Source organism: Sciurus carolinensis, chromosome 2, assembly GCF_902686445.1.
Source record: "Sciurus carolinensis chromosome 2, mSciCar1.2, whole genome shotgun sequence".
Lineage (NCBI taxonomy): Eukaryota > Metazoa > Chordata > Mammalia > Rodentia > Sciuridae > Sciurus > Sciurus carolinensis.
The window spans coordinates 10,708,480-10,777,632 of record NC_062214.1 but is presented as its reverse complement, the minus strand read 5'-3'; the positions used below and the strand labels follow the sequence as shown (position 1 = coordinate 10,777,632).

Sequence of the window (69,153 nt, the reverse complement as noted above, 5' to 3'; positions counted from 1 at the left end):
TCCCTCCTCCCAGCCCTCTGCGCCTGTCGGTCCTGCCTTGGAACCAAGTGGGAACTCAGGGACCCTCCCTGGCCTGGCCCGCCACCACGGTGGCCCTGGCCGGGCTGGCAGGGGCTCCCCGCTGGTTCCAGGCTCCTTCCAGCCTCAGCCCCGGCCTCGGCCGAGCAGGGGGATCGGGATCACCTGGGCGACTCTGCCTCCCTGGACATGCGTCAGGCGGAGGCCGTTTGCTGGTCCCACGGGGACGGTGGAGAAGCTGCTGGCACCCAGCGGGCGGGGGCCAGGACGCGCCCGGTTAGCACAGCACACGCTGGGCCTGCCAGAGCGATCGGCCGCGTCCGCAGCGCCCAGGCTGAATGGACCCGGATCAGACGGCGCTGCTCCCGTGTGCGGCCTTCCAGGGGACCGCCCTGGTCCTCACCGCGGCCACGAGGCCCTGGGGGACTGCGCCACGCCTCTCTGCCTGTCCAGCCGTGGCTCCTCCTGCCCATGGACTCCCTTCCCCAGGGTCCTGACGCCTGCGCACTGGCTGGTGACAGAGACCCGGGTGCTGAAAGGTGACCTGAGTCGAGGTCCAGAGGGAGTGAGGCCCAGGTCCCCGTCCGGTCTCCACACCCTGCAGCCTGGCCTCCCCCGTGCCGCCCGTCAGCCTCCTGGGCCACCCTCGCTGGGCCCTGACTGCACCCAGGCTCCCCAGCCACCATGACAGCAAAGACAGAGAGACCCCAGGGGGCTCCCCAGCCACCACCAGCATTTACAGAGCACTGACTGTCTACCCCCCTGGGCAGCAGGCAGTGTGGACACTGCACCCAGGGAGCGCCCAGGGCTTGGGCTGGTGGCTCCCTCATCTCCCTGTCCCCAGGGCCAGGACTGGCCATTCATGTAATCAGACACTTATGGAGCACCTACTGATTACATGACGCTTTGAGCGCATCCGCCTGCGAAGAGCGTTCTGGGTGGCGGATCTGGGAGGCAGGCGGGCGCGCCCTCCCGCAGCGCGTCCGCCGCTTACGCTTGGCAGGCAGCGTTTTCTCGCTAACATTTAACATTCCCAGTTGGACTCGAGGAACCAACAGGAAAGCCCTTCCCAAGGAGGGGAAGATCCAACTCGCTCCACCCGCGCCCCCGGGAACTTCGGGGGAGCCCAGGGGCATCCTGGGCGGGAGGCGGGTCCTGCAGGCCAGTGTCCCACACACGACTCCTGGTGGCGCTTCCCTGTTGCAGCCGCAATTAACCCTTCGTTCTGTAAAGTTCCAGCCTCGGGCTGCAGCCTGTGCCCGGGACCTGAGCACACAGGAGCATCCCTGCCAAAGCCCACGTCCACCCGGAACCTCGGAGAGTGGCCACGTTGGGAAACAGGCAAGGCTACCCTGGTCAGGCAGTGTCAAGAGAAGGGGGGACACAGCGACAGGCAGGGCGCGCAGGCAGGGCGCCGGCTGCGTGGAGGCAGATGGGAGAGGCCCGAAGGCTCGCGAGGCGCAGAGGGAGGCCCTGGGACGCGGCGCGGGATGTGCTGCTTCTGTTTTAAGCCGCGTTGGTTCCGAGCTGTGGGCGAGGAAAGACCCAGCGCCTCTGAGGCCGGGCGGCCGGGGCGCGGGGAGCCCGGCGGGTGTGCACTCTGGGCCCTGCGCGTGGTCCGGGCAATGACCGCGTGGCCGAGGGGCGCCCTGAGGGCCGGCCCACTGCTGCCACCGGAGTCAGGTCCCGCAGGCCCCCAGCCCCGCCTGGGCCCCCGAACCCATGTCCTCACCGGGACCTCGGCCTCCTCCTGAAGCCTTCCGCACAGGTTGCCCCAAGTGACTCCAGCAGCCGCAGGGCGGCCCAGAGCCAGGAAGTGGGCGGGAAGTCCCCCACCCATCTGCCCTTAGTCCTGCTGTGGCTCTGGAATCAGGAAGCAGCAGGGTGCAGGGATGACCGTCCCCTGCTGCGCCTCCATTTCCCCATCTGCCACTGGGGGACTGGTCACTGCAGGAGCTGCTGTGGAGTGGCCCTCACGGCGGCAGACCGCCTGCCACGGGGGGCAGTCAGAAGGGGCCCGAGGAGCCCGGGATTGGCCGCTGCTGCCCAGACCTTCCAAAGCCCTGCCCGGCCCAACAGGGCCACCACCCCAGGGAGCCTGGTGCCTGTGGAGGGGCCCAGGCTTGGACTTCCCGCTCCTAACGTGGCCGTGGCCGTGGCCGGGGTCAAAGCAGGGCTCGGTCAGCGCCTGGAGTTCGGCTGTCTTGGCCGCTCTCTGGAGGGGCCGCCATAGAGAGGGGCCCTGGAGGAGGCTGGTGGTCCAGAGGGCGCCTGTCATCCTAGCAACCATCTGAATTCCAACAAGGCTTCTGGGAAATTCCCAACTTTCAGAGAAGACGACGCCAAGGACCTGAGGAAGCCCCCTCTCCTGGTGTTGGAGGCAGAGAAGCCCATGGCTGAAAGGCAAGGGCTCCACCCCGAATCCTAAGTTCCCTTCCCCACTCTGCCATTTCACTTGCTGTGTGATGTTAGGCAGGTTGCCTACCCTCTCTGTGCCTCAGTTTCTTCATCTGCCAAATGGGGCAAATAATGCCCCTTCCTCAAGGGGATGGTGACCGGAGTGATTTGACTCCACACACCGGCCCAACCCCGCAGACTCCGCAGGTTCTCTGTCGCTGGCACTGGTCCTGTTATTTTTCTGATCTGTCAACACAAACATTAGTCTTGCCCTCCATGGGCTCCACCTTGCTGGATCTCCCCACAGTTGCTGAAGTGGCCCAGCTGCCCAGGCTGCAGTGAGGAAGTGATGATCAGAGATGTCAGTACACTTGCCCGGGGCACACAGCAGGTGAGGGGCAGGGGCGGGATCCAAACCAAGCCCTGGCTGCTGAGCGCCTGCGTCACCCCTGCCTGCGAGGACGCGGAGAGCTGAGCGGGGCTGGGGAAAGCCCCTCCTGCGGGCGACGGGCCCAGCACGGCCTCGCTGTGGGGACTGGCCGGAGCATCGTCAGAGGCTCCGCAGCCTTCGATTCTGCCACCAGGTGCCAACCAAAGTGCCCGAGGCCCCAGGGTGGAGCAGCCCCTGGTGGGAACCAGGCTAGAGGACGGTTCCTCCGATGACCCAGAGACGCGGCCTTAGAGAACGGGCGGCACTGCGCGGCGTGCTCTGCACGTCCGTGAAGCACGCGGAGCCAGGCTGGGCCACCTGCAGTCCCGCCAGGCAGGTTCAAGGCCAGCCCGGCACCCGAGACACCCTGTGTCCAGACTTGAAAGGATTGAAAAGGCCGGGCTGTGACTCAGTGGCAGAGACCCCGGTTCAACCTCCAGCGCCACGAAAAACAAAGCAAAGCCACCGCGGGTGACATCACACAGGTGTGTGACAGCCCATCATCCCGGGCAAGCAGGGCGCAGGACGGGAGCGGAAAACGGCGACTGTGCCCGCGAATCGCGGGAGCCGCCTGGCCTGGCTGTGAGGCCATCGCGGGTCCAGGTCTCCCCCGCCACCACGGGCCTCCCTGCCTCCCTGAGGGGCAGCGAAAGCCCACTTGCTTCCGGGCTGGGGACGCTTGGGAGGGGCTGTGGGTGCCGTGGCCTCCGTGGGGCGTCTCTCGGGCTGGGCCCCTCCTCCCGCCTCCCCGCCCTCGCCGGGTGCCACAGCAGGACCGCCTGACCCCACCCAGGCCGATTCCCAGCTGCTGGGGAGGCCCCGTTTTTGCCACTGTACAGATGGGAGGCCGAGGCGCGGAGAGTGGCTGGGATTCTAGGTCCAGGTCCAGGTCCAGGTCCAGGGCACCGGGCATGGCTCCGCACCGGGCCTGGGTCAGGTCCCTCCTGCTCTTTGGGACCCAGAGAAGGGGGCCCAGAGGTGTGGGCCCCGTGGGGGGGCGGGGGGGAAGGGCCACACTGTCCTTGTCCCTGAGGAGGGAGGCCCAGGGTGCGGCCAGGCCCAGGCTGACAGCTCCCTCCCAGCCCGCCGAGAAGCCCAGCAGGGCCAGGGTCATTCAGCGTCACGAAGGAGGGCCCAGGCCCTGGAGGTGGCCGGCTCACAGCAGGCACCCATGTGCACACCAGGCGTAAACACGGGCACGTGCCAACGGCTGCTCCCCAGGCTCAGGACCGCTGCGCTGTCTCCAGGCCGCTGTGTGTCTTTGGGTGGATGGCAACCCTCTCTGGGCCTCAGAGTCCTGGCCCTCCCCAGGAGCAAATCCCAAGGTCGTGTGGGAGGGTGCGTGAGCTTGGGCCAGGAAGGTCCCAGCCGGGGTGCTGGCTCTGGGCCTCTCTGGGCAGAGCAGCAGTGGGCGCAGAGGCGCGTCCGTGCTGCCCACTGCTGTGGGCACGTGCTCCGGGTCCCTGTTCCCCAGGCTTAGGGGCCTGGCTGGTGGGGAGGGCTGGCATGTCCCTCCCGGGCGGTGGCACTCAGGGCTCTCTGGGTCGCTGCCTGTGGTCAGGTTGAGGGGACAGAGGACAGCAACCTGCCGAAGGCTGCACCAGCCTCTTCTGCCTCCAAGGGGCCTCTGGAGGGACGGGTGGAGGACGAGGGGCAGGCAGGCTCCCCTGGAAGGTCGCGTTCCCTTCTGTCAAATGGTCACTGGTCAGGAGGCTCTGCCAGGGTCCAGCCCCGGGTCCCCTCAGCTCAAGGGAGCGCTCTGGACGCTGAGGCCCTGGCCCCGGAGGCTGCCGTCCTTCGTCTGGTCCCAGCCCGGAGCTGCTGATGCCTCTCTGGGCCTCGGTGTCCCGACAGCCCTGCAGGATGGCCGAAAGGAAAGCCGGGCGGTGGCGCGGGCACTTGGGGCCCAGCCGCAGAGTAGGTGGCACCGGCACCCTGGCCGGGCTGGGAGCGGAGGATGGGCTGGGCGGTGGGTGGTCAGCAGTCGAGGTCACTGGCTCCAGGTCACAGGAATGCCACTGCGTGGCTCAGAGCTGTGTGGTCCGGGGCAAGTCACTCAGGCTCTCTGTGCTTCGGAGTCATTGGGTTTTGGTCGGCAGCCACGAGGCTGGGTGGCGTAGGCCTGGCGCTGCCAACCAGGACCAGGAGGTGCCGGCCCCAGGCCCTCGGGGCGGGCTATGCCTGCGGGCGGGGGCCTTTCTGAATTTGAGCAGGCGGCCCTTTTTCCCTCCTCTGGGGACGCAGATGTGGACCTCACTGGATCTCCTCGAGGGCCGCCTGGACTGGCCAGCTCCCCATCCCTCCCCCCGCCCGGCATCCTGCTGCAGGGACTCCGCGGGCTGCGGGGAAGGGGAAGCAACAGGGAGCCCGGCACCCCACCTCTTGCCGCCTCTCTTGGGAATGCCGGGGCCAGCCCCACCCTCTGTCCCTTGGCCTCCTGCAGTCACTTGCTGTCCTCTGTCCCCACCCCCAGCCACCTCTCAGCTCCAGCCACACTGGCCTGCAGCGGCTGCTCCAGGTCCAGTGCGCTCCTGCCCCAGGGCCTTTGCACTAGCTGTTTCCTCTTCCTCACGTCACATGACTCCCTCCTGACCTCCTCCAGGTGTCTGCTCAAATGCCACCTCCTGACTACACCCCTGTCACCGTCTCCCTCCGGGCTTCGTGTTCCTCTGGAGTACTCCTCACCGCCCACTGCCCGCATCGCGGCGTTTCCTCTTCTTTGTGTATGGCCCCCCTACCCTCCGCGGCCCGCCAGCATCCCCAGGGGAGGGGCTTGGGCCCGTTTTGTTCCTTGCTGTAGCCTCGGGGTCTCGCAGTGCCTGCACACAGTAGCTGGGCGGCAGAGTGCCTGTCCAGCTAGTGCCAGCTGCAGCAGGCCCCAGGCCCTGGTTGTCTCCAGCACACAAACAGCAATGACAACAATAAAAACATGGGTGGACAAGTGTCCCCGGGCGTGTGGGTTGCTCAGCAGGCTGAGCATTTGGAATCGATGCGGAAACCGTTCAGGGCAGCGTCCTTCGGGGGCCACGCTGGGTCAGTTCTGAGTCGGGGCTTCAGCCAGATTCTTGGAGCGGGGCACGGGTCAAGGGTCAGCGAGGGAGGAGGCCGGGTCTGGCTCTTGGCCTCTGACTGCAGCAGCGTCAAGTTTGTGAAGGGAGGCAGTGAGGGCAGTGTGGCCGGAAGTGGCCAGCCCGTCTCCTGGCCTGAGTTATCTGGAAGAAAAATAATTACATTCCAAGGAACCCATAGTTTGAGCGCCAGAGCCCATGGGGGTGGGGAGGGACTCCGGGCAGGGCTGGCCTGGGCAGAGGGTGGCCCTGCCTGAGGGTCCACACAGCTCAGGGTGACCCGGGAGAGTTAACCGTGTGGACCAGGCCGGGCCCCACGTGAACGGGGCACAGCAGCCTGGGTGGCAGCGGTAGGAGAGACCGCTGCTCCTGGTGGTGGCGTGCAGCCCAGAGAGCCCTGGGCACTGAGGCCCAGCCTCTGCCTCCCGCCAGTGTCCACTCCCCACTGGGCCCTGAACAGAGCAAGTGGGCCAGCAGGGTCCTGCGAGGCCACAGCTCATCGTCTAGGCCACTTTCTGCTTGTTGAGGGCACCTCTCTGTGGAGACTGGAGCCTTTCCCTCTTCTCTTTTACATACCAGAGATTGAACCAGGGGCTTTTCTATTTCATTTGGAGACAGGGTCTCACTGAGTTGCCTAGAGCCTCGCTGTTGCTGAGGCTGGCTTTGAACTCGAGATCCTCCTGCCTCGGCCTCCTGAGCCAGGGGGTGTGCGGTCCGCGGCGGATTTTTCTCTCACTTGTTCCTGCTGTTTTCCAGCGCTGGGTCTGGCATACAGTGAGCACTCAATAATGCTCCCTGGACCAATGAATGCAAGCTCCCGGGAGGCTGGGGGCGGGGTGGAGGCAGCTGGCGGGGAGGGGGCGAGCCTGCGGAGGCTGGTGACCGGGATCGCCAACCTGAAGCCCTGGCGGTACCGCCGCCACCGGGCGGGCGCACCTCCCGCGCCCCGGTGGCCGGCCTCCGGGGCCAGCGAAGGCCGCCGCGTTCCGGAGCCGGGGCGGTCGCTTCCGTGCCGGCCCCGCCCGCCAGGCCTCGAGGGCGCGACCCGCCACGTGCACCGCCGGTGGCTTTGGCGCCGCGGGGCGACCGCGCGCGGCGGCGCAGGTGCGGGGTCCGCGCGCCCCGGGCACACCCTGGCGCTGCCCGCCCCGCGGCTGCGTCGCCGGTCGGTCCCCTCCTGCCGGGGCTGGAGGGACGCGTGGCCTGCTTCGGTGCGCAGCGCGCCGGCGCCCCCCGCTGGCCTCCGCGGGCGCCGCAGCCCGGTCTCTGCTTGAGCGCAGTGGGACACCTGGCGCTGGCGAGCCGAGGACCCTGGGAAGCCCCTTCACCTAAAATAGCGGCCAATGCTGGGGACACCTCGGTGGACAGGGACGGGCACAGAGAGGGTCAGGAACCTGCCCGGGGTCGCACGGCAGGGAGGCGGAGGGCCTGGCATCGGGGCCCGGGGGCTGCCCTGGCATCGGAGGGGTAGAGAGGGCGAGGACCCCACCTCCGCGCCGAGAAAGCACGTCCAGACCACCCGCCCTCTCAGTCGGTGCTGAGGCCGCGGGTAGGCGGGCGCCAGTCGGCAGGGACGCAGGGACAATCACCCCAGGCCCTTCCCGGCCCTCCAGCTGACGCTCCAGCGGGGGGGAGGGGCAGATAACTGCGTAAAAGTCGCTGTGGGTGGTGACAGGGACTGGCGATACGTCTGCAGGTCGTCTCAGCACACCCACCCCAACGCGACTTTTTGCCACGTCTGAGCGCTCCCTGGCTTTGCTTCTGCACGATGGGCTTTCACTTTAAGTGCGTTTAGGAAGGCACCTCCTTGGCCACCACCCAGGACGGATGTCGTCTATTGGTGACCTGCCTGAGGTGGGGATGGTGGCGTCACTATTGCGTCCATGGCTCTCCTTGGCGCCCCGCCTCTGGAAGCCCCGGATGGAGGCAGCAGGTGCCCTCCAGGTTGAGGGCAGGTGGCCCCCGCGGCCTTCCCAGATCCTGCTGGTGATGCAGGGAGCGGGAGGGGCAGGCCCTGCTGGCCCCTCAGGACAGCACCGTCCTGCCGCTGTCTGGCCCTGCTGGTGGCCACAACAGGCCTGAGGCGACTTGCCAGAAGTGACTCAGGACTGATTCTCAGAATTCCTGCAGCCAGGGCCACACTGTGTGGCCTCCACCCAGCTCCCAGCTGCCCGTCAGGGTGCTTCCCAGGGCTGGGGGACCATTCCCTTGTCACTGTCCGTGGCCTGCAGGAGAGGGCAGGCCCCTCCTTCCGTTAACACACCTGGACTTGTGCTAAGCACTGTTCCCAGCACTGGGTTTGGGGCAGGGAATGGCGGCTGAGGGGATGGCAGAGGGAACATCAGACGGTTAGACGTGGACCCCGTGCCAGCGCCACACAGCAGGCCCGGCTGCAGACGGCCAGGAGGGGCATGGGCACGGCCGAGAGGGCCGAGGCTGAGCTGTGCCCAGGGAGGTGATAGCGACGTGGGCTCGGGGGCCGTGGTGGCCCGTCTGGAGGCACGATGCCTCTTGGCGTCAGCTTAGAGCGCCACCGTGGGCTCGAGGCACTGGTTTGGCCAGGAGGCAGCGGCTTGCCCCGGCCCTGGGACAGCTAATGGGTGTCAGCGGGTCACTGCCAGCCACTTCCCCGTTCTTAACACCTCACCCCCCGCCGTGGGACTCGCGGCAGAGGCCACTTTCCAGTCTTCTAGGGGAGGGGCTGAAAATGTCCCCATTGGCTACCAGGCAAAAGTTTCCCCCCAGCTGTAGTGACCACAAGCCCAGTATGGCCGGTGACAGTGGCCACCCAACAGCCAGCCAGTCCTGTCAAGCCACAGGAGTGACTTCATACTCCAAAAGGAGCCAGAGGGCACTTGCAGGTCAGTGAGGAGAACAACTCGGGGCGAGCAGGGGACCTGTCGCCCCACAGAGGGAACGAGGGAACACCCTGTCCAGTCCAGGACAGGTGGGCGCTGGGGACAGGGACACGGCCTGCACCTGGTGGGAGGGAAGTCCACACTCTTGCAGCCACTTGAAAACGTCAGTTTAAAATGCCGCATCCCCCCAGGGCATCCGCCCACAGCCCCAGGCAGGGGCCATGTGAAGCCACAGCCTGTGTATAAAGGGGGGAGGGTGAGAGGGGAGGGGGCCGGGGAGCCTCCAGGGGCGCGCAGGCTGGGGAGGATGGGTCTGGGCGTCTGCCCCGCATGCCCACCCTTCCGCCCTGGGCAGCCCCTAACCCTCCAGTGACATGACGGTCTGCGGCTGAGGGTGAGGGGCAGATTCAGCTGTCCACGGGGTGTTGTTTTCGGCACTGGGGACTGAACCCAAGGCACTGCCATGGAGCCACCCCCCAGCCCTTTCTACTTTTTGAGACTGTTGCTGAGGCTGACCTTGTGCTTGCCGTCCGGAGTCACTGGGATTTCATTCAGGCCTGTGCCACCAGGCCTGGCTTACCTGTGTGCGGTCCTTCCCCAGCTGTGTGGCTGCCACCTCTCACTTCCCATCATGACTGGCAGACACCCCCTGCTTTCTGTGACTCAGGAAGAGACTCTCAGCTTCTTAGCACTTCGGGATCACAATGAACGGTCTGACGCTCACAGTGGGTGATACTGCTTCTAGTGCAGTCCCCCTCCCCTGCCTGGGGACACAGGCGCTCCTGCCTGGCCATGGGACCCACAACACGCGCCTGGGCAGAGCTTCCAAGACCACAGACCTCCCGGAGCTCAAAAGGCACCACATCGGTCATCTATGGAGAACAAGGGGCAGCTGGAGGGCTGCAGAGGCCCCCAGTGTGGTCATGGCCCAGAAATGCGTACTTTGCCCCACACAGGGTAGAAGTTTGTTACTTGACACAAATGTTGGAAATTTTCCCCCCAAACCCTCCACAGCTTCTCTGCTAAGGTCAGAGAGCTCCGCCTCTGCGCCGGTGCGGGCCTGAGCAACACCTGCACACCACGGTGCAGGGGACCTTCTCCCTCCACGAGCGCAGCAGTGGTGAGGCCCGAGGACCTCCCTTCTCAGCCTCCTGTCTGTAGCAGTGTGCCTGCACAGCAGGGGCCCCACGAGGTCCTCAGGAGGGGCCCACGGAGTCTGGCACCCAGGTCCTCCCGGGCCCTGGCATCTAACTGGGAGAAGGCAGCTGCTCTCACGGCCCCTCTCTTTAAAGGACAGGATCTCTGAAGTCCAGTCCTAAACTTCCTTCCTGGAAGTGATGAGGCAGTGAGCAGGGACAGGTCGTGGCAAGGTCCTTGGGGCCTCCTGAGGGGAGGGGCAAGAGACCACTCCAGGACCTGCTGGGACAGCTGAGCTGCAGCTCAGGGGCCTTGGCCTCATCCGGGTCCAGGAAGCTGGTCACAGCCCGCGGGGCAGAGACCTACCAATGGCCCACTGCCGGCCCACCAGAGGGCGCTTTCTCTTCTCTTTATTGTGGTGCTGGGGATGGAACCAGGGTCTCGGCATGCTAGGCAAGCGCTCTTCCACTGAGCTACGTCCCGAGGCATTTTATTTTTGAGACAGGGTCTTGCTAAGTTACCCAGGCTGGCCTCGAGCTTCGGATCCTCCTGCCTCAGCCTCCTGGGCTGCTGGGATGCACCCCGTGGAAGAATGTTCTTTTAAACCACCATCTTCTGGGTCAGGGGCTGGCAAATGACGGCCCATGGCCCCTCTGGCCACTGCCTGTTCAGGTTCTTGAATGACAATTTTTGTAGACAGGCATTTGCAACTGACTTGATTACTGAGAACATGAACTTTGAACCTCGATTAGGCAAGGTGATTCCCTAGAAAAAGAAACTATCGTGTTGGTAGGATAGTAACAACATAAATATTGTACTCTGTGGAAATTTGCTCTCTTTTATATAATTAAGCACTTACATAAGGACTTTGGCTTTTGCCTGTTGGCCCAAAAATCCTAAATTTTTCTACAAAGGGCCAATGAATCCCAAAGCATCTAAAGCATTAAAACCTGCCAAATTAATATGCCAGGAGGAAGAACAGCACAGCCTGTTAAATATTAATGCACACTTTTTATTATATTAAAATCAGGCAATGGTCTGACAATAAAAAGGCTGCTTATGGAATACTGTTACGTTAAACTTTACGTACAGGATGTTAAATCCTTAGAACTGAGGTTTCCCCCAGAAATAGATTAATGGGAACATGAATTGCTTTTCAGACTTGATAGTTGCCGCTTCGAAAGGTGGTTTTACACAAAGGAGAAAAAAAACCCTTCAGAACACCATGAATTGCCTTTATTTCGTTATGCATCCGCATTTCAGCATTTAGTGGTCCTGAACGGGAAGTGGGAGACGCAGCAACGTGCCAGGAAGCCGGGCCGCAGACTCCAGGGCCTGCTGTGCACACCGGCTCCTCCTCAGTCCCTGCTGAGCACCTGGGAGGCAGCGGCACCAAAACCAGCCTGTGCGCTGGGTCCAGGTTTCTCTGGTTCCAGTTGTCAGATTCCGCACTGGACCCACGTGGATGGCAGGGGACCCTGACAGGAGCCCTGGTCACCCCTCTTCACCGTCTGCAAGCCAAGTCATTACAGGAGAAGGAAAAATCCAGAGGGACCCTGTGTGCTCACGAGTGTCTTCAAGTGGCCTTTCTGCAGGTCTAGCCAGCAGGGACTATGAGAGCTGGCAGATCTGGGAAACCCTGGTGGCTGCCCTGTCCACCTTAGGACTGGGCCAGACGCATGGGCTGAGGGTGACAGCAGAGCTTAGGCCCAAGAGCCACAGCTCCTTGCCCAGGCTGGTGGAGAGGGGATGGTGGTGGTTCCAGGAGTGGAGGAGGGAGGTCAGGGGCTTTCCGAGCTGACCCAGGGCTCTGGCCAAGGCCAGGACAGTGGAGGAGAGCGCGGGTGGTGCCAGTGGACAGGGGCTGAGGAGGAGGGAAAGCAGCACCCCTCCATCAGGTGGGGGAGGGAGCCCTGAATTCCTTGCGAAGGCCAATTTCAAAGGGGACGGAGGGTTACAATCTATGCTTCGGCCAAGGATGGCAGCGGAGAGTGGGGGACCATGGCTTGGAAGGGGAGCGTTTAAGACTTAAAGGTGACCAGGTGAGGCAAAGCAGCCTGCCCAGCGCAGTCCCCAGGTGCCACCTGCCACCTTTGCTCTGCTCTAGCAGGCCTCTCGCGGGGGCTGTCCCAGGGTGGGCGGAGGCAGGAGAGGGAGAAGGCAGAGCCCCCGGCCAAGTCATCAGCAGCAAGGTGGTTGTGTGATGTGTCTTTTCACAGTTGAGTTAGATGTGCCCACCGGTCAGGATGGGAATCGATTTAAATAGACTTTCTTGATCCCAGAAGTTCAACTACATGGACAGTGGTTACACTTGACAGGAGGATTTGTTATAGCACAACTTATATATTTCAAATGGACAAAAATTAGTATCATTTACAGTATCTTAAGATAAACTGCCTTTGAATGGAAGCTTCCTTTCCAGTACTCTGAGTCTACAAGATGTATCTAGAAAATTTACTACGGTGGAAAATGAAGACTGCTTAAATCGAATGGGGGCTGTGGTTTTCTTTTTGATTAATTGCTGTAGCACTGTCCTTCCGGCGGCTGAGGGAGTTTCACGTTTTCTTTAGACACCATTAGGCGCCGTAGCTCTTGCAGAACGACCTTGATGCTGTACGAACTCTGCCATTTTGCTAGCACTGATATGGCCCGTGGATCCACCTACGGGAAGGAGACAGAACCAGTCACTCAGGTCCGCAAGTCAAACAGCCGCACGCCTGGGCTGCGCTGCGGTACGGGCTGGTCAGAGCGCAGTTCTCAGGCCGAACGTGCTGTCACAGGTGACAACTGACTGCAGGACGCCCACATGCGGGGTCTCCTCCTCCAGCCACTGTTTTCCTTTGTGTCCCAATATGGGAGAGGGCAAGGGTGACGCTGGCACTTGGAGGGGCTCAATCCCACCCAACTTGGCTGGGCAAGAATGACCTGCTGTGGGCCAGCTGTGGCCATCCTGGGCCTTGGACGCTATACCCAAGCAGGAGATGACAAGGAAGCACAGGGCAGTAGGGGCAGCAAAGGCAGCAGGAGGCTTGGACCCTGCCCAGCACAGCGCTCCCCAAGTGCCAGGTGGTCCAGACGCCTTACCCCTGCACCAAAAGCACGAGGCTCGTCTCTGATTTTCTTTGCAAGTTTTCTGAATATGCTAAGGACACAGGTCTGGCGTGATCTCAGTAAGTGCAAGACCCTGCGACACCGCCCCTAGGAGTGCAGCCTCCGCTCACGGCCGGGCCAGCAGCGCAGGCAGGAGGGGCTGATGGGCGGCAGCAGGGTGCATACCCTAGGCCCGGTTCCATCCCCAGCACAAAAGGATCCTGGGGCGTTTGGATTTCAGATTTATGAATGAATGTATCAAAATAAGTTTAAAAAGCAAGATTATTAAGAGATAAAAATATCACCCCAATAGTAGGGCCCAGAGGTCAGGGTGTGGCCAAGGCCTTCGGTCGCTTGCCCCATCTCGTCTCCACCTCACGGGGACTGAATGCACTCTTATCTCAAAGTGCTCAGCAGTGCAGGCCACAGGAAGGGTGACCTGAGTGGCAGGTAAACACGGCTGGGAGGAGGTCCCGCTCCCAGGTGCACAGGACACTGACATAACCTCCAAAGCACAAAGCAATTCTCAGCCCAGAGGGACAAGTGGGGACAGAAAACACAACTTACCACTCCATTAGAACTATTAACTCCATTCATATTAATTTTTGTTACAAATCTTACAAAGGGGGGTGCTTCTGGGTATTTAGGTCCACATTCTATTTTAAGGCTGTATATTCGGTTTTCATAAATTGTCTGGAAAGAAAGGGTACAAAGATGTCAGGCAATTACCAACATGGAACTCAGACAGACAGACTTAACACCATTCACTCCTGACTGGAGAACTCAAGTGCTGTGCGCAGCCAGCGGCCACAGGTCCCCAGGCTTTGGGAGAATAAAAAGAAGACAACGTGGAACTGGGATCGCTGAGGTTTCCAGTGAGTGTCGCCAAGCCCCACGGGGCCGCCTCTCCCTGAACTCGCCCTGCTCTGCCGCGACTGCCCGCTCACCCCAGGCTTGTGGGCCAGGGCACCACCTGTGCGGAGGGTGGGACGGCCACTGCCCCCAGGGCATTCGCCCTCAGGGCTCCGTCCCCGGCAGGCACGGTGGCTGAGACTAGGGCATGCAGTGGTCAGGCAGGAGGCCGGGGTCCCAGGCCTGCACAGGAAACACCAGTCCTTTAAAAAATGCCAACCACACCTTTGTGGAGAAACACAGGGAAGTTCCGCTCCACACGAGTGACCTTCCCAGTGGGCACGAAACTGCTGCCCGAGCTGGGCTGTCCCTCTTGCCTGGAGTGTCCCCCACTGGACTACCACACAACCCAAAGCCCAGTTTAGGATCTGCCCAGTCCCTTACTCTGTCCTGTTCTAAGCTACACTGCAGGGGGGTGTCCTACTGTGAGGGCAGGGCCCCGTGTGTCCCCTCTCAGCAGTCTTGCTGTACGAGCCACTGCTCCTACCAACAGTGACACCTAGGGGCCCCTGGGGGGAACCAACCGCAGAGGCTTCCCTTCGGGATTGAACCCAGGGTGTCTCGCATGCCAGGCGAGCTCACACCCAGTCCCAGCCTCCGACACGCTGTGTGGCCTGCCCCTGACAGAAACCCAGACGCATCTGAAGACTCAAGTCATTCACACACCCGCGTCCCGGGACCCCGAACTAACAGAACCAAAGTCCAACTGTGGCTGCCCACGCACTGTCCACGCCCCTCTCCTCCCTCCTGAAGTGCTGCTGCTGTCTCTCCTGCCCATTCTGCAGGCAGAGCCTCCGACTGTGGGCACAGTGCCCACATCTGCTATCCCAGCGACTCGGGGCGAGGCAGGAGGAGTGCGAGTTTGAGGCCAGCTTCAGCAGCCTAAACTCAGCAAGACCCTGCCGCAAAAAACAAGGACTGGGGATGTGGCTCAGTGGGAAAGCAACCCTGGGTTCCATCCTCAGCACCAAAACAAACCAAAACAAAAGGCCAAAAGACCCCTACGGGTTGGGTCGGCCAAGCCCCTTTCCCTCAGCCCCACTGCTTCCACCCCAAGACCCCCCTCCTCCTCCACCACCAGCCCCTCATCGGAACCGACTGAGCCTGTCATCTTGCTCCCCTGGGATCTGCTCCCACAGACACTGCCTCGCTGGCCTCCCATTCCTCTCCAGTCCCACCAAGCTCTACCTGGGTGCCACCTGGGGGCTGCCTAGCAGCCGCTCGGGCTTGCCACGCTTCATGGAGCGGACACCTCACTGCAATTCAGTGCTCCCTCCAAGGACAAAGGCTCCCCGGAAAACCAAAGTAGGAAGCCAAGAGGGCACACGGGTGGTTCCCTCTTGGTTCCATGGCCTCGCCGTCGCCCGCACATTCTGCGGCCTGTCTTGCTCATTTCATGGCTTGCTCGCTACAGCACTGACGTGGCAAAGGCAGGCAGCGGACACGGCTGTCACGTAGATCAGGACTCGACACTGAAGGACCATTTAAAACCCCTGCGCCAGACCTCACAAAAGAGGGGAACTACCGAACATCCGACCACGACGTGCCCTGGCACTCGCCCCGGAACAAGGCACAGTACCCAGCGCAGCAGACACAGCTCTGGGGGCTTAGGAAGTCGGTGTGAGGCTTTCTTGGGAAACAGCGCGTCTGATTTCATCCTTTCACTGTTCCTGAGCGTCCCCAGAGCCGCTGCAGAGGTCTCAGTCAAGAGGGCGATGTGCCGAAGGAAGGTTCGGGAACGCACCGTGTGTTTCAGGAGATGGAAATGTAACGATCCTGATTAGATCGCTTCACACCCCGTGCCTGTATCTAATGACCATATGGAGCCCCACAAGTGTGAACAATCACGTCCATGAAATGCACCTAAAAAAGATCATTTGATCATGAAACACCGATGACATGCATCAAACTTAAGATGCAGTTCGCCAGAAAGGGAGGAGGGTGCGTCAGAGAAGCAAGTTACTCCTCGCCTGCACGGGATGCCGACTGGTTCAGAAAAGTGCAAGGCACTGTCTTAGCAGCAAAAGGTGACTATAAGCCACCTAAAGCCCACCTGCAAAGGCCTGACCGCACGACCACGACACGTCCACACGCTGCAGACACACCCACTGCAGGACACAGCAGACGACCCACCGCCTCCACTCAGACACACACCTTCCTCCAAGTCGGGGCAGGTTTGCGCACACAGTCTATTTCTTTTTTCCCTCCCCGCTTTTTATTGGTGCATGACAGCTGCACACACGGCGAACTGGCACGTGCGCACAGGTAACAGTGCAATCGGCCAGCGTCACTTCCTAGCAGCTCCCCTCCCCTTTCCTCCTCCTCCCCGCACAGTCTACTTTGCCCATTCCGCACTACAGGTCCAGAGCCTCGAAATTATAAGCCTTTCTGGGGCCTGAGACACACATATGTGAGACAACCCCGTTTGACCATGAGAAAACACCAGGCAGATTTCCACAGGCACTTCCTACAAAATACACGACCAGGGCTCCTCCAGTGGGGCCTCAGAAAACCCCCACAAGCCGGGAGGACGGAGAGCTCCAAGCCAGCCTCAGCACCTCAGCACGGCGCTAAGCACCTCGGTGAGGCCCTGTCTCTAAATAAAACACAGAATAGGGCTGGGATGTGGCTCAGTGGTCGAGTGCCCCTGAGTTCAATCCCTGGGACCAAAAACAAACAAACAAAAAAAACCCTGAAAATGTCGGAGCCCAAGGAGCTGGAGACAGCACGGTGAGTGCACGTCGCACGGTGAGTGCGACGTGGACTCCAGGACAAGACAAAGGTGAACAGGAAGAACTCACAGAGCAGCTTCACTCAATACCGAGGCGTGGACGCTGGTCCACGGCCGGGAGGAGCAGTGCTGCCACACTAGCACAAGAGGCTGCCACAGGGGAAGGTGTCACAGGCCCTTTCTGCACCACCTTCACTACTTTTCTGAAACCTAAGAGCATTATAAAATAAAATTTATTTTAAAATGTATGAAGTCAAGCATGGTGGCACCTGCCTACGATTCTAGCTACTTGGGAGACTAAGGCAGGAGAATTGCAAATTCCAGCCAGCCTGGGCAACTTAGTGAGACTCTGTCTCAAAATAAAATTTAAAAAGGGACTGGGAATGTACCTTGGTGGTAGAGCGTTTGCCTAGCATGCACGATGGGACCTGGGTTCAATCCCTAGTACTGCAATAAAAGAAAAAAATAACAAAGTATGAGATATAAGAAAAAGAATAAGGTAGTTGCTACAAAAATATGCAAAAAAATAAAATCTAAAATCTAAACATACAAAAAGGTAACATTCGGTCAGCCAGTCAATTGCTTACTCAATTCTAAATCTGCACTGTTACATACAGATTACTTTTGTGTGCGGCATGAGTGTGTGCTCACTGGGAGCATACACCTGTTGCCCTATAAATTATATTTAATGTACACATGCTGTGTTAGAATGGAGGGTGAACTCCTGAAGGGACATTCTACAGAGCCTAAGATTTGCTGGGCACAGTGGCAAATGTCTATAATCCCAGCTACATGGGAGGCTGAGGCAGGAGGATAGGAAGATCGAGGTCAGCCTCAGTAACTTAGTGAGGCCCTGTCTCAAAAAAAAAAAAAAAAAAAAAAAAAGAAAGCCATGGTAGAGCACACGTGGGCTCAACCCCCAGTGTCTAAATAAACAAACGAATAAGACCTGAATGGCTCAGCATGCAGGCAGTAGGTAAGTGCACAGACAGTAGGTAAGGGCGGCAGAGATATGCCACACTGCTGATCAGTTATACGTGGACCAGTGGTGGGGACCACGGAGTGGTTAGTAGAAGACAGCACAACAGGCACTGTGAAACAGAATTCAACACAGGAAACTGATTAAACAGGTGTCAGTGGGCTCAAAGAGTAGAGGGAACCGCAGGAATACGCCCCTGTGCCCAGGGCTGGGGCCTAGGGAAGAGGTCCAACGGCTGAGCTCTGGCCTCCCGAGGGGCTGCCGCCTGGTCACCGCTGGTACAGCCCTGGGGCAGGAGGGCGGGGGAGGTGATGGGCTGGACCCACTGCTGATGCCAGGAGGAAGTGCAGTCACTGAGGCACAGAAGGATGGGCAGACAGGAGGCAGCAAGTCCCCTCGCCCTGCCCCTGCCTTGCAGAGCCTGGCTGAGTCGGGCACAGAGGCGGGCAGGAGCTGGCCCGGCAGCACAGAACGGGGCAGGGTCCTCTGCACACACTCCCCTGTCCCACCCCTGTGGCGTCCTTCTGGGAGCCACGGTCCCATCTCCAGTGTGGCCCTAGTGTCCCCCAGATGTCCTACGACCTAAAGATCACACTGTCCAACTACTGCATGAGCCTGGCGTGAAGGGAAAGAGGACAGAAGCTCCCGCTCCTTCCGCCTGTGGCTCCCAGTCGGAGGCCAGGGCTCTTTTCTGGCTGCCCTGCCCAGCAGGTGGCCACTTTCTGCTTTGTGCCTTCCACCTGCACCTCTCTGACCAGCTTCCTGTATGGACTGATCGCAGAGGAAACACCAGCATGGGTTCACATCCAAGAGCCAGCAGCAGCACCCAACGTCCACTGCAGCGTCGCTCAACAGCCAAGATGGGGAAGCAGGTGACCTCAGCGTCCACTGAAGGAGGAATGGATGAGGGTGGGGTGGGCTGAACACCCACTCTGTCTACACACATGCACACAGAGGAATCTTACTCAGCCACGAACAAAGAAGTCCCTCCACCTGCAACAGTACATATGAACATGGAGGGCAGGTTACTGACTTAAACGAGCCAGACACCAACCAATACTGTTTGATCTTACTAATATGTGGAATCCAAAAGCTGAGTTTCATAGAAGCAGAGAGCAGCATGGCAGTTGCCGGGAGCTGATATGTGGGGGAAAGGGTCGAAGGGCACAAGCTTCCAGTTATGAATACATTCTGTGACTGCAGTCAGTAACACTGGATTGGATCCTTGACATCTGCTAAGAGACCTCTTTTTCCCTCTATGGCACTGTGGACGGAGCCTAGGGCCTCACGCAAGGTGGAAGCATACCGCCACTGCCCTACATCTCAGCTCCTTTATAAACATGTTATTTTGAGACAGGGTCTGGCCCAGGCTGGTCTCCAACTTGTGGTCCTCCTGCCTCAGTCTCCCAAGCGGCTGGGATTACAGGTGTGCACCACTACGCTTGTAAAAAAGTTCATCTTAAAAGTCCTCACCACGGACACACACATGTGCACACATGTGCCTGTGTGGTGATGGACGTGTCGATCCATTTGAATGTGGCAATACACCTTGCATATACACAATTTCCACTGGTCAATCATCCCTCAAAGCTGGGGGCTGGAAAGAACTATCTGATACAATTTCTCTTTTCTTGGGCGACGCAGAGTTAAGGAGAACTAAGTCCACTTCCTAGGCTATACTGCCAGACACTCAGGGGCCAGCCACAAATCACAAGGTGCTTCTGCACTGGTAGGGAAGTGTCCACCACCTGCCGAGGAAATGCCTGACTGCAGAGCTTCGCACGCGCGGGCTCGCTCTCGCTCTCCTTCAGGAGGACCTGCCCTGCGCACCCACACGCCGGCAGGCGGATGCCGCGCAGCCTCACTCTGTGGCAGCCAACCCCACAGGAAGTGCTTTCCTTTCCCCACGTGCCCTGGAAATCCCGGCCTGGCCTGGGGCGAGATGCGCACAGACCCATACCCCGGCTCTCACCTGCCTCAGAGGCCTGACGGCGTTTCCCAGCCAGGGCCACTTCTGCCCTGGGCCAGGGCCGTGGGGAATGCAGCAGTGTCACCAGGTGTTTACAGTTGTCACAGCGGGGAAAGGGGTGCTAATGGCATCTAGTGAGGGGAGGTCAGGGATGCGGCTAAACATCTTGCAATGCACAGGATGGCCCCAGAACCACCACAAAAAGAGCCAGTGCGCTGCGTGTCAGCCGTGCTGGGCTGTAGACACGAGCCACTGTTAGCGACTCTGCAGTCAGAGAAATGTGCACACCCCAAGTGAGTGCAGTCAGATGTGTGCCAGAGTTCTGCAGGGAGACAGGAAGCTGTGCTTTGAAGTACGCGTGAGATGTGAGGCGTGTGTTAGTCAAATAAGATGTGATGAAAACACCGAGTACAAAAAGGTGGAAACGAAGTTTTCTCCCTATCCTGGCCTGCCACTCCCTTCTGAAGAGGCCCACCCATGTCACCAGCTCGTGTGTTTTAAAAAGATATCCTAAGCACACAGCACGGGCAGACACATGTGACCACCTCCTCCCGCAATCAGTGGCCCCCACTCGAACCGCAGGCTACTCCGTGGAGGGCTTTGGAACCTTTTTCACTTACACATCAGACAGGCCATTACATCTCAGCACACATGCACGTCTCGTTCTTTCCAATAGCTAAGTGGTATATAAGATGGTCTATTCAAAGACACTGAGGTCACTTCCAATATCTTGGTATTATTGGCAATACTGCATGAGGTGATTTTCTACACTGCCTTTGAGCAATACAACAGAAAAACTGAGGAGTAAATTCCTAGCAGAATTACTGGATCACATGGTATATGCCTTTAAAAAAAGTTTTACTGGGGTGCTGGAACTGAACCCAAGGCCTTGTGCATGCTAGGCAAGCACTCTGCCTCTGCCACCGAACCATGCTTCCAGCCTTCGTCTAAAAAAAAAAAAAAAAAAAAAAAAAAGAATTTTGTGGCACTGGGCATTGAACTCATGGCCCTGCACATGCTAAGCTCCACCACTGAGTTACAACCTCAGGGTTGTCCCCTCTGCCTCGTGCAGTGCCAGGAAATGAACCCAGGGATTCCTCTTTACCACTAAGCTATATTTTGAGTCTTTTTTGTTTTGTACCAGGGATTGAACCCAGGGGCACTTAATCGCTGAGCCACATCTCCAGCCCCTTTTCATTTTGAGACAGGGTCTAAGTTGCCCAGGTTGGCCTTGAACTTGTGATCCTCTTGTTTCAGCCTCCTGAGTAGCTGGGATTACAGGTGTGTGCCACTGTGCCCAGTTCCTGCCTTTTAAATTTGAATGAAAGACTTTCTCTTAGGTAAAACAATAAAAAAATAAATAAATAGAAAGATGAATTACTCAGGTGTTCTATTTAGAAGCTTTAATAATTATGTCAATATTCCAACTACAGAGCAAATATCTTGTACAGTGATCATAAAATTGACTAGTTACAGGAAACATCTAGAAGCAGAGTTCTTTTTATGACTTTGTTTTTAACCTTGGAGAACCAGGTAAATCAAAATAATAGGGGTACAAAGAAAATAAGATAAACTGTAGGGGTGAGGATGTGGAGAAACGGAAACCCCATGCATTGCCAGTAGGAATGTAAAATGGTACAGCAGCTTTGGGAGACAGTTTGGAACTTCCTCAAATGTGAGACACCATTGTCATATGATCCAGCAATTCTGCTCCTAGATTCACACCCAAGAAAACCGAAAATGAACGTTCACACAAAAGCCTGTCCACAAACGTTCTTAGCATCACTATTTAAAAGAGCCAAAAGGTAGAGCCAATTCAAATGTCAACCAACTTATGAATGAATAAACAAAATATGGTATATCCATACAACAGAACATCCAGTCTTAAAAAAGAGTTGTAACAGGCTAAGGGAAGCCAGACACAGGAGATGACTCACAGTATCCACTAATATGCAACATCCAGAAGAGGCAAATCCATAGAATTGAAAGTAGTTTAATGTCTGTCAAGGTTTGAAAGTAGGGGGTAGTGAGTGACTGCTGATGAGTAGAGAGTTTCTTTTTGGGGTGATGAAAATAGTGACATTTGCACAACTCAATGGGATAAAACCCCTGAATTATACACTTTAACAAAATTCTATAATATGGGAATTTATATCTCAATAAAGCTCTTACTAAATAGATACATGGAAAGCACCTGCATACTACAGCTACTACTAAAACTTATTCCCTTTGAAAAGAGAAAAATTAAAATTCAGGGTAACCCAAGCTGCTTTAGGTGGAATAGAATATTCCCAATAGAACTTCCTGATTGCCTCCCTACCCGATACTAGGGATTAAACTGAGCCACACCGCCCACTCCCCCACAGGCCCTTTTTATTTCTAATTTGGGAAAGGATCTGGCTAAGTTGCTGTGGCTACCCTTGTATTTGTGCTCTTCTTGCCTTAGCCTCCTGAGTTGCTGGGATTATAGGCATGTGCCACCATGCCTGGCTTCTTGTTACTTTTTTTAAATATATAATTCAGTGGTATTTAGTGTATTCACAATGTTGCACACTAGTTCGCTCTTACTTGTGGGAACTATGAATGAGTGAATTGGTGAACAAATCTACTGAACAACTACCCCACTCTGAGTCATTCCCAGGTACTCTGGGAGGAAGGAGGAGGAGGAAGAGTCTCATCCTCAACAATCCTACACCTTTCTTAAGAAATGCAGGGAAGAAGCCAAGAGCATACAATGGACTTTCAGGGACAGCAAAGAAAATCACCTTAATGGAGAAACAAGCCTTCTTCATAGGAAAGAGGATAAAGAAATGAGTAAAAACACATTAAATGTATCACACCCCACCCCCCAAAAAATCTACAGTGTCACAAAAATGACTTAAAAAGCAACATGAGGGCTGGGGTTGTGGCTCAGTGGTAGTGCGCTTGCCTAGCACGTGTGAGGCACTGGGTTTGATCCCCAGCACCACATATAAATAAATGAATAAAATAAAGGCACTGTGTCCAGCTACAACTAAAAATATTAAAAAAAAAAAAAAAAAAAAAAAAAAAAAAAGAACATGCAGTGGCTCTTTAGGTGTCATGCACCACCAGTGCCACTGATCGAGATGCCTGTCGGAGCGCCCCAACAAGGAGCCGCGCCTCGCCCCGTGCCATCCCCGCCCACAGTGAAACAGAGCTCACAGGCAGTTAGGAGGGGGATGTCACTGTCCTCAAGCACTGTCAGGCAGGAGCTCCCGCAGTCTGTCTGCAGTGAGCGTCACCTTGTAGGAAGCTATTTCTTGGCTCCTATGTCAAGTTAATGCAGTACAGAGCGCTCCGGGCAACTCCATAATGGTAACAAATAAACTCTCAAAACAGGAACACAGCGAGACCATGTGGCAGAGTAGCTGGTAAGGAGCACTCCCAGCCAACAGACTTGGCAGGGCAGTTGTCAGCTATGTGACTCTGGGCAGTGACCACTCCTGATCTGTTTCCTCATCTGTGAAATGGAATGCAATCACACCAAGAGATCTACCAACGGGACCTGGGGAAGAGTAAGTAACAGTTCTCGAGGGTTCGCTATGTTTCCTCAATAAAGGGTAAGCTGGCACATTATGAACGCTGGAAACTCAACAAATCACACGCTCTGACAGAGTCACCTTCCCCATCTCCTTGTCAGGGTCCTTCTTTGCAAAGGTCCCTGGATCTAACAATGCCTGGAACAGAGCAGAGCTGAGAGGCAGATGCCAAAACTTTGCTGGTTGGCCCAGTGAACTAGGATACAGACTCGGCAGACCCGAGAAACCATGACTGGAAACCCGGCTGTGCAGGCGTCCCCAAATTCCTCTGGGATCGGCTTCAGGACTGCTGGCTAGGCCTGGAGTCTAATAATTGGACAGTTTGCTTTAAAGTACATCTGAGGGTTCAAAGATCTCAAGCCTCACTGGCTACATGACATGTAAATTCACACCGAGTCTAAACAGGTTTTTGCTTACCATTCAGAGGGATTAAACAGCATCAGAGGAGGTTCACATATATAAACTGAAACTGGTCAAAAAAGAATAGCCACATTTCAGAAAATATACCATTGGTGAGCTTTTTCCGCGATAAGGCTAGTACGTTTTTAAAAGGAGGCACAGTGAATTTAAGACATTGACATTTATAGCCGTAGCTCGACGCTTACTCTTGGAGGCCCAATTATCATCCCTGTCCATCTCGTAAGTGTCATGTCTTCGTCATCTTCTAGACCCCAGCTAACTGTGCCATCTCCTACTCCTTTCTGGCCTTCTTCGAGTTCTTCCAACAGTCGGAAATTGCGAGGGACTTTTACTCCTAAAATAAATGGAAAGAAATTCAAGATACTAGCAACTACAGGGGGACCTGTAAGCCCAGAGCCGGCTGCTTGTCGTCACTACCTGGCAATGCAGCTGCGAACATGCAAACAGCTCCTCACGGCCGTCCCGCTCAGACCAGCCGCTTACCAATGCACTGACATTAACTAGCATGACCAGAGGGAAGGAGCATGTGTTCTGTGACAGGTGACGTGATCAGGGCTAGAAAAACAAACTTAGGACGCCCACCCCAGCCTTGACGAAGTTCATCAAGATTTTACACATCCAAACGTTGATCCCTGCGGGTCCGCTAGTGAAAACCACCAATGAAGTGCCAGCCTAAGTACCCTGACAGAGGCTTTTTTGTTTTGTTTTGCTCTTATGCCATCTCTCTTCTTTTTTTGGTACTGGGGATCGGACCCAGGGGTGTATTTGGAGACAGGCTTTCACTAAGTTGCCAAGGCTGGTCTTGAACTCGCAGTCCTCCGGCCTCAGCCTCCCAAGTCACTGGATCACAGGTGTGTGCCACTGTGCCTGGTCTTATACGTACTTCTGAGGCAAGGGTAAGCTCATTCATTGGAATGACTTTCAAAGGACAGTAGAGGAACAGCTGCCATAGACACATCAAATAAAAATGGTGTTTTCTTAATCAACTAAGAGTCAGGGAAGGTGCCATGGATGAAATGCTCCATTCTGTAAGCTGCAGTTTCTCTCCCCATTTGTGAAAAGGTAGAAGGCAGCAGCTGGTTCCCTAACGTACCCGCTTCCAAAAACCCCAAGTCTGGGCTAGTAGCTCATAAAAGTCACACTCGAACACACCGTGCAGGTCCAAGCCAGCACCCGAGTTGGGACAGGCTTGAGCCCCGTTTAGATGCCTCTCAGGAATGACCCGAGGCGCTGGGGCCTTCCGGGCTGGGACTTGGGGCGGCCTAGGGCCCTTCTTCCCGGCCGGGTGTGGAGCACCTCCTCTGGGGCTGCTCTCCCAACCACTCGTGCTGGTCTCTCCGTCCTCTCCCATCTTCTCTGGTTTTTGCACTATTTCCTTTGGGGGAAATTCGGAATCTAGACAAATTACAAGCTTCCTAAGCCTTGCAGGCCGACGCTCCCTCTGGACAGACTCAGAGGCAAGCAGGACTTACTACCTGACTCAAGAGAGGCCCGGAGGAACCCGAGACTCGGGACCTTTCCCCAATACACGTCGGCCTCTCCTCAGACAGGACGCAGGCCTCGCTGATTCAACCAGAATGCGCCCGAGCCCTGTGTGGCTGACACTTCTCTAGGCCCTGGGGACAAGCACGAGCAGAAGGACGCAGGAACCACGGAGTCTTACTCCAGCGAGAGCTCCGCACTGACAAGTCCGTGTGAATCACACGGTCTGCGCGCACGGCGTCCTGAGAGCAACAAGTGACTCAGGGCAGGGCTGAGGCTTCAGATCACTGTCATGGGTGTCCTGACTGAAGACGAGGAAGCAGGAGGCAGAGCAGGCAAAAAGGCCCCAGGGAGGTGGTGGAAGAACAGCAGCAGGGTCTCCCAGAACCCCTCGCCTGCTGGGTGAAGAACGCAGGGAGGAAGCAGTCAAGCGGCCCCGCGACCTGCCCGCGGAGGTGACCATGTGATACGATGCTGGGTACTAGAGGTCTGAGCAGTCAGGTGGCCCAAGACGTGCGAGGAGGTCTACAGCTCCCAGGGTTTAGGTCTGAGCAACTGGAAGGACAGAGCTGTGGATGGCACATTAGGTGACTTCAGGTGTGTGACCGGAAGCTTCATCTTACAGTAATGATTTCTGGGGGGAGGAAGGAAGGTGGGGTTTACTGGGGATTGAACCACAAGCCACATCCCCAGTCATTTTTAAAAATATTCTATTTAGAGACAGGGTCTCACTAAGTTGCTGAGGCTGGCTTTGAACTCGAGATCCTCCTGCATCAGCCTCCCGAGCCGCTGGGATTACAGGTGTGTGCCACCATGTGGCTCAGTAATAAACTTTTTAAAATATTTTTTTAAGTTGTCAATGGACACTTATTTTATATGTGGTGCTGAGAATCGAACCCAGTGCCTCACACATGCGAGGGAAATGCTCTACCACTGAGCCACAACCCCAGCCCAGTAACACATTTTTAAGAATAACTTATTCAGGGGCTGGGGGAGTAGTGTGGTGGTACAGCTCTGGCCTAGGAGAGTGAGTCTGTGAGATTCTAGGTTCCATCCCTGCTACTGAAAAAAAAAAAAAAGAAAAGAAAAGAAAAGAAAAGAAAACTTACCTAGGGCAAATAACAGTATCCTAACTCCCCATTTACGACAATGGTAAATTATTCCTTTTTTTTGTTTTTGGTACTAGGATTTAATCCACCGGAGTTTAACCACTGAACCACACCTCCAGTCTTTTTTCTTTTTTATTGTGAGACAGGGTCTTGCTAAATTGCCTAGGCTGACCTTGAACTTGTGATCCTCCTGCCTCAGACTCCCAAGCCACTGGGATTACAGGCATTCACCACTGCACTTGGCTAAATTATTCTTTAAAAAATAAATATAAGTAGTCAGTTGACTGAAGAAAAAAATATTAAATATCATACAGTTCTTAAAAGAAATAGCAAAAACTGTACTTGATGCTGGTTTGAGAAACACTGGCATTTTTCATCTGCAGCACACGGAATGCATTCTTCAGCTACACTGGATTAAGTCCCCTCTCAAAGACATAACACTGAAAAGTTTGTGATGCTATAGGCACCAAGCCAGACAATATTATTAATTTTATTCAGAAAGAGTTAAACTTAAATCTTTAATAATCCTAATTTGGCTAAGAAAAAAAAAATCACTGTCCACCTCTACTACTGTTACTACTGGTAACTTGTAAGTCTACCGTAATAAAAATGAATGCCAAGAGAAGACTGAAGCAATTGCTAGGAAGGCTAATGAACGTCTGAGGTTCTTGTTTATGGATAGTGTTACGGAGGGCTGGGTATAGCTAAGTTGTAGGGTGCCTGCCTAGCATGTGTGAGGACCTGGGTTCCATCCCCAGCAACAAGTGGGGCAGGCGGGGGGCGGTGTTCCACATGTTGAAGCCCTAACTCCCCATACCTCAAAATGTGAATGTAAAGGGCCTTTTAAGAGGCGACTGGGTGTGTTGGTACGTACTAGTAATTTCAGCTACTTGGGAGGCTGAGAAAGGAGGATCACAAGTTTAAGGCCAGTTTGGGCAACTTGAGGAGAACTTGTCTCAAAAAAAAAAAAAAAAAAAAAAAGTGGGGGCAGGCTGTAGCTCAGTAGCTGAGCACTTGCCCAGCAGGTGAGAGGCCCTGGGTTCCACCCCAGCACTGCCTCTCCTTGCACCGGCAAAATCGCAAAAAAAAAAAAAAAAAAAAAAAAAAATGAATGAACTAAAATTAGAAAAGGCACCAGGGAGGAGTGTATACAGAGGAAAGACCATGTGAGGACACAACAAGAAGGCAGCCATCTGAAGGCCCAAGGGAGAGGCCTCAGAACAAAGTAAGCCTGCTCACAGCTTGATCTTGGACTTCCAGCCCAGAGCTGGGAGAAATAAATTTCTGTTATGAAGTCACCCAATAGGTGGCATTTTGTTATGGTAGCCCTAGCAAACCAACAAAGAAGGTAAGAGACATCTCAAGAAGCTTAAGAACACTGGAACCAAGGTGTTAACAATGGTTATCTCTGTGTGCAAGGATTATGGGTGATTTTTCTTCTTTCTTTCTTTCTTTTTTTTTTTTTGGGGGGGAAACAGGGTCTTGCTATGTGGCCCAGGCTGGCCTTGAACTCTTGGGCTTAAGCAATCCTTCTGACAGCTTCCCGAGTACCTGGGACTACCACAGGCAAGCGCCTAGTTGGAACTACTGGCAGGCACCAGGCTCTGATTTCTTTTACCATAACAAAACAAAATGAATAAAACAATTAGGAATTAAGCCAACAGCACTCTAGGCAAGGTCCCCATCTGGGGCCTTTGAAGTTCCTCTTCTAGCAGACTCTTCCTTCTCAATACCCACAAGCCACGCTCCACTTCAGTTACAGGACACATGACCTCCATAATGATTACTTTCTGTGTCAGGAGGAGCCATTTCTAGTAGTACTAGTCATCTTATAAACTTTAGCAAAGAACATCCTATGGCTCAAGTAACATCTTCTCATCTAACAACCAGACCTGATTAAGAAGTTCTAAATCGGGCTGGGGAGATAACTCAGTTGGTAGAACGCCTGCCTTGCAAGCACAAGGCCCTGGGTTCAACCCCCAGCACCGCAAAAAAAAAAAAAAAAAAAAAAAAAAAAAGTTCTAAATCCAAATACCACAAGATCACTGCTATTAGTTTCAAAATAGATGGTGAATTCAATGTGCAGGCCATATAGCCCATCTCAAAATAGATGGTGAATTCAAGTTACATTTTTTTGGATGTTTAATTTTAATTTGTGAAGTAGGACAAAATAGTATATTGGTAATTAATCCTATATTTCCAACACACATTTCTGTTGGATTAGATATTCAAAATTACTTAAAAAAAAAAAAAAAAAAGGGTGCAAAACCCCCATATACAATTGAACCAAAGAAATAGAGGTCGGCTGGGCACTGTGGCACACGCCTGTAATCTCAGCAGCTCAGGAGGCTGAGGCAGGAGGATCAAGTGTAAAGCCAGCCTCAGTGAGACCCTGTCTCTAAATAAAATATTAAAAGTGCTGGGGATGTGGCTCTATGGTTAAGGACCCCTGGGTTCGATCCCTGGTACCAAAAAGAAAAGAAAAGAAATATGGAGATCAGTTCAATGTATTTTAAGTCAGCACCTGGAAAAGTAACTGAGAATCATGGAGGGCAAAGTGAGCTGCTGTTGCACCTGCAATCCTGGAATCTGGAACAATGCCAACCAAATTACTTTTGAGGTGCTGCGGATCTAGCTAGGCAAGTGCTCTCCCTACATGACCCAGTCTAGGCAATTCGATTTTGATTCAAATTGTAAAAGAGGCACCAGAAACAGTTTAATGAATAAAAAACTTTGTATTGGTTAGTATCTATTAGGCAATGTAGAAATATTTCAAGAAGGAGTTGGAAGAGACACAAAAATATCAGAATAACTACACTATATACCAAGAAATGACAACAAACATTTATTCCATCTGAATAGAGGTTCTCAAACTTGGTTTCAAGACTCCTTCACATCCTTAAAATTTAACAAAGACTTCTAAAAGTTTTGTTTATGTGGGTTTTACAGCTACTGGTATTTGCGAAGTTAGAAATTACAACTGAGAAATTTTTAAAAAAAGTTTATTCATTTAAAACTAATTGCAACAAACGATCATGTTAAGATAAATGATATATCTTATGAAATAACTATATCTCCCAAAGAACAAGAGAGCATTAGCAAGGAGAACAGCTGCTCTGTAGCTCTCCTCACTACCTGGCTCAAAAGCACACGGGGAGCCAGGACTGAGGCGAGCCTGCTGAAAGTGGACGGTCACTCCTGTGCCCCAACGAGCCTATGGGTCGGACTCGGTTCGTGGAGCACCATTTTGCACCTAACTGGGTCAGAAATTCCTCTGAGCAGGGCTGGGTGTGGCTCGGTGGTGGAGCGCTTGCCTAGCATGTGGCAGCCCCTGTGTCCCATCCCATGGCGTCACCAGAGGTGACAAATTCCTTGAGCTCAAACATCCCATATTCAGCTTAGACAGTCTGCTGGCATCTGGCGGTTAAGTACTTTGTTAAGCCTTATTTAGCTGAATCTCGAAGAGCCCATCCGCTAACTAGAAAGCTCCTAACAAAGGCTCTTAATTCTTAGCTCACTTTTTTAAGACACACACTTTTCTAACTCAAAAACTGATTAAAAGCAAAAATTGGAGAAGAGCAACAGCTAGTGGAAATCAAATTACTGCACTCCCCTACACTAAGGACATGACGCTCCTGTCAAGGAACCACAGCGGGCTCATCATGTTCAGTATGTGTCAAACTGGCCACCACATTTACAAGCCAAAAAACCCCAAAATCCCCAAAACCACCTACACTTTCCAGGACTGCAAATTTTGGCTTTTCACCTGCTCCAAAAAAAAAAAAAAAAAAAAAAACACCTGCCCTATACATAAATGATCAGTATATATGCACATGCATCTTCTTTCAGCGTGATAATTATCAACACTTCTGCAGCTCTGTGCCAGACAACATAGGGTTATGGAAGAAGTAACAACAGGAGCCTCCTGACAGCACATCACGTCTCAGTGTGGACACAAGACACACACATACAAAGCTACACGCACACACAAGGGTCAGTGGAACCACACAGTATGGAAACACAAGAAAGAAATACAGCCTGCCACAGGACAGGGTTTCTTAGCTTTGAGGGCTCACACCCCTATGAAATTCACTGAGAGATGAAGAGGCTGGGGTCATGTTACTAAAAGACTGAACTTTACCTTTCGGATAACTGGTGGGGAGCTGCACGTGGCCCTGAGTAGGACCAGAGGAAAGGCGGAGCAAGGCTCCCAGGAAATGCTTAAGACAGTCTGGAAGGTCGAGGCCAGCCTGGGGATGGCTACTGCTAATGTTTCAGGATACAGAGTCAGAAGCATTTGCTTAAAATCGATTCTGTGACAAAACCGTTACGGAACTTCTCACAGGCCTGGCTGATGGGAAGCAGAGGGCTGTTGAGAGATTTGCCATGGTCTGTATCAATGCGCCTGAGTGCGAAGAAATTCCTGGTTTCACAATGTGATAAAGAAAACCAACCAACCAACTGGCCTATGTACAGAAGGTCTCAGATAAATATTTGTTGAAAAATTTAAAAAATGGAGTATAAAAGAATATAAAGGTCTGCAAACTCCACTTTATTCAGGGCAAACAAAGTCGACCCACGTTTCCCTGTGTGTGCACACTCACCTCATCCAGCTCCGGATGCCAGAGGACAGCAAGGCCATCTGGTCTAGCACTCTATTTCAAAAGGGCAGGTCCGAGTGTTGGCTATGCTAACTCCCACAAACAAGAACCAGCATATCCTTTAGTGAACATCTGATACATCTCAAGCAGAGGTTTAGGAACCCAGACCTGGGATCAAGTTCTCACAGCCCAACTTTGGTTTTTTTCTTTGGTATGCTGGAAAATCAATCAACCAGGCCTTCATGCATGCTAGGCAAGTGCTCTGACTCCACCACCTTCTAGCAATTTAGCTCTACACCTGAACATGTCACCTTGAGCCCCAGCAAAGAAGGAATCACAATGCTCCTGCCTGCATGTGGGAGGAGAGAGTAAGAAAGACCTGGAAAGCACCTGTAAACAGAAGACCTGGCACATTTTAAGTCTGCTACTGAATCACCTCTGCCAGCACATTGTAGGATCCAGCATAAAAACAAACAACCCAGACCCCTCGCTTCACCCCAAGTCCTCCTCCAGCTACCATCTTCTTTGTTCCTTATTAGAAAAAAAGAAAAAAAAAAAAAAAAAAAAAAAGTCTCAAAAGGGTCATCTAGAATCCTTGTCTGTGATTCTCCATACAGGCATCTATTCCAATCAGGCCTTTCCTACCCAGTCACTGGTGTCAGGGGCTCCATGCCCCTCCAATCCCACGGTCAAAGCCCACAGTCGATTCCCAGCCTCCACCCCAAGTTACTGGTGCTCTGGGCTCTGGGCTCAACCCAGGTTCTTTCCCCTCCCTGGCTGCTGGGTCTCAGGGTGGTCCCTCAATCTCTGCTTTTTGAGGTCTTGACCTGTTCCATCCCCCAAGTGACTTTACCCAGATCAAGGATCCAAGGAAGGAATGTCCAATTTATACTTCCCGTTAGCTGCCTCCCAACTGTCCCATCCACACACCTCACAGGCCTTCCACACTCAGACACCTCCAAAATGGAGTCCCTTGCTCTCTTCCTCCAAGAACACTACTCAAAACCCCAGTCTCAAGGTCGTGGCACAAGCATTTCTCCTGACCCTAAACCTTGGAGTCCTGACAAGAAATCTTCCCCATCCATATCAAGCCATTTGCAAATCTAGTCACTCTTTACTGTTTCCACTGGGATCGCTCTGATCCCTCTATCTAGTCTGTTCTCCAGAACGATCCTTTTAAAGGTAAGCTGGGTGCGATCCCTTCCCTTCAAGCCCACCACTGGCTTCCTGCCAGCACTGCCAACTGGTGCCCTGGCCTGCACAGCCCACCACCACCACCACCGTCCCTTGCCACTTCTCGCTTGCTCCCTTACCCTCGGCCACACCAGAGCTCCACACTTGGGAGAAGGCGACCTTCCTTCTCCTCTGCACTTGCTGCCTCACCCTGGAATTCTGTCCCAGAGCCAAGTGGCTGACTTGATCCCTTGTTCCTCAACTAACAACTAACCTCTCCGTTTTCTCCTCTTGGTTTACTCATCAAAACTTTTCCGGTCCTGGGTGCCGAACCCAGGGGCACTTTTCCACTGAGTCACATCCCAGTCCTTTTTATTTTAAGATAGGGAAGTATATCCTTTATTTCTTCTTTTTTTTTTTTAATGAGGGAAAATTGTTTTCTCACTCAAACCACACAGGAAAATGGTTCATTTTACTTTTGTAAAATGAACTGTTTCATAAAATCTATATGAAAGCATGTTATTAATATTCCAAACATTGCATACAAAGTTAATATGTCAATACTTTCTGCAAAACAAAAGAGCATTTAAATCCAAATGGCCTAACTACACCCTAGTCCTAGAATTTCAGGGGCTACTTCAGGTATATAAATCTAAGCACAGGTGGAGTTCAGAGATCCTGAAGCCTTAAGGATGTATCTGTCATAGTGAGGAGCTCATTCTACCCAAATGGAGAGTATAAGATCAAAATCATGACTTAAAATATTTTAGTGAATAAATTAAAAAATGAAATTTACATATTCCAAAGAACAGAAGAATAATTGATCAGAAAACCCAATATTCTGACGTTTTATTCCTACTGCACTTTAATCAACAGACTCAAACTGAATTTTAAGATTTCCGATATTTCTTGGTCAATCTGACATCTAAAATGTAGCTAGAAAAACAGCGTCAAGTGATGATACAGAGGATATAAAAATGGACTTGTGTTAATCTTGCAAAACCAAGAGAACTACAGGTTCTATAAGAACTAGACATAAACAAGGAAAAACTACATCTAATAAGTATAGTTAAGTAGACTGTAACTACTAAAAAGTTACCTGTGAACACGTTAAGATAATTTCACCAGGGTGCTAAAACATCACAGCAGTCCACGACCCTTTATGAGAAAATATTTGTTCCTATTACTTCAGAATTCTTTCCAGGGGATTTTTCCTGGATCTGTGTCAGTATCGAAAGCCAGCCAGTTATTCTCTTGGCTAAATATAAACTTAAAAGTCAGCAGCTGCAGGAAACTACAAAGAAAACACAACAAGGGGGTTGAAAAAGCATGAATATTTGATAGTCTGACACCACATCATCGTAAGACAGTTAGAGCAGTAATCAGAAGACAGCAACATACTGAAATGTCTGTGGTACAGAAAGGACATCGCAGCACGTGACTGTTGGAGAGCCTGGCCTGGCCCAGGACCTGATTTAGAGTAGCAGAGCCTCCAGGGCTCCTGAGAAGGAAGCTGCTGGCTACCTGGGTTTGTGTTCATTCGAGAAAATAGTGAACTGAATGAGGAATGTGGTGCTGCTCCCACTTCAGAAAACGTGAAGGCCTGCAAGGGAAGGCACCGGGCTCGATCCTGAGGACGGAGGACAAAGCTGAGCAAGCAACTGGTGTGGCTGCTGCCTGGAAGGCGCCTGCCCAGAGCGGCGGACTCTCTCCTCCAGAGCAAAGCTTCATTCACTGTGGTCTCAGAGACATCAGCTGGGAACATGCTCCACTGGAACTCCAGAACGGGAACTCCCAGAGTGTCCCAGCAACGTGACAGGCCCGCCAGGCCACCTGGACGCTCCCTCGTTTGAGATCCATTGCTCTAGGGGAAGAAACTGCAGCAAACTACCCGTGACAGAGCGCAAGACCTTGAGCTCCAGCTAGGGTCAGCGAGGAAGGCCAAGGACCAGATTTTCTCTCACAGGAGTGCAGACAAGAGTAAGCCGTTAAGAAGTGAGTCAGGACACTGGGGAAGGCAAGGACACAGTTAATTCCACGATAAAGCTCCCGTACACAAGCCAAGCGCCGGGGTGAGAGCTTTCCTTGTGGAAGGCTGAAGGGTCATTTTGCTTCTGTCTGATCAGATACACTGTTTCTCTATTTGCCAAATTACATTCTTGGCAACATCAAAGTAAGACCCTGGATTAATCACTGCAACATTCAACAAATATTGACTGAACAGCTACCTACAATGTCAGGGACCAGGCTGGATGCCGGGAACTTAGCAGAGAACAAGACAGAATCCTGCTTGATGAAAGGCACAGAAAATAAGCAAGTAAACAAATAAGACTTCAGGTAAGCTTGTGCTTTAGAAGAAAACAAAACAGGTACCTGGGACAGTGACAAAGAAAGCTATGCAGTCAGGCACGGTGATGCACGTGCACGTCCCAGCGACTTGGGACGCTGAGGCAGGATCACAAGCTCAAGGCCAGCCTCAGCAACGCAGAGAGAGGCCCTAAGCAACTCAGCAAGACCCTGTCTCAAAATAAAAAATAAAAAGGACTGAGGATGTGGCTCAGTGGTTAAGTGCCCCTGGGTTCAATCCCCAGTCCCAAAAAAGAAAACTCCATGCAAAGGAGTGGTCAGGAATGAACTTTCTGGGGAGGGCTGCACCCTGGAGAATGAGAAGCAGCCAGGCACGTGAAGATGTGGGGACACAGCACAGCCAGCAGGGGAAGAGCAGGAGCACAAGTGTGTGCTACCAATGTGAGGAGAGGGGAACGGCAGGGCCAGGACCACTCTGGGCCTGGTGGGCCGTGGGAAAAACCTGAGTTTATTCTGCAAGTGCACCAGGAAGGGCTTTCTGAGGGGAAATGACAGGTCCTGACATTCTGCCTCCTGTGTAGAAAATGCCTGGAAAAGGGCAAGACAAAGCAGGTGTCTCTGACATCCACATGGGAGAGATGGTGTTCTGGTTACAGGGAGCCAACAGTGGAGACAGAGCACATTTGAGGTTGCACCTGCTGGACTTGCCACAGGGTGGACGTGAGCTGAGGAAAGACGCCTGCTATTCACCCACTGTTATCTGCTTGGCTGAGGCAGAAATGCCGCAGAAATGTCAACAGACAAGCCAAGGGCTGAGGTGCCTGCGAGGTCAACTCTGGAGAACAAGCAACGGGGCTGGAAGACCACCTGTCCTGGGGCAGAAATGTCCCAGTCCTGCACCCCCTGGCCCTGCACCTCAGTTAAGCCACACCTCTCCAGCTCTGCTTCCTCACCTTCCCACAGATGTCTGCTTCGGGAGGGTTCTGTGAAAAGTGAGATGTGTTTACTACAGCAATTAGCACACAGTCCAACGGGCAGCCTAAAAAAGAAGGCTGAGGGCTTGCTTGCAAACGAAGATGAGGACTACTTCGTAAGTGATATGCCAGGGCCCAGCAGGCGTGAGTTACTCAGGGTAAATGTAAGCACTTCCCTAAAAATGGTCTCAACTCTCATTACCCAGGAGAGGATAAACAGTGCAAGGATGCTATATATAAAAAGGGTTCCTGAAGTGGGTGGCAGATGCTTCTCATTAAAGTCCTTTCTTTCACCCAAATCATAAACACTCCGGGACTCAGGAAGAGCATGTCAAAACCCCTGTCTTCCCCATTCTTTCCTAAGGTACTGGAGCGGGTTGGGGTGGGGACACTACTGGGCTCCAGCCTCACCAATGCCACTTCTCGGTCAGCCACCAAACTCCCTCCGTAACACCATGGGGCGCACACGTCCCTGGTTAACCAGCTGGGCTGTGGAGAGCCAAAAGGAGATGGCAGGAAAGGCCCCGCAAAGTCCCCGGGATACTCCAAAGCACTGCACGTGCTATCAAAGTAGTGGCTTTACGATATTTACTTCACCCACTGTGCTGCTCCGTCCTTGCTGGGTTCTTTTAGACGAGGCGGAGGATGCAGTTTGTACTCTACTGGATCACACTACCCAGAGTCGCAATTCAAAATGGGGAGGAAGGAGGAGGAGAGAAAGAGGAGGGGGTTGAGAACGTGCAGGGGAACATGGAAAATTTAAAAGTTAACGTGAGGGGGCAAAGTCAGCATTGGAAGGCACTCTGGTGGTCCCCTGACTGGACAACAGCTGGCACCAGCCCAGCGATGCCAGTCCCGGTCACTGGAGCAGACTGCAGTTTCTCCAGCTGACACGACAGGGAGCTCTCCTTGAATGCAGGGCCCATCCTGTGCAAAAGTCACTTGGCCACAAGTGACTCAAGATGGCTCACAGAGACACACAGGAACTGAGACCTACTAAAGGACGTGGGTTCTCATCACCATCCCCAGCTTTCTCTAGGGAAAGCTATTTCATCTCTACTGCCCACATGTTAAATTTCCATAAGCCAGATGTGTACACGAGGCCACTCTTATGTAGGCAAATATGAAGTCATGCCCAGTGAGGGCTTACCCCTCTGGGAGCTGGTTTCTAGTTCACTGTCAGGGAAGTCTGTGGGCTGCAGGGAGACAGCAAGGACCACTGTCTGAGGTCCTGCACTCTGACACAGGGCAGGAGGAAGTCACCTGTCACAGTGTGGCATCCTGGGGGGGGGGGGGGGGTTCACAGTCCTACTCTCTAGGATCTGTGCAGAAACCACATACCACAGGCCCAGGGGAATGAGAAGGTGGTGTGGCCAAGTGCTGACCATAAAAAGCTACGGTCAGCCTTTGCAGGACTCAAAGGCTTCACAGCTATTTCCTGGCATCCAGGGCACAGACTGATCACCAGGTCCACTTAACCCTGAGCACACCTGGCAGGCTTCTCAGGGTTAGAAAGTCTGCACACGCATTTCAGTCTAACCCAGTTGAGGTCCTTCTGATGCCACGCCTTTCATTACCTGCGGGCACAGGTCACATGTCATTTTAAGGCATTCAGTCATTCATTCATCCAATATTTACTGAGTGCCTATTTCATATGATATACTAGTTCAATAGTTTTCCCTTGTACTTCACGAAATCCAAAGCCACATCTCTGAGCTAACTCCTTAATGAGTCTCCCTCACACACTGAGGACTTTTATTTTGTTCTTTCAACACATCAAGCTTGGACCCATATTAGGGTGTTTGCATGAAAAGTCCTCCCTAAGGGACAAGCTGCAGGGTTGGCTCTTTCCATCATTTGTCTCAGTTCAAATGCCACTTTCCCAGAGAAGCCTACCTTGACCATCTCTCCAGAAACTATCACATCATACAATTTCCTTCAAAGCACTCACTGCTATCTGAAAATATTCCTGTTTGGTTTTGGTACGAGGGACTGAACCTAGGAGTACTTAACCACTGAGCCACATCCCCAACCATTTTTATTTGTTGAGACAGGATCTAAGTTGCTTAGGGCCTTACTACATTGCTGAGGCTGACTTTGAACTTGGGATCCTCCTGCCTCAGCCTTCCAACTGCTGGGATTACAAGCATGCACCACCACACTTGGCTGAAAATATTCCTAATTATTTACTCTTGAAATAGCTTTCTCCCTGATTTGAATGGGAATTCAAGGACAGGAGCTATATCCATCTTGTTTGCTACCCATAATAGGACATACAGGCCCTTAGTAACTGTCCATTTTGGGAAACCAAGTATAGGGTGCCTTAAAGCCTGTTCTCTATCTAAACCATGCCATGTGCTCATGTAGTCCACTAGACAGCAGCTGCTCACGTTTTTCTGATTGCCTAGCATTTATGAAGCACTCTCAAACTGGAAGGGCCTCGGGAGGTTAGAATAAGGAGCTGTTAAACCGGATTGCAGGTAGCCAGTCTCAAGCAACTGCACACAGGGCTGAGCTGCACAGACACGCTGCCTTCTCCAGCTCATAGCAACCTGGCGGGGATGGAATTCTGGTGAGAAGCCTGCCTTGACTCGGCCTCTGTCTCCTGGGAGTGCCTGTGGTAGTGTTTTGGTAAGTGAACTGACTCAGCAACGTACTAGCTGAAACCAAAATCTAGTTAAAGGATGCTCTGGCTCCTCCATACTCCAGGAAGACCCTGTTGCTTTAAATGTAAAAGGCAGTCTTATGGTAGGTTGCTTTTATTAGGTCTCCTACATCCAACTCTTTAGGTCCCACCCTCAGTCATACTTGGATACGAAAGAACAACATCCTGAAAAGATGAGCTCCCCTTACACCTCCACCCCTCTAGTGACCCTCCCCTGCCTTACACCCAAGGGCTTTAGTACCCAGGCTGGTGTCCCTGCAGGCCTGTTTGCTTCCTCTATCAGAGATCATCCACCTTCATCCCATCTGGGAGAACTTCCTGGGCTGAGGGTGCAGCCTCATCAAAGGGAAGACAGAGTCTCCCCAAATCCTGCACCTCCAGGCTCTGACTCTTTTCCCCAGCCAATGACCAACCCACCTCCACGACCATCTGAGTCCATCCCTGGATGTTCAAGGGCAGAATGCTCATCCTCAATCAGCCCCTTTGGGTGTCATCTTCGGGTCCCGCAAGTGTGCACAGCAGAGGATCCAGTCTCCAAGTGCTGCTTCCCTTAACCTACCAGGGACCACCAGACCGGAGTCCCTTCCTCGAGTATTCCCTCTTGGCTGTCCTTCATCTGATCTGTCTGTCCCATCCGGCCAACGGGGAACTTCTGAACTGAACCCACCAATCTGTCCCAATGACCCAAAGGAGTGGAAAGGAGTGAAGGCCTCCACCGGGCAGCCACTCCCAGGTCTGCTTCCCTCACCCGGGGCAGGAACAGAACTCCCCCTCCAGGGAGCCACCTCTGCGCGCTCCCTCGTGCCCTCTCCCTGCCGCCCTCTTCCGCTCCACTCGCGGCTGGCCTCCTTGACTCCCTGACTTGGAGAGTCATCTGTGCCCTCGCACAGGGCCTGGGGCCGGGGGTGCCCCCGGCCGCCCCGAGGAGATGCCCTGCTTCCCCGCACGCAGCCACGCGACGCCTCCCTCCCCAACCTGCCGACTTGCTCGGCCAACGCCTGGCCGTGCGGGGCTGCTCCGCCACCGGCCGCGCTTCCTCCGCCCGCCCGCCCCCGGGCGCCTCGCCCTCCGGCGGGCACACGTCCCGGGGCCCGCGGCCGGCAGGGGCTTCCGGCCGCCGCGGGCGCCTCCCCTCCCCGCTGCCCTCGGCCGCGCCGCGGGGCCCGCTCGCCGCCCACAGGCCCCTCGGCCCCCGCCCGTGCTTCCGGCCGCCGCCTGCTCCTCCTCCCCGGCGGGCCGCGCGGGCCGCCGACGCGGAGCCCCGCGAACAGGGCGGCGCGGAGACGCCGGCCCCGCGGCAGGGGCCTTCGCGGACCCCCGGCCCCGGCCCAGCCCGCACCCCCTCGGCCGGCCGGGCCCGCCCCCGCTCACCCGAGCCCGTGGTGGCTGCCATCTTGCGTCGCTGTCGCTCGAAGGCCGGCCCCTTCTTCTCCCCCCGCCCGTCCCCGGGCGCTGGCGCGCAGGCGCAGGCGCAGGCGCAGACGGCGCCGCTGACGCCCGCCCGCGGACCGGCGCGCGCCGGCCGGGAAGGGCTGCGGCCCAGAACCCTTTCAGGGAGAGGAGATATCTGCGTGCGCGAGGGCCCGGCAACCTGCAAGTCTCTTCCGGCGCGGGTGCGAGGATGGTGTTGAGGTGCTTGGTGAGAGGGGCAGGGGCGATTAGGCGTGGGAGGGCGCGACTGTGACAGAAAAGGGGAAAAGAAAGCCGCAAACAGAAAGCGCTCGTTCCGCCTCGGACACGTTCCTGTCTAGCCGGATCCGCAGCACGTCCTTACCAGCTCTGGATCAATGTGAAAAGTGAAGCTGCGCGAGACCAGGCGATTTAGCTAAACTCAGCTGTTAAGTGGCTGAGTCGGAATTTGAACGCAGGCCAGGAGGTCTTGCTTCCAGGGTTGTTGTTCCCTGGCCAGAGGAGGCCTGGGACCTTTAGGTGGCAACGAAAGCCTTTGCTCATCCATCCACCCGTGCATTCATTCCTTCACTCACCAGTCTACTCGTGGTATTTGTTAAGCATCAGCTGTGTACCAGGCACTGTGCTAGGTGGACGCACATCCCTAAAGAATCAAGTCCCTGCTTTTAGGGGTTAGATCCTAGTCGGAGACAAAGCGCAAGTCAACAGATAAGCAGGACAGTATAACTATGACTGGATAGAGAACAGACCAGTAAAGGGGCAGCAGGGAACAGTCAGGAAGAGCCTCCTAAGGTGGTCACGTTTCAACAGAGACCCGATTGATGCAAAGGAGATAGAACTCCATGTACAAAGGCCCTGGAGACATATATATTTGCAAATATAATAAATTCAATTAGCAACTCCTTTATGAAGCTCTATATGGCTGTGAAGGCTAAGGCTGAGAACTATGAAGGAACCAGCTCAAGGTCACACTGCTAACCCCAGCAGAGGAAGGACCAGCACTCAGAACAGAGGAACAGGAAGCCCAAGGCCCTCACCCAGAACATTCCACTCCTCGCCTTTCCTGGACAGCAGTTCTTGCCAAGCATCTCTCCACTCCATCCACGGTTCCATGGAGGACAGGGCCGCTATCTCCCCTGGATGGCCTCGGCAGCCAGAGTCTACTCAAAATGCTCTTCCATTAAGGCCTTCAGGTGGCTCCCCGTTCCCTCTGGACACCAGAGGTGGTACAAGTTGAAGGACCATGGGGTTATCATCCAGTGAGGACACATGTTAGACTGAAGGGGGCCTCTTAACATCCTCTCCAGGACAAGTGGAAACGGGGTCTCTCCTGGTTGGGGAGCACTGAAAATATTTGTCCTGAGCTTTGGGTTATTGTAAAAGGTCAGTAGCAAGTAGAAGCACTTGGGCTGCCCTACCTGCCAGGATGTACCTATAATTGGACTAGGGTGGGACGGTGATGTATCTAGGGCACAGAATTTAAGGAGGCTTCCACTCAGGTCCTGACTGCCCTTGTAAGGCCGCGTGGGGCCTGGCTTGCTTCCCCCTGGCCTGGGCGCTGCCACAACTGTCCAGTACAGTGGCCCTTCTCAGGGAGCACAACCTTTTCAGGGCCCTCTCTCCTCAGGGCCTTTACCTACATCCCCAGATCTAGGATCACCTCTTCCTCAGTTTCTCCAAACAGGTCAACTTCAGCTATAATTGGCTCTCAAAATGCCAGGTGTTCCTCCTTTTACAGCCACACGCAATGCAACTTGACATTATTTTATGTAGCACATGATACCAATTTGACTTGGGAAGCACAGAAAATGCTTGTGGACTTTGGGTCATTGTAAAGTATCAGTAGCAAGCGGAAACACTGGGCTCCTGAGGTAGACTCGTGTCTGAAGTGAAGTTTTCTAGGTTCAAGTCTTTCCCACTCACTGCATGACTCCAGGCACCAGCTTCCCTTTCTGAAAGGGGGAGGTTAGTATCGACCCAGAGGGTTTTACTTCGGTAAAACTCCTTGGCACAGGGAGGAAGAAGGGATGCCAGAAAAATTGACATTTACCAAGCCATTTTATCCTGCTTTTCTCTCTCTCACAACTGGAAGCAGCCACTCCTAGGAATAGCCCCATTTTAAGATGAAAAAAAAAAAAAAACAAAAACACAAACTCAGAGCCCTAGGGGGAGGAGTGAGGATTAACACACAAGTCTCTTATCCACGACGCTCAGAAAACGTTTTCTGATTCTTGTTGGGAGTTTCTTGCAAGCAAAATTGAAAATAACGTGAATTCCTGTGCAGAATGCCTCGTAAGAGGAAAAGGGTAAGCGGAAGGCCCGGGGAATGCTGGTTATTGTAGTCCGGTGGTCGCGGTGCCTGCTGGGAGTTGTAGTACTCCCGGAGCCCACGCGCCCTCAGAGAGGCTCCGCCCTCTTCCTGTACGTCACAGCCAATCCCCGACGCGGGATTCCTCCTGCGCTTGAGCTTATAAACTGGGCTGATGGAGATAAGAGAATCCTGTTTTATCGGATTGTTGTGAAGATTAAAATGGTTAACAGAACTAGAGAATTTAGAAGAAAGCTTGGCACTAAGTGCTATTTAAGTATTAGTTGCTATTATTATTTAATCCTCAGTGACCCTTGCAAACTAGCCCTGACCATCCCCGTGTGTGGTCGAGGAAACCGAGGCTCCGAGGAGTTAGATGACTTTTCCAGGGTCACACAGCGAGGAAGGAGTAAAATCGATTTGGGATCCACTTCCTTTAACCCTAGCACCTGCCGGTTCCCCGTGGGGAGGGAAGTGGACTCTGGGCGGTTATAAGCAGACGTGTCACCAGGTGTGCCATTTCACCGAGGGCAGCCGGGTCGGAGGAGAGGTCCAGAGAAGAGAGGTGTTGGACCCTGGCGACTGCCGGCGTCACCATGCGTGGGGGAGGGGTGTTGGAACCGGTTCCCTCCCCGGGAAAAGCTGAGGAAGGCGAGGTTTTTTTTTTTGGGGGGGGGGGTCGGGGGGTGATCTGTTCCCTCCTTTCTACAATATGAGGTTGTGACGGTCGCAGCCATAACAGTCATTTGAGGCTACGAGGCCAAAAAACTGACACTCCAAACAATGATGGCAGTGCAGAAAGATGGCAAGAGCCAGGTCCTGGGAGAGGTGGTTGACCTGCTGAGGGAACGGGTCCTGCCTGCAGGCTCGGAAGGCCCGAGACCTTAAGTGCCCGAGGCTTAAGCTGCGCTCCCGTGGGTTTTGGTAGCCACAGCCAATAGCACACCTAACCAGTTCAGGGAGCTGGCGCGGTGGTCCAGTTCATTCATTAAATAACTGCTCCAAGGAGGTGGCAAACACCAGACTGGAATCTGGATGTGAAAGGCGTGAAGTATACTCAAAAAGTATATTCCACTGGGGGCGTAGCTCAGCGCAGCCTGCCTGGGTTCCTTCCCCGCATCGCCCATTGTTGGTGATAAATAAAAGTAGAGCTCAAAAAGTGTATTCAGAACGTAAAAATGTAAAATCATATAATATCCACGAGCTTTATGCTTCCAATTTACAGTTAAGAACCCCCAACCCGGCCTTCATGCTATAGCTTTTCATGCGAGCCACAGAAAGTCAAGCTGATGGACTGTTTACATGCAGGGTCACAGACACCTGAGGGCCGAGAGTAGAATCCTTGGGTAGGGGCCTGCGGTTAACGGGTGTGACACGTGCTAGTGGCATTTGTAGCATATGTGGACTCCTACACCTGAGGTGTGTCTGAACACAGCCTTAAGACATTTTACAGAGTGATGTAGTTGCTAGATACTGAGTTAAAAAGGGGTGGGAGTGGGTGGGTAGGGGGTCATGGTGCATTTCATCCACTGTATTGGTGGACATCTGGATTGTTCCCATTGGTTGGTGTGTGTGCCTCCCCCCACAACCCTTCCTCTTCCTCTCCCCGCTTCCTCTGGTGCAGGGTTTGAACTCTCCTGTTCTACCACTGAGCTACACCCCCCTCCCCAGCCTTTGGTTTCTTTCTACACAGTTTATTTCTGCAGTGTCTGATTATGTGATTAGATTACTTTTGTGGCCCTGGAAAAAGGGATGAAAACTAGGGGCTGCATGAGGGAACTTATCAAGTGCCCTTGAACTTCATTAATAGAAAGGAGCTGGGTATAACTAGGTGGTGGAGCGCCTGCCTAGCACGCAGAGGCCCTGGGTCTCAACCGGCACTGCAAAGGAAAAAAGAAAGGATAAACAACACAAGAGAAAGATAACTACAGCAAATATTTATTGAGCATTTACTATGTTCCTGGAACATAGTGGTTTTCATATAGTAATTTCTTTAATCTTCATAACTATCCTGTGTGTACTTACCTTTATTCTTTCCATTTTGCAGGTGAGACAACTGAGATACGGAAAGGTTAAGTGATTTGCCCATAGTCACAAGCTTGTAAGTGGCAGAACTGGGATCTGAACCCCCAAACTCTTAGCCACCACTACGCTGTTTTCCAGGAAATTAGGGAGAGGAAAAGAACAGCTAAGGAATTGCAAATGCCTTTTAAATTCACAATAAGGCATCATGTTTCAATGGTTCTAAGATACAAATTTTTACATTCAAACATATCTGAAATCAGGATGCATCTTAGGACCCAAGACATCTTAGAGTCAATGAAATACAGTAAGAGAAATGCAAATTAAAACCACCTATCAGATTGGCAAAGAGCTCAGCATGTGATAACAGGGAGTTGGCAAGGGTATGGGCAAACCGGCCGTCTCGGCAGCCACCAACTGAGTGTGAATGGCACTGCCTCCCTGGAGCTTTAAAACGAATACCCTTGGACCCAGCAATTCCCTTCCTAGGAGCTGACCCTTCAGATCCGGTGACCCTTATGAGCAAAGATCTAAGTTCTCTATTGCAGGTAACAGCAGCTCGTAAAACCTAAGGCTGAAAACAACCTCAACCTCCAATGGGATGGTGGATTTAAAACACGAAGTTCTGTCTTGAAGGCGAAATGCCACATGGCTGTCTGTATAAAGGAGTGAGTCAGGCCAGGCGCGGGGGCGCCGGAGGCTGAGGCAGGAGGACTGCAAGTTCAGGTCAGCCTCAGCAACTTAGCAAGACCCTCTCTCTAAATAAAAAGTAGAAAGGGCGGGGGATGGGGGATGTGGCTCAGTGGCTAAATGCCTGGGTGCAGTCCCTGGTACCAAAAGAAAAAAATTAAAAAAAAGGAAGCTTTCTTTTTAACACTATCTCCAAACGAGTCAGGTGGAAAGGGGACGGCGCAGAAGCGGGCACAGCCCTGCCTGCTGTCGGTGGGGAGACTTCCTTGTGTGCCTGCGCGGGACTTGCAAGGGCTTCTCAAAACCACGGGCCTGCTGGGCCTGGGAGGGGAGCCAGGGCTTGGGGAGCTCTGCCCCTCCCTGGATGGGGCCTGCGCACCTCACTGTGCAGGACAGAGGGCCGGCCTCCCGGCTCCGCAGGCAGCCGACCTCTGGTGCAGTCATTTACCCCTGTGGCTGCAGCACGAGGGAGCCAGGGACAATGGTAAGTGAGAGGGCACCGCCGCGTGCCAGCTAAGCGCTGCCATGGCCGCTGGCATTTGAATTTCCTGTGCTGAATTATTCTTCCCACCACCTGTTTAAAAAAAGGGCTTGTGGGTGTGGCAAAACAGGTGGCCCAGCTTGGGCCTCTGGCCAGATGGCCGCGCTCTAGCCCGGTTTGAGTTCACATTCTCGTGTGTGTGCACGTGTGTGGGGGGTGAACTGGGATTTAACATGGGCGTGCACTACCACTGAGCTACACCCCCAGCCCTTTAAAAATGTTTTAAAATTTTGAGACAGGGTTTCAGTTGCTGAGGTTAAATCGCTGAGGCTGCGAGCCTCCTGCTTCGGCCTCCCGAGTGACGGGATTACAGGTGTGTGCCACTGTGCCTCAGTGACCCGTTTTTTTGTTTTTTGAAAAATTCATTATGTTTTTAGAACCCAGAGACACTCTGCCACTGGACTGCATCTCCAGCCCTTTTATTTTTAACTCGAGCTAGAGTCTTGCTAAGTTGCCCGGGCCACCCTGGAACTTGCCAGCCTCCTGCCTCAGCCTCCACGTTGCTGGGATCACAGGTGTGCTCACACCTTTGATATTACGCGGGCATTACCTGCTACCACACCATGTTTCAAAGGGTAGCTGGAGCATTTGGGGTTCACCCAACGAGGGTGGGTTAAGTTGGGGGCAGGCACCCTGAGGTGCGTGCCTGAACCCCTCTGAGGAGAAGCCAGCACAGACGGGTGCTTGGGAGCCCAGGTTTGCCGCGGATGTCACCTTCCCTGCTCCACCACCAGATAGCAGCACGTGCTCACCCAAAGCTGGACCTGCAGGCGCAGGTTGGGCAGCTCTGGGCTGCAGGTGGCCCTGACCACCTGTTTTGCTTGGCCGACCTTTGTTTGTTTGTTTGTTTTTTGAACTCTGATGCTTAACCACTGAACCACATCCCCAGCCCTTTTTGTTTTATTTTGAGACATGGTCTCACTAAGTTGCTGAGGCTGGCTTTGACCTCGTGATCCTCCTGCCTCAGCCTCCCGAGTTGCTGAGAGTACAGGTGAGTTCCGGCCAGCATTACGGGTTTTTTGTTATTGTTGTTTGTTTGTTTTTTTTAATTAAAAACCTTTATTTTTACAGACTGCATTTTGATTCATTGTACACAAATGGGGTACGACTTTTCATTTCTATGGTTGTACACAATGTAGATTCACACCATTCGTGTAACCATACATATATATAGGGTAATACCGTCTGTTTCATTCTACTGTTTTTCCATCCCCACCCCCCCACCCCATTTTCCTCTACACCATCCAAAGTTCCTTCTTCTCTCCCTCCTCCCCCGTTGTATATCATCATGCATGTATCAGAGAAAACATTTGGCCTTTTGTTTTTTGGGCTTGGCCTATTTCACTTAGCATGATATTTTCCAACTTCATCCATTTACCAGCAAATGCCATAATTTTATTCTTCTTAATGGCTGAATAATATTCCACTGTGTATATATACCACAGTTTCTTTATCCATTCATCAATCGAAAGGCATCTAGGTTGGTTCCACAATCTAGCTATTGTGAATTGTGCTGCTATGAACATTGATGTGGCTGTGTTACTGATTTTAAGTCCTTTGGGTAAACCGAGGAGTGGGATAGCTGGGTCAAATGGTGGGGCCATTCCAAGCTTTCTGAGGAATCTCCACACTGCTTTCCAGAGTGGCTGCACCAATTTGCAACTCCACCAGCAATGTATGAGTGTGCCTTTTTCCCCACATCCACGTCAACACTTACTATTGCTTGTGTTCTTGATAATAGCCATTCTAATTGGAGTTAGATGAAATCTTAGGGTGGTTTTAATTTGCATTTCTCTAATTACTAAGGATGATGAGCACTTTTCATATATTTGTCTATCACATGTACATCTTCTGTGAAGTGTCTGCCCAGTTCCTTAGCCCATTTACTGATTGGGTTCTTTGTATTTTGGGTGTAGTTTTTTAAGTTCTTTATAAACTTTGGAGATGAGCGCTCTGTCTGAAGTGTGTGTGGAAAAGATTTTCTCCCACTCTGTAGGCTCTCTTTTCACATTATTGATTGTTTCCTGTGCTGAGAAAAAACCTTCTAGTTTGAACCCATCCCATTAATGGATTCTTGCTCTTATTTCTTGTGCTCTGGGGTCTTGTTAAGGACGTCTGGTCCTGAGCCACCGTGCTAGAGATCTGGCCTCCTCGTTCTTCCGTGTGGTGCAGGGTGAGCCCACCGTTGAAAGATCCGGATTTCTGTGCGTGGCCGCTGCGGTTTCCAGGTCATCCCAGCCCCCAGTGTGGCTGCCATTCCTCACGGGGCTGCTGTTTTCCCAGGGAGCATCTGCCCTGGCCTTCCCACCAGGGAAGCAAAGGCTTTGGGGGGCACAAGCTTAGGTCCGGGCTCTGCCACCTAGGAGCTGTGACCTTGAGCGTGATACGTGACCTCCAGGCCTCAGTGTCCCCATCTGCAAATGGTGCTCAGAGTAATCGCGGGACTGCCAAGCGCTCTGCCGTCTGGCAGGTGCCGGGTGTTTAGGTCTGGGGTGGCATTTCCTGTCTGGCACAGACGTTTGCCAGCCTGAGATCCTCCGTGGCCCGACACTGACCGAAGCAGAGCTTGGCTTCCTCTGGTTTGAGAAGCATGTTTCCAGCCCTCGGGATTCAGGCGACAGGGTGGGCTTGAGGCCTGGCTCGACGTTGTTGGTTGAGACCTCGTGCTGGCCACTGGACCTCTCTGGACTCGTTTATTTTGCTAGCCCCAGGGCAACTGCCGCAGGTTGGCAGGGTCTGGGAACAGGCAGCAGCCCCGTCTGTCCCTCTGAGCCTGGCTCCCTGCCCCATCCATCTTAGACTCTACCTCCCGCCCTCCGATCCCACCTGCAGCTGCCTGGGACCGGTTCACTCTTGGCCAGTCACTTACGTGTGCCCCCCTTTTAGGCCAAGGCGATTGGTCAGGGGTAGGCACATGACCCAACCCAAGCCAACGGCGTCTGCCCTGGGCCTCACCTCCTGGGAAGGGAGGCCCCTGAGACGGGCAGCTGTCACTGCCAAGTCTCACCTCAGGGGAAACAGCCGAGGCAGAGACCAAGTTCTGACGAGTCCCGAGTTCCCGGTTCTGCCAAACCTTAAGACAGGGCCACCCCATGGACTTGGCAGTTCATCAGCTGATAGGATTACGTGAGCCATACATTTGTTTAGTTTTCTTTCTTTCAGGGGCCGGGGGGTGGTACTGGGGACTGAACCCAGGGACATCTTATCACCGAGCTCCACCCCCAGCCCCTTTTCTTTCTTATTTTGAGAAGGGTCTTGCTAAGTTACCCAGGCTGGTCTTGAACTTGTGATGTTCCTGCTTCAGCCTCCAGAGTAGCTGAGATTACGGGCAACCGTCACATGCACAGCTGTGCTGTAGTTTTCTGTCACTTAGGAGATGTCAAATGCTAACATCCCTTCCATTATTGGTCTCCTCTGACACAGGCATAAAAGTCTAGTGGTGATCAAACTTCAAGGACAACCAAGGCTTGGGTCACTTGTTTTTGGCTGTGATTGAACCCAGGGTGCTTGACCACTGAGCCTCATCCCCAGCCCTGCTTCTTATTGTTTAGACTCAGGGTCTCACCGAGTTGCTGAGCGCCTCGCTGCTGTTGCTGAGGCTGGCTTTGGCCTCGCCATCCTCCTGCCTCAGCCTCCCGGGCCAGCACGTTTGTGTGCCACGTGTGATTGCTTCTTACCGTCTTCCCGTCCCCACAGGCCCTCTCTCCTGGCTCGCTGCAGGAACGAGTCCAGCCTAGGTTTCCTTGTTTGGCTTCTGCAGTGCTGGGGAGGGAATGAGGCCTCACCCAGGCAAGTACCTCGCCACTGGCTCCACCCATCCCAGGCTGGACTCTGTAGTCTGCAGAACTTTAGTGTCCACTACTGAATCCCAGTGCCTGGCACGTATGTTGCCTTAATGTCACTTGTTCAAAATATGAACAATTTCCTTTGTTTAAAACGTCTGCGGTCAGGCACTCACCTCGGCCTGTGAGGCTGCCCAACTCCCTGGGTCTCCAGCCGCCTCTTCCCCTGCTCACTCGGGTCCCCTCAGCCTGGTCCTGCCTCGGGGCCTTGGCGCTGACGGTCCCACCTAGAGGCCCCTTCCCTGGGCTCCCTGGTGGCTCTGCCCCCCAGGTCTCAGCGGAGCGGCCCCTGCCCACCGAGGGTCTGGTTTCCTTCACGAATCACCGTCTGAATTTCCAGTGCATTTATTTATGTTTATTGTCTCTTTCCCCAGGGGGTCGGCTCCACCAGGGCAGGTCCTCCTGGGTTGTTCCTGCGGGACCCCAGCCTGCACTCAGCAGGTGCCAGTAAACATTTGCTGGAGGGATTCTGGGGTCGGGATCAGTCCTCACTACTACACCATGATCTGAGGAAAGGCCACCATGTCCGGTCCTTCCCAAAGCGTTGGGAGCATGTCAACATTGATTCACTGTCTCGGGTGATGGACCCCCATCCTGAGGCTAGGGCTGGGGGGAGCTGGGAATGGGGTGGGTGAGCCTCCCCCCAGGCTCCGAACTCCCCCCAACCCAGCCCACCAGGAAACACCAGGAGGCGGCCAAGGTTAAGCAGGTCTCGCTGCTGTTATAAATATATTATGTACATCCAAAACATGACATTAAAATATTACTCCATATTACAGAAAAGATATTAAGGCTTTCTATTATTTACATTAAACAAGCAAGCACCTTTAAAAAAAAAAAAAAAAAAACAAAACAGAAAGCCCCACTCTTCCTTCTCTGACACACTTTGGCCAGAAGGGACACGGAACCCTTCCCCAGTGACCACAAGCCTCTGCAGGGTCATGCTCTGCAAGGCCACTCCTGTACGGGAGGCGCCAGGTCTGGCCAGAACCCCGTGGGCAGGTGGAGGTGGGCCTGGGATGTCCAGGCCTGGGTGGAGGGTCCCAGCCTTTCCTGGCCAGCTGCCCTGACCCTTGCGGGGCTTGCCATCCCTGGGTGGACAGGTGGGGCTGAAGTTAGTGGCTTGGGCCCCCTACCAAGGCCTTGGGTCAGTTTATAGGACCATGGCAGGACAGTGACCCGGGGACACGGAAGTGTCCTGGGGCCTCCCTGGTCACTGGTGTCAAACGAGGAAGGACACAGGTGACTCAGCAGCCCAATGCCAGCCACACTGAAGGGCCGCCTGTGATGGGAGGCAGGGGTGCGGGAGTGGACCCTGTGCCCGAGGGCCGGCTGGCCGGCCAGGGCTTGTTTCTGCAGCCAGGCTTGGCAGGCGGGCGGCTCGGCTGGCTGGGAGGCCCGGGAAAGACGACACAGGAGGAAATGGAAACATCAGTGGCTCGCGTATTCTGTCATGAGGGGTGGGCGGGGTGCCCAGGCCCAGCCCGGAGACGTCCTCCCACGTGGAGGGCCAGCTCGAGGAGGCCGGGGTCTGGCAGATGGCTTCGTTGGGGGGCGAGGGAAGGCTGGCAGCCGGGAGGCCGGCGTGGAGGAGCTACTTGACCTTCTGGGCCCACTTCATGTCGTCCGCTCGAGGCTTCTCGCCCGTCAGGCCCTGGATGAGGTCCTCCAGGCGCCGCCAGAAGCCCAGCTTCTCCAGCGGGTAGTTGAGCCAGCCTGTGGCAGAAGGGCACGGGCTGAGGGGGCGGCCCTGCCCAGGGGCCATGGCGCCTGCAGCTGAGGTGCAGGTGGCCACAGGACAACCCCCTTGAGCCCACACACTCGAGCTGGAAAGAAGCCCGGGGGCCCCGGGGACACTCACCCCTCTGGCACCGGCCCAAGTGCCGTCCCAGGAGGGCAGTCCTGTCCCAGGCCTCTGCCATCAGTGTGTCCTCTGCCAGAAGGGCCCCTCCCTGGACACCAACTTCGTCCAGGTCTGACCTCCTGGCCTCAGCAGCGTCCTCCGCCCCACCCGCTCCCTCCTCCCCACGCGCCCCCTCGCTGCTCGGCACTCCTGGGGCATCTCCAGACCCCTGCAGCACCTCCCCCAGTTCCTTCAGGTCTGCTTAACTCCCCTCTGAACACCCCATTGAGAGGGGGAACCTCCGCTCCCTCGCCCGCGCCCTGCTCCATCTCCTCCAGCGGGTGGGCTACACGGTTTACTTGCCGTGTCTGCCCCTGGAGGGGAGTCTGTTTTAGTCACGGTTGGGTCTAAGCCCAGAGCAGAGACTGGCACATAGTAGGTGCTCAACAAACACCTGCTGGCTGGCTGGGTGGGTGGAGTCACAGCTCCTTAGTGGGGCGGGGGGTCTGTCTCGTCTACTCTGGCATCTTGAGCACCCCGAGGGGTGCCCAGCGCACAGCTGACGCTCTGTGTTCTGGGCCCTTTGGAGACTGTCCCCCTGACCCCAGGGCACGCAGCCCTCACAGGGGCCGCACCTGTGGTGATGCAGAAGTAGGTCTCGTGGGGCGAGACGTGGTGGATGCGATGGTGCTTCCGTGGCAGGATGATATGCCAGTCCTGTAGGAAGGTGACCCAGCGTGGCAGCCCGAAGTACGTGTGCGACCACTTGTGGATCTGGTTGGTGAAGGTGCCGAAGATGCTCAGGCAGAAGACGAAGCACGCCCAGGGGTACAGCTGCTCCAGGGCCTCTGGGTGGGACAGGGTGCTGTCACGGGACTGGCCACGGCCACCCAGCCTTCGCTCTGGTCCCCGGGCAGCTCTGGTGCCAGGACGGCACCAGGTAGGTCTTCCAGCCTCGGCCAGCCTCAGGCCAGCTGGGACACCCCTTCCCACTCGGGAGGCCCGTGACGGGGAAGCACAGGGAACGGTCTGCAAGGTGGGCACTGCCGTAGCCAGAGTGGGGTCCGGACCTGCCCTGACACCTCCTGCTGCATGAAGCGGGCGGGACAGTCTCTGAGCCTCATCTTCTTAGTCACTAAGCGGGGATAAGCCGTCGCCAGGTTCCCTGACACAGGCCTGGAGGCAGGCAGGGCGGGGAGGCGGGCGTGTCGGGAGGCTGGCGCCCCGTGTTACGGGCTCCACGAGCTGACCCCTCCGGGCGAGGCAACGGCCTTCAGGCTCACCCTGCGCGGAGAGGCGGGGCCTCCCGGGTGGTGAGGAGGGCAGGGGGCACTCAGTAGCCATGCACCTGGGACAGCTCCGCTGGCCTGCAGACAGCCATCACCTCCACCCACAGGAGCAGCTCTGAGGACCCGGGAGGTGACAGGACGTGGCCGCCTGACCTCCACCGAGCGCAGTGTCTGCCTGCCGGGGAGCCGGGAGCCTGTTCCCCAGAGCCCGGGGCCAGCAGAAGGAGCAAAGGTGGGGCGGGGCGGGGCGGCAGGTAAACTGGAGCAGCTCGGGTCAGGGAAGCCGGTGGGGACGAGGACCCGGGTGGCAGGCCACAGGCCAGCTCTGACGGCCCGGGGGCAGCCGGAGACCCAGTCTCTGCGTCCAGTACCCCGACTCCGCGTGACCACCAACGAGCACACCCACACACGAGGGCCAGCAGGACACGCACGCAGGCAGGAGGCTGCCCGGCCGGGAGACCTCACCTGGGCTCTGGGTGCGGAACCTGTAGGCCATGCTGAGCAGGGGCAGCAGCATCACCAGGCAGTTGTCGCCGTTGGTCTCGATGAAGTCGTGCCGCGTGATGGCCGTGGGGTCGATGTGGTGCTCCCGGAAGGGCCGGATGAAAGCCTGGAGGCAGAGGCACCCTCCAGTCAGCCCGCGGCCGCCTCTCCAGGCTCCACCCACCGGCACCCAGGCAGACCCGCCCGGCCTCAGGGCGCAGGAGCCTGGCAGGCCTTCGCCACCCCGGACTCAGTCCCTGCCTGGCCTCAGGGGGCCCGGAGACCATCTGCCCCTGGACATCCGGAGAGGCCCCTCGCAGGGACAGTGGGCCCTCTGCCGCCCCTTCTTGGGTACAAGCTGCTCAGAGAGGCGGATGGCACGTGTGCGGGCCTGCCAACCACAGCACCCATGCCCTGGCCACAGGGACTGGCCGGTGGAGGGCACGGGACCCAAGCTGGGCCAACGGGAGCGAGCCCCTAAGGGAGGGCAGGACACGGGCTCCTGTTCTGAGCTGGCCGGATGGACGTGGGCTGGCGGGGCGGCCACCAGGCGGAGGCGGAGGGGGATGGAGACCAGACGGCTGGCTGCTGACCCGCGCTCCGCCTCGCCTTGATGGGCTCTGGCCCCGGCCTTTCGGGTACCGGAATGAGAACTGTGTGTGATTAAACCAGATCAGACTTTCTGCCACTCCGGGGAGGCCTGGCCGGTGCAAGACTGGACCCAATTAAAGCCAGAAGCGGGGTGTGGGGAACGGGAAGGAGACAGGCCCGGAGCTCAAGGGCAGGCAAACCCCACGCCCTGGGCGCGGCCGGTCCTGGCACCTCTGCTTCCAGAAAGTGGGACGGGGAGGCCGCAGCGGCGGAGCCCGCCTTTGGACGGGGACCCCGAGGCTGAGAGGACGGGGGCTCCGCGCCACGCGCCCGGCATACCCACCTTGCCCACGATGGGCAGCTCCACGGAGCCCCACGTGTCGGCTCCCCAGTGCACCAGGCCGGAGAAGAAGTCCGCGGTGACAGCCCCTGCAACTGTGGGCGAGAGGAGGTGGCTGCAGATGGCCGCCAGAGCGACCCCTCCTCGGGAGGCAGCCCTCGGCCGCTCGGCTGGGGCGAGGACGGGCCCTCCGGATGGGGACGGCTTCTTCCCTGTGGCAGCGCTCTGCCCCGCAGGAGCGGCAGGCCTGGCAGGTGCTGGCCCCTCCCCACAGCGAGCCTGCTGGCCCTGGGGCTGGTCGAACGGCGCCCGAGGGGGAGCAGAGGCCACCCCACCCCACCCGGTCACCAGTGCGGCCACCCTGTGGCCTCTAGCTGCCTGTCCTTGTCTTTGTTTCCACCTGCTCAGCGTGGAGTGGGCCCCTCGGAGACCAACACCCCTCGGCTACGGAGAGAACTTTCCGGAGGCTCTGGGGCGCCCATCCCTCGAGTCGCGCTGGGGCAGGATGGCGGGCAGGGCAGGAGGGCGGGTGGCAGGCCACGCCGAAGCGCAGGCTGGAAGGGCCCACAGGGCCTAGAGGCTCCCCTGAACCCGCTCCCACAGGTCCTCGGCCATCTCCCTCGGGGTGCAGGCCACCTGAGGCCACCGCACGAAGCCACTTCCCTGTCGTTCCCTCCAGCTACTCCTGACGCCCGAGGTGGCTCCATGTGTGGTTCCTGTTTCTTGGATAAGGAAAGAGACTCAAAGATGTCAAACCACCACCCCTGGTCATGTGGCCTGGCAGTGGCAGCCTCGGGACGGGACGGGTATGTCCACTGCAGGCTGCACCTCAGTGGGCCCAGGGCGGGATGAGGCTCCTCCTGCACACCAGGGATGTGGCTACGCTGTCTCTGCCCACCAGGAGGGACAAGAAGCCACGTCGCAAGAGCTACGGTGGAGCCACGTTGAGGGCTGGAGGCTTCATCTTTTACCACTATAATTGCTGTGTGACCCAGGACAAGCCCCTTGCCTCCTCTGGGCCTCGGCTGTTCCAGTCATACCGATGAGGCCTTTGAATTCTGCCTTCTTGAGAAGCAGCCACAGGCAAGAGGAGGGCACTTCAGAGCCCAGGCCCTCCTGAGCCCCTGCATTCCCCAGACCACAGCCCCCGCGTGGCACAGGCCTTGCGCAGCTTGGCCTTCTCCCCAGAAGCCCTGTCCGACCGTCGCCCGGCCAAGCCGCAGCTTCCACACCTGTCCTGAGCGTGAGGGGCGCAAACCACGCAAACCTGGCGTCTGCCCACGTGTCCAGCTGCAGCTTTCCCGGTGGCTGGGCCCTGGAGTGCTGGCCCGGCTCCTGCAGGCCCCCCTGCCCCGCATCTCCCCCACTCCTGTCCTGTGCCACCACAGACCTGCTGCCAGCAGCGCGGACTGACCCAGCCTGTTCTAGAACTGCCCACAGCTCATCACGGGTCAGGGCATCTGTGTGCCCTCTCTTCGCTGACCACTGTCCCAGCGTCCAGGTGGAGTAGGACATGTCCTCCCCCAGGCACTGTGGAGGCTGGGCTGGTGTGGCTTCCCCTCAAGACAGCAGTGTGTGTCTTCAACCCGATGGTCTTGGGCACCTGCACTCCCAGGCCCCGCCAGCACCTTGCGACCTCAGGTCCTTAATCCTCGCTGCCCAAGGCAGCCCCGCGCCTAATCGTCTTCACTGTCCTGAGCACGTAACGCTCCCGGACGCTGAGACCCAGTGACAGCAGGAGGGGACACGTGTGACAGGCCGCGCTCGTCCTTGGGGCTGGCCAGCGCGCTGCAGGGGCCTCCAGCGCTCAAGTGCACTCACACCGAGCCGGGTGCTCCGGGGCAACTCCGGGTGGCGGGCTGTGCCAACGGCTGGCTGCCTATGACGATGAACAGGGACCCCGGCCACCAGCCCAGTCACCAGGGAACCATCAGCGACAGCCCCCGGAGGCAGCGGGCGTGGTGGCGCACACCTGTCACCCTGCGACTCGGGCGGCCGAGGCAGCAGGACCACAGAGTCCAGGTCAGCCTGGGCCACCTGGCGAGAACCTGCCTCAAACAGGAAAGAGGTCTGGACGTGGCTCAGTGGCAGAGTCCGCGCTCAATCCCCAGAACGAAGAAAAAAGGGAAAATGAATAGGGAAACCCAACCGAGGGGCCGACGTGAACACGGTCAAGGTCACCCAGAACGAGAAGTCGGGCGGGGCTGCCGCTTGGCGGGCGCCTGGCCCGCGCCCGAGGCCTGGGTCTCCATCCCCAGCACCGCTCAGGGAAAGGGGACAGCCGTCGAGGAACGTGGCCCGGAAGACAAAGTCTGAGCGGCCAGCGCCATGGAGCCCGACCAGTCGTGGCCATCACACAACGTGCTCTAGCTGGGACCTGGAAAGGAGGACCGAGGCTCAGCTCCGGTCAGCACCAGGCCCACTGTGGCCAGCAGGGCGCCAACGCCAGACCTTAGAAGGGGAGGAGAGAGAGGTGGGAACCGCGCCCGTGGAAGAAAACTGCAGAACAGTCTGCAAACCAAGGTCAACGCCGCGTCACGGCCCTTCCCAGAGGACCCAAGGAGACTCACGGGAAGGACCTCCAAGGTCACACGGCGGCTGTGGGGCCACCACCGACCACTGCGAGGGCCGCTCACCGCGGAGTGTGGGTGGACGAGCCTCCACAACAGGTCCACGAGATGGGGGTGCGAGGGCCCTGCCCCCAGCCGCCAGGATCACCAGCAGGCCAGCCGGTCAAGTGCTCTGACCTGGGCCACAGAGAAGCTGCCCTGGTGGGTCGAGGCCCTTCCCTCTCAGTACCCAGTCTTGTGCCTGCCAAGTGACCAGCCCCTGGCCTTCAGGCCTCGGCGCTATGGACAGCTGTCAGGAAGCACGCAGGCAGGGAGGGCCTCCCCCTCCCTCGGCGGGCAACGGCTCGGGACCCTGGGCCTGGGGTGGCTCTTTCTAGAGCCCAGACTCCAGGCTGCCTGCCTGCAAGGCCCCTTTAGTGGGGGCAGGGTGGAAGGGACACAGAAGACTCTTTGTCCCAGCCTGCTGGTGGCTGGGTGGTGGCTGGAGACTGGCTTGCCCTGGGCAGCTTCAGCACCACCCTTCCCTGCAGACACTGGCACGGGGACAACTCACCAGTGGTGCAAGACAGTCCCTGGGCCTCAAGCTTCCGCTTCCCTGCGGGTCACTCAGCTGGCACTTCTCCATCCTGCCTACCTTGAGGGCCTGGTGTGGAGACGGGGTGGCTGAGAGGCACCGGGGCCCAGCCCAGGGTCGGCTTGCTGAGCTGTCCGGGGCCGGTCCTGCCTGTCAGCTCCGCCAGCTCCACCTGAGCGCTGCGGGACGCCCTCTCCTCCGCCCTGCCTCTTCCTCTGCTTCCCACCCTTCACCTGCTCGCCCACTGGGGTCGATGCTGTCCTTGTCAAGGTCACTAACAAGCTTCGCCTGGCCAACACCGGCGGCCCCCATCTTGCGGCTGGGCCGTCCCTAGCTGATCTCCAAGCCTGCAGGAGATGCTCTCCTCTCGGCCTGTGTCCCCGGGCGGTGCCTTAGCCTCCCGCTGGCCCTGCCTCTCCTCACGGGGCTGGACAGTGACCTGGCTGCTGTGCCCTCGGCCAGGGGCGCCTGCTAGCCTCTGGGTGCCTCCCACGTCCTCTGCAGGCTTGATTCCTCCCCTCCAGCACATCTCAGAGGGGCAGTGCCTCCCTGCTGCCACTCGGCCGGCCCTGGGCAGTGCCCGCCGACCCGCCCTCTCTCACCACCACGCAACCCAACAGCACAACTAACAGACCACCTAGCACAGCTCGTCCAGAGTCCCAGAGCCTGTCCCACCTGCAGGCCCTGCAGGAATGGCTGAGCACAGCGGCCACCTCCTGTCCCCACACCCCATCCTTCCCCGGCGTCAGAGCACACGGCTCCCCGCGGACGCCTCGCTGGGCTTCTCAGAGAATCACCTGCAGTCCAGAGGGCGCGTGCGCCACCAGACCCCTGCCTTTCCTCTGGTGAGCTGTGCCCCGCCACCAGGTCTCCCTTCTGCTCCCCTAACGCGGGCGCACGCCACCACAGGCCTGGACACTCGGGGCTCCCTCTGCTGGGATGCGCCTCCCGCCCTAATGGCCTGCCGGCCACGGCACAGGTGCCTGGCTTCGTCACCTGCTCGCCTTTCAGGCTGTGCTCTGCCTGATTTCTTGGGCTTGCTTGGGGCACCGTAATCTCTGGGAAGATAGGGACGGGCAGGGGGCTGGCACGGTGCCCTCCCGTCTGTGTGTTAACACACAAATCAGGGCAGCTATTTAAATCAATTGGGGCTTTGTCAACACCACTATCAGGGCTTGTCTACTCTTATCAGCCAGAGACAGAGGTGCAGGACAGGGACCACGCCTCCCCGGGGCTGCCCACGGCAGGGCTGGGAGCCCAGCGCCCAACCAGGGAAGGAGGCCGTGCCCTGCCCGACGCCCCCCAGCTGGCCGCACAGCACACAGCTGGCTCGGGTCCCATGTTCCCTGACCTTGCAGAGGACGGTGGTCAGAGTGGCAAGTGCCCAGGGCCTGGCGCCCAGTAAGTGCTCACAAAATAGACACCGTTGGAACTGACCAGTGAGGCCACGGTGAGCTGCCTGACGCAGTGTCCCTCCCGGCTTCTCAGTCCCGGTCCCCCCAGTACTAGGAACACCTGCATTGGGGCCTCGCCACACCTCAGGTGGCAGGGACTGAGCCTAACCACGGAGCCACCTCCCGGCCCTCTTTACTTTTTATTGAGAGACAGGGTCTCCTGAGTTGCCAAAGCTGGCCCAGGGGCTGGGGCTGTGCCTAGCATGTGCGGGGCCCTGCGTTCCACTCTCAGCACCACATAAAAACAAATGAATAAGGGAAAGGGCCACCAACATCTAAAAAACATTAAAAAAAAAGAGCCGGCCTGAAACCCGAGACCCTCCTGCCTCGCCGCACCAGCCCCAGGGCTGCCCTGTCGAACGCGAACGCGGGTGGGAAACGAGGATCCGAGACGCCAGGGACACCCAAGCCGCCAGCCGTGACCCCAGTCTGTGCACTACTGCAGGTCCCTCCCGTCCCTGGGGGGCAGGTGGGGCCTGGGCTCCCAGCACTGGCCAGGTCTCCCTCGCGCCCCTCCAAACCCAGCCCCAGATGGCTCGGTTAGTGGCCTGAGCGTTACTGGCTTAGGTCGCCAGAATGCTTTTAATGAGATCGTGGGCGCTGAACCCGGAGGGAGGCCGGGCAGGAGCAGAGACGCAGCTGCCCCTCGCTGAGAGGGCGGGCGGCCAGGCCTGCATGGGCTTCTCAGCGTGTGGCCCTCCGCCCTCCCTGCCAAGCCTCAGCTTCCTCATCTGGAGGATCCTCGCTTCACCCGCTGTGGACAGGGGAGATGGACGCGGGAAGCACCAGCTCACTCCTTCATTCAGATCAGTAAGTGCCGTGCCCGCTGGGAGCAGGCCTCGAGCTTGGGGCGGGCACAGCTGTGGCTGGACTGCTCTTTTCTATTTCTTCGGTAGTGGGGATGGAACCCAGGGGCGCTACCACCCAGCCCATCCCCGGCCTGTCTGTTTACCCCAGACAGGGTTTCGCTAAGGTGTTGAGGCTGGCCATCCTCCTGCCTCAGCCTGCCAGGCTGGGACCCCAGGCCTGCCTTTGCATGCCCCAAGGCTACTTTTGAGGAGCAACCAGGAAGGGCCTCTCTAAGGAGTGACCTCAAAGCACCTTGAATCATGTCGCTACATGCTTTGAGGAGAGTTCCGGGCGCAGGGCGCAGCATGCGCAGAGGCCCTGAGGTGGTGGAAGAGGCCGGCGCAGCAGGAGCAGGGCAAGCAGCAGGACAGTGACCGGTGGGTGCAGCCGAGGAGAGGAGCTGGGCTCCACCTAGGCACATAAGGGGGACGGGCGGCAGGAGGCCTGGGCCTCTAGCAGGACCCCTCCCTTGAGTCATGTGTGGACACTGGCCAGTGGGGCGGTGCCGGGGGAGTGAGGACCACCAGAAGGAGGCGGGGCGGAGGAGCCAAGAGCAGGTGGCCCAGCAGGAGAGGCCCTGGGGATGATGTCACGGCGCCGCCCACTGAGATGGGAAGGCGGGGCTTCCGCGCCTCTGATGCGAGTGCGCACCCGCGGGGCGGGCAGGACGGCGGCCACTCACCGACGCCCAGGATGACCGAGGGCGTGTGCTCCCAGCGGGCCAGCAGCAGCAGGTGGACCAGGTTGTAGGCGATGAGGCTGAAGCACAGGACCACCGAGCACCACTCCTGGAGGCGTTTGCCTGCGGGGAGAGGGCGGGCTGAGGGCCGCAGGCGCCAGGCGGCGGGGTCCGCGCCAACCCCGCCCAGGAGCGCACGGCCCGCTGCCCACTTCACAGGTGAGCCCACTGTGGCCCAATCACGGTCACACGCACCGCGCCGGTCCTGCGCAGTAGGGACTCGAGCGCCTCCCGGGCCCTGCGTGTTCTCTCCGGAGACACCCCAGGGAACTCGAGTGAAGTCTCTTCTGTCTCAACCAGAGGCGCTCGGCACCATGTGGCCTGGGCAGGCAATTATCTGGAGGTAGAGGCTACAAACAGCCTCTGATCCCGGAGGCTCTATCCTGCCCAGCCTCCCCTGAGCAGGTTCCAGGCCTGAGTCAAGAGGTCATGGAAAAACAGGGCTTTGGGGACACTAGGGTTGGCACTACCTGGCTGACTGCTGCTAGGGGTCAGGGCAGGTGGCGTTGAGCAGAGCAGCACATGTGGAGAAGCCAGCGCGCAGGACTGGCTGTGAGGGCTCATCTACGGCTCCGCACTCGCCATTCCTGCAGAACTGGGGCTGGATGGAGCCCAGGGACGCTCCAGCCTGAACTGCATCCCCAGCCCTTTTCTGATTTTTATTCTGAGACTAAGTTAGTGCCCAGGCTGGCCTTAAACTTGCCATCCCACCCAGCACCATGCATTTTCAAGGAACCCACAAGCCGGGACACGCGGATTCACACTGTGGCTGCCTGAGGTGTCAGGACTTTGGAAGTCACCCATGTCCATGACCCTGGGACGGGCACACCAACCCAGTCCATGGCGCCTCCTCAGCCAGGACGTGCTGGGCAGCCGCCTAGCCATGGACATGGAGAGATGTATAGGACACGGCGTGGGTGGGAAGGGCCACGAGCAGCCCTCATGAAAGAGCCTGGTGGAGACGGCTTTTCATTTACTCCTTTCGAATCCACACTTTCAAAACATCACGTGGGTGACCCAGAACCTGTGACAGGCAGCAGGGCCCACAGGCATGAGACCCTTAACGGTGGTAATTTTATTATCATGACCGTGGGACATCGAGGGAGCACCAAGTGCCAGGCACCTGTGGAGGTAAAGACCTGCAGAGGAGAAGACTGAAGGTCAGAGTGCTCAAGAAGTTGCCCATGGCTACTCAGGTAGTCAGCTACAGACGGGGATCCCCTTGGCCAGAGGGTCTGGCTCCTAAGACCCTCCCTTACCCTACCTGTCCAGCTCCTGATGCCACCCCCCAACCACTCTAATGACATCCTGGGCCAGGAGCCCAGGGCATCTCCAACAGGGCCAAACAGGCCCCTGAAGTGATCATCGAAGGGCCAGGAGAGACGAGAGCGCTCGCAGACCTGGGCGTCTCTGCACCTGGTGATCTGCTGCTGCTCCTGCCGACCTCAGCCCGGAAGCCTCCACCTCCAGGAAGCCACCCTCGAGGCTCCTCCAGCCTCGGCGCTCCCACCTGGGACGCTCCACTCAGGACCACAGTCCAACCGGAGCATGAACTCAGGAGGCTGGGGACGTGCTGGCCCACTCTTCAGGGCCCTGGCACCTGGTGCTCAGTATGTCCCCAATCACAGTCCTAAAGGAAGATGACCAGGCTAACTCTGGGTGCCCCTCATCAGCACGCCTTGGGAAGGAAGTCTCAGGCTCTGTCCAGAAAGGGAAACTGAGGCTCAGAGAGATCACACAGCTCCAGACCCACCTTGAACCTGAACCAGGACAGCTGCCCTCCCCTCGCCCAGGAAAAGACCCAGGCTCGGAGCCGGCAGGGCAACACCAGGGTCGCATCCCTTTGGTCTCTCGTTCAGCAGAGGTCAGAGGCCAAGACAGAGCAAGGACTTCAGCAGAGGTCACGCAGCAGAAGACGGAGGCCGGCTCCCACGTGGCCGGCCTTCCCCTTTCCAGTTCCTGTTTGTCCAGGGCCCAGGGTGCAGAGATGAGGAAGCCCCAGGGGTGGGTGGCAGGGCAGGGGCTCTGAGGGCACAGCAGGAAACCAAGGGCAGGTGACCCCTCCCTGCCAGCTCCCTCTCAGCCTGCAGGGACAGGTGGGCAGAGTGGACAGCAGCAGTGACGAGGGTGACGTCCACTGGCCCCACCAGAGAGGCTGCCAAGCTGAGGCCCGGCAGGTTTTGCGCTTGGTTTTCCTATTAAATGAGCTAAATTTAAAAGTCACACGCATTCCTAGTTCCGGCTTCCCCTGAGGACACGGGCCTGAGCAGGCGGAGGCCACGGCGTCTGATGGGGACCCACCCGTGTCCTCGCACTGCCTGGGTGAGGTGGCCCTGCACCGGCCTCTGAGGAGGGTCACATTCGGGCCTCAGCACCTTCGCGGAAGGAGCCGGGACCCACTTTCCCAGACGAGGACACCAGGCTCAGAGCTGGGCGGATGCTGGACTCGCAGAGGTGACCTGGTCACCTGGATATCCTGGACGGTCCCGATGCCGAAGATGGCCCCGCTCTTGCCCTGTGCCATGAAAAACATCCCCGAAACCCGACCATTTCCCATCTAAATCCCGCTCCTCTTTGGACTCTGAATCCTGTGGATGGAGAACCTCGGTTCTGATCCACAAAAAATCCACAGGCGACAATCAGCAGCCTTGGTGGGTCACTGAGTAGGCGCCAAGGACAGACTCGGTCCCCTCAGACCTCCCCAGCTGGGGACCAGCCTCCCACCTTCAGAGGGAGAAAACAGCCTGGGGAGGTGAAGGCTGAGGTCACCCGACAGTCGGGACATGGGCCATCAGCCTTCCAGGCCCGTGAGGGCAGCTGGCCTGGACACTGCCACTTCACAGATGGGCAGCCGAGGCGGGGTGCGTGCGAGGGCCGTGCTTGGCAGCCACGGACGGTCCAGGACTCGGGGGCAGGCCACAGTTGGGGCTGGGCACTGGGCTCACCTCTTCCGCTCTGATGCGACAAGCGCCCAGAGAGCTGTACTTCCGACCGCCCCTGACCACCAGGAGACCCTGGGCCTCACAGAGATGGAGGGACTGGACATACAGAGAGGGACGCCACCAGGGCCAGAGGAACACCCAGGGACGAGGCCACAGGAATCAGAGACGTGGAAGGAGGAGAAACAGAGCAGAAGAGTAGAGGCCTGCGCCTCCACCTTCCCTTGTCCACACGGGGTCCCTCCAGCGCCGGGCAGGGGCATCCACTGTTGGCCAGGGGAGGTGGACGCTGGATGCGGGATCCTTCAGGCCCCCGGAGCCCTGCAGTCCGCGGCCCCCAGAAGTGGCGCACACAGGTGGGTTTTGGCTGCACCTTAAAGCGGGACCCCTGCCTCACCTCCCAGCCTGCCCGTCCGGTGGGAGGCCTGGCCAGGACCACCAGACCCTTCACACACCCTGGCGCTCAGCGTGGGGTCGTTTGTTGCTATGGAAGTCAAACCAGAGTGGAATGCTGTGTAGGACCCTCTGTGGCTCCCAGTGCCCAGGACCAGCCCCAGCTGGGGTCTGGCTGCATCCCCTCTCTGCCCACCCTCTGTGGTCTCCTCTACCCTGGCTGCCCTGCAACACCCCACGGCTCCCTGCACACACCAGGCCCATTCTGCCACGGGCCCTACCCTGCCAACCTGGGGCACGTGCGCCCTCGACACCTGTCCCTGGTGGGCTCCCTTCACAGTGACAGCTGAGAACGTAGAACCTAAGCCGGCACCACGAGGTTCACTGGCAAACCATCCACCCAGGAGGCCGAGGCAGGAGGACAGAAAGTTTGAGGCCAGCCTCGGCGACTCAGTGACGCCCTGTCTCGAAGTGAAAATAAAAACGGGCCTGGATGTGGTCAGAGGTACTGCGGCCCTGGGTCCAGGCCCCAGTACTGAGAAGAGAAGAACAAGAAGAGATCGGAACCCAGAGTGCCCCCGCACGCCCCGTCCAGGGCTGCTGCTGACTGGCTGTGACCTTGGGCAGGTCGCTGCTGTGCCTCAGGCACTGTCATGACAGAGGACAGGGAGGACCAAGTGCACCCTCCCTGGCCTCGCTGACCTTCCCACTGTGGGACAGACACGGCCTAATCCTGCCCAGGACCAGCCTGCAGGGCTCGTGTGTGCCTGGGGGGTGGGGAGGGGTGACAGGGCCGCCTCCTCCTCTGGAAAGCGGAGGAAACGCACCTCACAGCTGGAGCCAGGGTGAAGCAAGAGCCTGTGAGGAAAAGCCCGGCACACAGTCGGTGCTCAATAGATGTTGAATGTGTCAACTGCCCTTGGTATCCATGATCAACCCGTCAACCGTCAAGTGCCAAACCACCTCCGGTCCAGGAATCGCAAGAATGCAGCCCCGGAACCCGGAACTTCTCCCTGCTGACATCCTGGCCACAGGCTCCCTGCTTCCTACGAACGTGCCAGGCGCACTCCCACCCCAGGGCCTTTGCAACTGCCCTTACCCTGGCCCGGACAGAACCCTTCCTCATATCCTCAAGGCTCTGCTCTCTCGCCCTCTGCCCTCAGGTCTCTGTGCAAATGTCATCTGCTCAGAGGCCTGAACTGCGCTGTCTCCATGTGTCCCTCCCTCCCTAGTCTTCCTCCTTCCCTGCTGTATTGGCTTCACAGAGCTTGCCACCATTGAGCAGGAAAACATCTTCCTTATTTTGGGGTTTACTGGCTGTCTCCCTACTAAAACGCCAGCTCCAGTTTTTCTGTCTTGTTTGCTGCTCTGCTCCCAGGGCCTAGAACAGAGACGGGACATAGGTGTTCAATATACATTGAGTCTAGTTTCTCAGGTCCAGTCCAGAGAGGTCAAGGTATTTCCCCAAGGTCACACAGTGAGGAGAGAGAGGTCTATGGAAAGGAATTTGGAAGACTCAGTTTGACCAGGCTTTCCTCTTCCCCCTCCCCGTCAGCAGGAGAGAAGGCCTTGACCAGTTTGGGTACCAGGAGGCGACTGACAGAATGTGGCTATTCTGCAGAAAGAAGGATGCTTGGGGAAAACAGAACCAGATGTGGGCAGACGTGCAGTCATGACGCAGTGGTGAGCGGAGTCCCTGGGAGGCTCGCAAGGCCTGGGAACAATCTGGGCTGGCTGAAGACAGGAGGGGCAGAGCTCCTGTCAAGTGGAGGCCTTCGGACCTCTGCCCTCGAGTCCCAGGGCACAGGGGCCTGAGCACTAGACGGAGGAGCACGCTCTGCGTTCACAGCAAAGGTCAGGCTGTCGGTCAGCTGCAGGGAGCGCCGACTGGACGCCAGGCACCCCACACAACCTCGCTTCCTTTCCTCACACACTCAAGATGCCTGTGCTAGAGGTGAGGATACTGAAGCTGGGGAGGAAACGTGCCTGGCCAGGTCACACAGCTGTCCGGCAGAGGCCAGCCCCTACTTCCCCCAAGGAGAGCACGAGGTTCTACATCTAGAAGCTGGTGCTTTGGGTGTGGCCTGAAGAAACCATGGCAGCATGGACCAGGCGGCTCTGGAAGGCTGCAGACTCCAGCCATCCGGGTCCCGGAGAGGAAAGGAAAGGGCCCAAGGTCATGCGACCCCTTAGGCTGAGACTTCGTTAATCCCAGGCTATCCAGGAAGTCAAGCCACTGGAGGCCCCAGCCCACCTGGCAAGGGCAGCACATGGTGGCACCTTTCCTGGCAAAAGGAAAGAGGTCAGAATGTTTGACAGACAAAGCTTGATGTGATGGCGACAGGCAGGCAGAGGGACCTCAGGCAGCTCCATTCACACAGTCTGGAGTTCTTCAGGGGAGGCAGGCAACAAGGTCCTGGGGCTCACATGGGAGCCAGGGAACAGGATGGGGACTGGCACTTACTGAAGCATGAATGCTGGGCTCAGCAGGAAGAAACAGGGAGGAACCTTGGCCTGTGGCAAGAATCCAAGTCGTCTGAGGAACCCCGGGGCTCCACCCGTCTTACTGGAGGGGGTTAATATATGAACGTGGGGGAGACCCAGGGCTGGGTTTGGGGCTTATACAGGGGGCTTTGCATCCCCCACTCCTGGAATCCAGGCACACGGGCTAGGGGTGAGGCTCTGCACCAGAGGGTTCCACGGGGGTAGGGGAGACAACCAAGATGGGGGAAAGGGCGTCTGGCACAGTCTGCAACCTCTAAGTTAGGGTTCCCAGATTGGGCGCGGGTGAGGTCACTATCTGCAGCCCAGAACCCCAGTTAGAATGCAGATACAGGGGTACAGGATGTATGTGGATTCTCGATCCAGGGACTTTGGGGGCCAGGGACAGTGCCTGTAGTCAAAGGGCTGCCTCAGTCTTGAACCGGGTCCTGAAGTGAAGGTTCCTAAGTCTAGAGGCGCTCACTGCAGCCCAAGCGCCCTGGGGCTAGGACTCCGGATGTGCAGTAGGATGGAAGCTGTTTGGGGATCCGGGACCTGATAGGGCGGTATCCTTGATCTGGGAGTGTCCCTGCAGCCAGAGAGCCCCCGAGCTGGGGTTCAGGCTTGGGCTCGGCAAGGTCTGGGACGGGGTCCCCGGACCCGGGAGCGTTGTTTGCAAGTTAGAAGCCGGGGCTGGAGTTCCCCATCTGGGCCCGCGGCTGGCGTTCCGACCTGGGGAGCCCAGGGTCGCTGTCCGCAGCCGGGCGGGTTACTGCAGGCCCGGAGGGGGGCCCGGAGGTCCTACCTGGCGAGTAGAGCGCGGCCAGCTCGCGGGCCCCGGCGTGCTGCGCGCCCCAGCGCCGGCAATACGCCGCCTCATCCTCGTCGAGCTCCGGCTGCTGGCCCGGCCCGTCCTCGGCGCCCGCCATGGCCACTCGCCCGGCCCGCCCGGTGCGCTCTGCTGGCGGCGGCGGCGGCGGCGGCACGGCCGCGGAACCGCGGCGAGATCACGCCGCCCAATGACCGCCCAGCGCTGGGCGCGGCGGCGGCGCGGGCGGGGGCTCTGCCGGGGCCTCGCGTCACAGCCAATCGGGGCCCGCACCGGAAACGCGCCGGCCAATCGGCGGCCTCCGAGCCGCAGCCAACCGCGGCGCCGGGGGCGGGGCCGCAGCTGGGCGCAGCTGGGCGCGGAAGCGTGGGGTGGCGGCGCGCCCCCGCCTGCCGCGCTCCGCCCCCGGCCGGCCGCGCTCCGGCCTTCTGGAATCCCGGCGCGTCGCCGCCCGCCTGCGCCTCGGTTTGCCGGCCGGTGCAATGGGCCGGGCGGGGCCCGAGGCGGGCGTTTCCCCAGCACACACCATTAAGTGCCCACTGGGCGAAGTATGCGAGCTGGGAGCTCGGCGGGCACCTGGTGGGAGGCTCCCAGCGGGGCCGGGTTACGTAGCAGCAGCGTATCAAGCCTCCTAGTGCGGATGTTCCCAAGACCGCGGGTCCCTGTGCGCCCGGAGAGAAGACCCTCGAGCCGGCCTGGCCCGGCTCTCATTCTTCCCAGGGCAGGGACAGTTAACTGGTGACAATGACAACAGGAGTCACTGTGAAATTAGTTGAGGGCCTACTAGCTGCAGGCCCTGGGCCAAGAGAAAGAGAAGCGACACCAAGAGAGACGCCTAGACCCCAGGCTCAGAGGTGCCCCCTCCCCCAGTCACTGTGACATCACCCCGTTTTGTCTTCACAGCCTGGTCATGAGCAGTGAACTTGCAGTTCCTGTCTCCTCTACCATAAAACAGTCTCCCGAGGGCAGGGACTTCCTTTGTTCACAGGGGAAACCCACCGACTGGAGCTGCAGCTGGCACGTGGTAGAAGCTCCAGAAGCCTTGAATGAATTAAGGCTCAGTCAGATGCCTTTAATACTGGGGCAGGTAAATGGACGCAGCTGGCTTTTCCCCGAGGTCTAGCTGACTACAGAAGTACTCAGTGATTGCTCGTACAAATTCCACACGGTACCATCAAACGGGAGCTGCCCTGGTGGCTGAAGGACCTGAGAGGTTCCAGCAGGGTAGGAAGGATCTTCCAGAAGTTCTCTCTAAGGCTCCATCTTCATTCTTCTCTGAGGATTTAAGCCCTGAATTCCTGGGCTTCCAGCCACCCCAGGGCTATTTTCTGAGCATTCCTACCCTGCATGGCCACTGCCCCTGGTCAGCCTCATGCCCCTTCCTGTCTCCTTCCCATACCTCCTCTCAGGGACCAAAAGCCACCTTGGAATGGCCAATACAGGTCGCAGCCCAAGCCATGGCAAATTCTGGTGAACTGTCTGGCCTTGAGCCAGGTTTCAACAGCTTTAGCCGGGGAGGTTATTTTGCCTTGCTTTGTGGGGCCTGGATCTCAGATTTCAGGGAAACCACCTCTAAAGTTTGCTGTGTCGCCAAGCTGGATGAGTGCTGGTGGCCGGAGTCTACTGGCGCTTCCTCCACTCACTCCACGCTTGTTTGTGGAGGGCAGAAGGCCCCGCGCCATTCTAGGGAAGCAGCAGGAAGCAGAGCAGGGTCCTGGCGCTCCTGGACGGTGTGGGGTAGGGGTCAGGGAAGGCTTGTTCAAGAAGGCGACATTGAAGCCAGGTCTTAAAGGAGAGGAGGGAACCTCTTGTGCAGATGTCTGGGGACAACTGGTTCTGAACTGAGGAGCCACAAGTGCTAATGTCCTGAGCCAGGAACTTGCTTGTCGTGTTCCAGAAACTGAAAGGAGACATGTGAGAGAACCAGGTGATGCAGAGGGAGCTGAGAGGAGGGGAGGTGGGGGGCCAGGAGGCAGGGCCTTGAAAGAGATTATCGGGTCTTCCTTAAAATGACCTGGGGCGTCCCTTCCACACAGGGTTTTGACGCAGGGTTTTGAGCAGAGGGATGGCGGGACCTGACTTCCACTTTAAAAAATGATTTTATTTTTAACAGGTAAGACACATGCTCTGAAAATCAAAATGACACGAAAGGATGCACAACAGAAAGCTTAGTCCCAGCCCTGGCCCTGCTCCAGTCCACCCCACGTAATGAGTTACCTGGCAGTGAGTGTCTGTCCACCCTGGCACTTTGATGCACATACAGACAAAATGAATACTTATTGTCTTCCTCTTTTTACACAAAAGAGACATGTAGTCTTCTGCTGTGGGGTCACTGTTCTCCATCTTGCCCTAGCATGGGATTGAACCCAGGGGCGCTTAACTGAGGCACATCCCCAGCCCTTTTTATATTTTATTCTGAACTAGGTTCTCGCTAAGTTGCTTAGGCCTGGCTAAATTGCTGAGGCTGGCTTTGAACTCTCAATTGCTGAGTCTGGCTTTGAACTCTCAATCGTCCGGCCTCAGCCTCCCGAGCCTCTGGGATTATAGGTGTGCACCACAGTCACTGGCTCCCCCCAACCATTTTAAAGATAGAAGTTAGAGTTTTTAAAACGTAGAGCGCACCTGGTCAGAGCGTCTGACTCCGTGTTCTTCAGTGTATGCACAACATTGTGAGTCATCACCATCAGCTGATTCTAGAACACTCTAGTCATTCCCGTCAGCAGTCGGTCCCCGTTTTCCTCTTCCCCAGCCCCTGGCGATCACTCTTCTCTTCCTGGCCGGGTGGATTTGCTGCCCGTGGTGGTTCCACGCCGCAGAGTCCTGACTCGCTTCTCCAGCTGGGCGTGGCGCCTGGGGCTCCTCCGCAGGAAAGCTCAATGGGGACCTAAGCCCCGCCCCCCAGCGGACAGGGGTGCCGGTGCCCCGTCTGCTGGCACGTTTGACTGACAGACACTTCGTTTCCACTTTAGGGCTGCGAAGTCAGCCGAGCCGGGTGGCGCCCCAGGCCGTGCCTGGACTGGCCGGGGATGGACCTCCCAGTGGGCCTGCGGGGCCAGAGGTGTTGGCCTTTCGAGGGGCCCCACGCT

General features: G+C 56.5%; 2 protein-coding genes across 6 annotated transcripts; both read right to left on the bottom strand.

Annotated features, from left to right (window-relative positions):
* Positions 1 to 10,899: 10,899 nt before the first annotated feature.
* On the bottom strand, positions 10,900 to 39,569 carry Ube2v1 (ubiquitin conjugating enzyme E2 V1). 4 transcript variants are annotated; one of them, XM_047538062.1, is made up of 4 exons: positions 39,252 to 39,569; positions 23,755 to 23,903; positions 13,566 to 13,691; positions 10,900 to 12,569 (listed from the first exon to the last, which is right to left on the bottom strand). In XM_047538062.1, the coding sequence occupies exons 1-4, from the start codon at positions 39,271 to 39,273 to the stop codon at positions 12,423 to 12,425; spliced, it is 444 nt and encodes a 147-aa protein (XP_047394018.1). In that variant the 5' UTR covers positions 39,274 to 39,569; the 3' UTR covers positions 10,900 to 12,422. The 4 variants fall into 4 exon arrangements, with proteins under 4 accessions (XP_047394018.1, XP_047394019.1, XP_047394023.1 ...); XM_047538063.1 differs by lacking the exon at positions 39,252 to 39,569 and adding an exon at positions 33,034 to 33,051; XM_047538067.1 differs by lacking the exon at positions 39,252 to 39,569 and adding an exon at positions 23,567 to 23,618 and having other exon boundaries at positions 23,755 to 23,860.
* Positions 39,570 to 49,026: 9,457 nt separating this feature from the next.
* Peds1 (plasmanylethanolamine desaturase 1) lies at positions 49,027 to 66,258 on the bottom strand. 2 transcript variants are annotated; one of them, XM_047538057.1, is made up of 6 exons: positions 66,044 to 66,258; positions 59,369 to 59,488; positions 53,243 to 53,334; positions 52,291 to 52,435; positions 51,172 to 51,384; positions 49,027 to 50,409 (listed from the first exon to the last, which is right to left on the bottom strand). In XM_047538057.1, exons 1-6 carry the CDS (start codon positions 66,165 to 66,167, stop codon positions 50,288 to 50,290), a joined length of 816 nt encoding a protein of 271 aa, XP_047394013.1. In that variant the 5' UTR covers positions 66,168 to 66,258; the 3' UTR covers positions 49,027 to 50,287. The 2 variants fall into 2 exon arrangements, with proteins under 2 accessions (XP_047394013.1, XP_047394016.1); XM_047538060.1 differs by lacking the exon at positions 59,369 to 59,488.
* Positions 66,259 to 69,153: the final 2,895 nt, after the last annotated feature.

Excerpts from the sequence above, each read along its gene's own strand:
- Ube2v1 (XM_047538062.1), bottom strand. The coding sequence starts at position 39,273 with ATGGCAGCCACCACGGGCTCGG. Across the intron at positions 23,904-39,251 it reads GGCAGCCACCACGGGCTCGG|GAGTAAAAGTCCCTCGCAAT; the intron begins GTGAGCGGGGGC and ends CATTTATTTTAG. Across the intron at positions 13,692-23,754 it reads TGATAATTGGGCCTCCAAGA|ACAATTTATGAAAACCGAAT; the intron begins GTAAGCGTCGAG and ends CTTTCTTTCCAG.
- Peds1 (XM_047538057.1), bottom strand. The coding sequence starts at position 66,167 with ATGGCGGGCGCCGAGGACGGGCCGGGCCAGCAGCCGGAGCTCGACGAG. Across the intron at positions 53,335-59,368 it reads CTCGGTCATCCTGGGCGTCG|TTGCAGGGGCTGTCACCGCG; the intron begins GTGAGTGGCCGC and ends TCTCGCCCACAG. Across the intron at positions 51,385-52,290 it reads GTTCCGCACCCAGAGCCCAG|AGGCCCTGGAGCAGCTGTAC; the intron begins GTGAGGTCTCCC and ends TGTCCCACCCAG.